This window comes from Apteryx rowi, unplaced genomic scaffold (assembly GCF_003343035.1).
Source record: "Apteryx rowi isolate R43461 unplaced genomic scaffold, aptRow1 scaffold_459, whole genome shotgun sequence".
Taxonomy (NCBI): domain Eukaryota; kingdom Metazoa; phylum Chordata; class Aves; order Apterygiformes; family Apterygidae; genus Apteryx; species Apteryx rowi.
The window spans coordinates 20,942-93,030 of record NW_020450715.1 but is presented as its reverse complement, the minus strand read 5'-3'; the positions used below and the strand labels follow the sequence as shown (position 1 = coordinate 93,030).

Here is a 72,089-nt window from a genome sequence, read left to right as displayed (position 1 = left end):
ATCATAGGATGTAGTCTAGCTGATGTGGACATGTTCTTGTGTAGGAACTTACAAAACTTTTGAAAGGCAGGGAAATGAATATTCCAGCTTTAAATTCTGGAAAGTTATTTAACTTCTGAAAAGCAAAACAAACTCCCAAAATACCTGTGAAAGTTAATGTTTCCCTTCTCAGCAAAATCAGGCTGTTTTCAGGGAAGTCATAAATAGTACTGGAAAGTTACCATCAATTTCATACTGAAAATGGAACTTTTCCAGTTTTAATGATAGTGTGTGAATACCTGTTCTGTAGAAATGTAATGAAAATTATAAATTACTTTCCAATAAAATGACCTGCCACAAAATGTAAAGTTTTTATTTGTTGTATAATTTAATACCTCTAAGGATAAGCATTATTATTTACATCTAAATGATCAAATCTATATAATCCTATATGTCTGGGCTTAAGAAATGGGAGTCTGGAATAGGTAACAAAGATGAGTTTTCTATCATTTCCTCCAGCACCTGGGAAAAACCAGCACAGAAAAACTGGAATTGTATAATGATGACCCAGAAGGGATCCCCAGAGTTGTATCTTCCACTCCTTAAAAAAAGCTTCAGATCCCAGCTGTCCTGCCAACTAATCTGAATCAGCTTCCAGGCAGATTTTATGTCTGCTTTATAACACCTGAAACATTTTTCCTATCAGTGTGGCATTTCAGCTGGAGTTTTCCAAACATTAACATTCCTTTCTCAAATTATCCTAGTGGTTACATTCCTTGTAATTTCCAATGTCTAGATTGGCAGGATCTTACCTGTAGCACAGCAAGGTTGACCTTACTGTCAAAACACCTTTAAAATGGCAGGGTTTCTAGACAGAATTTCTGAAATACATGTCACTTCTTGAAAAAACAAATAGCACCAGAGGTATATTTACTGTTTTCACCTCATAGACTTTAGGTGTTTTCAAAAAATTCTTGTGAGCCACTGGGAACTCCTTTTATATATCTCAGTTCTCTCTTCAAAGGCATTCAAGATCTAACAATAAAAATTTAATATTTATCAAACTTGCTTTGGGAATCTCAGCTTCTCTCTCCAACATTACAATTCAATTCAAGAAAATAAAAAAGATTTTGAGTATAAATGTTATCATATGTTCCACCAACTGACGATCCTCTGTCTCTCCAGTAAGAAGTACTATTTTTTCTACTTTTAGGAGCTTGAGAAATTAAAATCGTCTGTTATCCTTTAATTCCAGGGATCAACTTCATTATAGGCCCATACAATGAGACTTGTTAAGGGGTAAGACATTATCTGATATTTGCTTCATTATCACTATTAGAGATAATCCTAAATAGTGTGGTAACTGCAGAGAGAAACTGATATAATCATTATCAGAGTGCTTTAATCTTAGATTAACACACCAATTTTTTTATGGCCTTTTAACTTTGCTTCTTACAGAACATGTAATGATAAAAGGCATGAAGAAGAGGAAGACAACTGAAAACTTTGACAGAGTTTGCACAGGTCTCTCAGCCATACATTCATTAGAACCAATTTTTATCCAGGATTAGATGAACTAAGTATATGGCAAATTCTTTGGCAAATGGAAAGTGGGACAAAATGCAATGAGCTCTTTCTAAGGTTGATGACTTTCCTGGATTAGATTACTGATTTATTAGGTGAGGAAGATGTATTTGTTCTAGAGTACCTGGAATGCTGTAACGTTCTGTCTAATCATTTGCTATGATACTACATGGAAAAGTATTAGTCAAACTGGAGCAGATGCAGATTTGCACAAATGCTGTGAAGGAATAACTGAGCAAGCAAAGAGAAACAGCATCAGAATTACTGGAAGAAAAAAGTCAAATGCGAAGTGAAAAGATTCTCCAAGATCAGTTGATATGGATGCTCAGGGAGAGACCAGTCCAGGAGGAGAGGTGCACTAACCAGGTGATCGTGACAGCCTCCAGGCACCATAAGTCCTCTCCCCAGAGGGTACCAGGGTAGAGTAAGCTTTTGACAACTCTTAAAAACAGATGTTTCCTTTCTTTAGGCTCCAAAGCAAAATCTTTATGGAGGAGTGTGGTTTTAGCTACAACTTCCAACTGTACTTATTGGAGGCACTGTGACAGATCTAAACATAAATGTTATTTACAAATAACCAAACTTCTGTTGAACCAGCTTGATGGACTAATGGAGGTGGCCTTGATGTGTAAACCAAACAGGCTACTTAGTCAAGCTTGATGCTCATATCTGACTTTTCTCCCAGTTTTTGTAATTGTGTTTGTAAGCTGTTACCAGTAGTTGGCATTTGTGCATTTATCAGTTTCAGTGTATCAACCAAGAATAATAAAATATTCATTTACCCTTGGGAAAACAAAGCATAAGCAATCGTATAAAGCATTAAAACATGGTTTGCTCCATTTACTCTGTGCAGTTCCTGTCTCATGGAACATTTGTTTCTTTGCATTTCATGCCCCACTCAGCAGGTTAATCATGTGAGACCTCACTGGCACTGCAAAAATCATTGTTTTTTTAACTGCTTATATATTATGTGTTCAATACCTTAAAGAAAATGGAAAACAGACTCCACTGTACAAGTTATATCAAGGGGAGATGGTCAATTCAGCGAATTTAGAGTACTGGAAGAACTTGAAGGCAAACTGCAAGTTTATTAGTTTCAGGAAACCAATAAAAACTTATATAACCAAAGGAGGGGGGAAAAAAAAGCCCAAAACAATGGCCCAGAAATTCAAAAGCAGATAGATAGATAGCAGATAGTCCTGAAAGTTAATTATTTACTGCTATTTTTACTGAAATGTTATTTTTCTGTTTTTTTGGGTTTTTTTTGATATGCCACTCAAATTTCAGATAAGGAAATTGGCTGACACAAAAGAATGTATTTGAGTTTGTCCCAAGCTCAGTGTCCAGTACTTTTGAGGTTTGCTCAACTTGACTGTCTTAGAAAAGTTTATTTTTCATATCTACTTATCTTAAAATTGAAGGACCCAGCTGGGACTGCAAGTAGAAAGGCCAAACTGCTGTTGGAAAAATTATGCTCATAGTATTTCTAATTCAGGGAGCACAGTTAAATCTCTGAAGGAAGATCCTTTTGGAAAAGTAGAGCCTCTGTTTGTAACCCGAAGGTGTCCAGCTAAGAGTGTTTTCCAACTTGCACTGCAATTCATGGTATAATTCCATACCTATATTATTTAAGAAGGATTTTTCTTTATGCTAACACCAGTTGAGAGGAGCAGAAAAATATAAAACATTCTTAAAAAAAAGTCGTCTTTCATAATTTAAGTGATCCAGGCCATAATATTCACAGTTCTCTTTCTCTCTGTGTGTATCCAAGAGGAAGAGAAAACCAATCATGTAAAGGTCCCAAGGAAGCATCTCCCTAAAGGTGTCTGAGTAGGTCAATCTAGCAGTCCTGCCATTGAAGTTGCATCCGCAGAGACAATCAAATCCAAACAACCACCCAAACAATTTTTAAATTGCCTCATAGTAACAAATTCAACAGCATAGTACATTTCAACCAAACTCTGATGTCTCCTATGTTACCATAGGAAAAATTGTTAAACCTACTTAAGCCTGTATGGTGGTCTAGCTGACACAGATGGGATTGTTAAAGGATACTACGCACTATGTGATTAATGAAAGAGGATGAGGTTATTAATACTGAGGAAAATATTTTGGTAGGTAATGAGCATACATGAAAACTTTTTATGTACTTTGTCCTACCGGGACTGATGTTTCCGTAAATGGTTTTTGTTTCTTTATAAAGGGAAACTGCATAATCCACCAAGCACATAGGGAATTAAAGTCAGGAATGGCCAGGCATTACAGCTGAAGGGAAGAGGAGATGAGTGCTGCTGCTGGGCAGAGAGGAAAGCCACATAGTTTCATGGGTAGCAGCGGAGGGTCAATGTGGCGGGTGTGTTGGGGCTGCCTTTAGATATGAGCAGTCTTGTCAGCTTGTGCATTTAGCTTTGCAGTCGGGGAAGCTAGAGATGCGTTACTCTGCCTTGTGTAGCTTTAGCCATTTCAAAGATATATTTCATAAATTTTTCATTAAGTTTTTCAGAGCTCATTAAACTTCCCAGAAAATATTGAAAAATACTGTAATGTGATGGTTTTCATCCCTTAATCAGCTTGAGATAATATTTAGTGCATGTTATTTGATATGATGCAGCACTTCATGAAAAACCTTAAGCACAGGCTCATTTTAATTGGATATTAGTGTTATGGATAAATTTAAAGAGCTATCATTTGGTCAAATCAGTTTGCCTACTACCAACTTTTGAGGAATCTCCAGACATAAAGGTGGAAAAAGAAGGTTTTGCCATAAAAGAAGGCTTAACTCTCCATGTTGCAGAGGCTAAGAGCTGCAGATTAATCATTAGGAAAAAAAAAACAAAAACATAAAGCTAACTGTTTTTACATATTGACTGGATTTCAGCCTGTAAAAGCTGATCAAGTAATTCACCAAAAAAGCTTACTGTGTATATGCAGAAATAGCCAGGCTGTGTAATGTAGCATTTGTTAGATGAGTAAAATGGGAAAAAAGTGGAAGTTCTAAGAGGGGGAACGTGTCCAGCACACTCACTGGGGTAAGTTCAGAAAAGAAACTTACATTTTAAATCAGAATTTCCAATGCTGCATAAATAAACCCACTGCAATAAATCAAAATTGTGACCTGAAAAATATGAATGGGACTAAATTTGAACAGAAACAAAACAAAATCAAATTTAACTTTTTTTCACATTGTGGACCTTTGTACATTTCTATTGAAGGAGTATCCATGACACTTGAGGCCTGGAGTTTTCCCAAAGGATATTTGCCTTCTAACCACTCCAAACTATGAGGACTCTTTCTCAGATTAAGCAGCTGACCAGCAAGAGGACAAGACCAAATCTTGTGCTGTCTCTCTGAGGTTAGGACACTTGCTGGGTAGCACTAAAGTCCTGGAGTCCAGTAACTGCTTCAGACTGTTCCTGTGTTTCATCTATTGATTGAATTTAAAATACAAATGCAGAGCCAGAAACAGAGGCTAGCCCATAAGACTCTGCCTTCCTACACTAGCATCCTGAGGGTATAGCTGGAGATGTCTGTATTAGCAAGGAGTGGCAAGGTATAGTTCATACATTCCTCTTACTAGCGTGGTTGACTGGGGCAGATCCCACAGCTGAGAGCTAATCCAGATTAAAAACAACCACTCTGTGACAGGGTTTTTGTTAAACTGGGTCAGGTTCCTGATCTGATCTATTAGCCATACAGCAAACAGTTTTACCTGTACAATGTGGGGCAACAAATAAGAAAAGACCTGGAACTGGAACTTTTGGCCAAAAAAAGAAAAAAAAGAAAAAGGCTGGTTAAACTAGTATTTCAAAATTGAAATGATTTTCATTCTGAGTAACAATTTATTACCTTTTTTTCCTCTAACCCTTTAAGAAATATCTTTCTCCCTTCCTCAATATGACACTCTAACTGTCTGTTCTGAGGAAAAAAGGCAAACATTTCTTCTATCAAAAACATTTTTTCATCTTCTGTGCAGTTTTGATGAGAGACCAGCAATCTGTTTTGGGCCCCAAACTCAATTATTTCCTCAGATCAGTTACTGTAATAATCCAAATGGAGAGAAGGAGGAGAAAAATTTCGTCATTGGGGTTCTTTATAAAATCATTTTTCATTGAAGAGACCTTCACTAATTGTGAAGAATAAGGCTAGAAATCAATTCACTGTTTAATAAAGCACTCAGGGAGGAAGAGGAGCTCTGCCCCCACTGAGGCATCTTAATGAAAACAGATTTTTTTCAAGTGCTCGTTGACTAATAACTTCTGGGTGATGAGCATCTCAAAATCTGACCTTATACTTAAGAGCAGGCACATTTGTCAACATTATCATTGGTACCTGCAAGAGCCTTTTGTACAGGCATAGCATCCTGCACTACCTCATATGAATGGCTGTATTTTTTATTTAGACTCATAAGTTCAGTGTTGGCGGGGGAGGAGGGGACGGCTTCTTGCATGGCAGACCTTTCCACCCTACAAAACGAAGCACTCTCAACTCTGCAAATACCTGCTCTAAGATACAGCAATGGTGTGGACAGTGGGAACAGCACTGATGCATATAACCTACCCTGAGGCAGACAAGAGTGTGTATAGCCACTGCCAGCAAAGCCACATCCACACAACGAACCTTAGACGGAAGTTTGGTTTTGGGTATACCCAACCAGAACTTCATTGCTGCCTCTCCCTAATTTCCTTATTTACCCTCCCTAAAAGTAACGACTTCCTTTTCCTAGCCTTTGCTAACAAATGTATTTACGTCATACAGCTTCATGCATAGCATCCAACATAAAAAAGGCTTGATGTCACTTAGGGCCTCTTTGGGCCACTTTAACAGAAATAAAGATAATACAGTAACACAATTCCATTGTCTTCAACAGAAGACAATTGGATTTCTAAGCAGCAGTTTTCAATCTGGTACCGCCAGTTCACAGAGCCTGCCAGCAAACACTCAGCAAAAGCCTTTGTTCTAGTTTTTGGAAAGAAATTAAGGCAGCCTGTTAAAAAATAATTAAAAAAGTAAATGAATAACCAATTAAGTCATCATGAGTTTCTAAGTCTGAAAAAGCTGGCAATCATTCTGTGCCCACTTTATTTTATAAAAGGAAGCTGTATTTAAAAATTCATTCAGAATGTACACAATCGATTTTTACAGGGATCAAAGTTCAACTGAATTTTGCATAGCCTGTTTGTGCGCATGCGTTTTGTTCATGCTAGCAATTCCAGGTGATCACATGCAAACTGAACCAATAAAACTGCTTTGTCCTGAAGCTTCGGTTTCCCATCCCAATTGTGGCCTGATGGTCAGGCCTAGCAACTTAATAGTGATCAGTTTTAGTTTTTAGGATCAAGGTGAAACGTTTTTCTGGGCAGAAGGAGCTCCCAGTGCCTTGGAAGGGAATTGCAGAGAGATGTCTCTTTCTCTCTCAATACACAGTTCTTTTCAGCTTAATTCGCCTTTGATTCAAGGTAAAAAGGAATTCACCTAATTCACTTCAGAAAGGTGAGCTAAAATTTGGATTCACCTTGCTCCTTTGTGCCCAGCTTATCTTTTTGTTTTACTGATCTCATCTCAGAAAACCTTTGTTTTTTTTGCCCTTTTTGTTCCTCTTGTATTGTGCATGGCAATGAATTCTCAACACAGGATGATATTCTCAGCACTGGTACTCTCAGTGTTTTGGGCTATTTAATGAAATAATCAAAATTAGAGCATTTCTGTGACTGACAGCATACCTACAAAAAAAACCCCTGGTTTCCAAAGAGCTCTACTCCTTCCCTGACACAGATTTTTTTCACCCTTCAATGTTTCCACCTGCGCAGGGCCCGCGCTGCCTTGCTTCCCCACCGGCTGGCTGACTCACGCAGCTACCATCTGGGTCCTGAGCTCGGCAGTGCGCGCCAGCCGCACATCTGCTCTGCAGCTGTACGCTGGCCGCCGCAGCCGGCTCCCCTTGGGCTGCCTGCCACTCGCGGGCCTCTGCTGCCAGCCACACAGCACATGACTTGACTGCGGCTTTCCCAGGTCTCTGCCTCTTTGCTTGCTCCCTTTCTGAGGCCTTTCCTAAACTTTCTGAAACTGCTTTGCTGATCCTTCCCCCTCGCTCCCCCGCTCTTGATTTTATTTTCCAAAAACTCAGGGAAAGAGGTCTCACGAAAGGTACTCATTCGTATGTTCTCACATTTATTTTGTCAGGATACTGCACTAGAGGGTCCTCCAAGAATTCCCACCTTATAGGGAGAAACTGGCATGAACTTCTCTGTGTCATTGGACACCAATTAGGGGAAAATACCCCTTCCACACCCCAGTTTTGGACCCCCATTTTATCTTTCTGCTGACACTCTTTCTCCCTGGGTGCTCAATTTGATATACAAATGCTTCTGCTCCTAGACGACTGCAGACACTCTGGTTGCACTTTGCTCATGTGAGCAAGAGGGCCTTGTGGTGAATCATTCCCAAATGGGACAAAGATGTTTCCATAAAGCTCTCCAATAAGAGCCATAGGAAATTGTATCAAACTCCCTAAGAATAAAAGAAAAGTCAAACCAGTCAAATAAAAAATTATTAATCAAATCCATCAAAATCAGGCTAAAAGGAAGCCTGGGAGCTTTCAACATATGAATTTATTTTAGAAGCCATGAAAGCTACAGCAGTGCTGGAGCTACTCTGATCTGTGTTACACAATGTGTAGTTTTTAAAATTGACTCAGGATGATCTCTTTCAATTAGAATTTATACCTCTTGTAACCATTTATAATCAGTTACTTACCTTATTAGTAACTCCAGCTATAATCAGAAAATGTGCATTTATGAGTCATCTTGGTTAGATATACACAAAAAACAGACTTTGAGCCAACTCTTACACACCAGAGGTTGTCAGGAGCAGAGGAATAGTTCTGAGGAAACCATTTTAAAATCTTCTTCTCATGCCAATGCCATATGTAATGGAGAAAAGACCATCCCTTTTAACACTATAAATGTTTTAACAGAACACAGCTTTCTATTTAATCATTCAGCTTTCCCCACAAAGGTTAGTGATGCTGTAGACATGAAAGAAGACAAAGAACCTGTGAGTGTAAAGTTTTGGGTGTAGCTTCATGAAAGATTACAGTCAAATAATCTCTTAAAAATCAGGACTATCTTGCAGGTAGTCTGCTTCCCTTTGCAGTTATATTTCATGATAAATTAGCAGTGATGGGGACTGAAATACTACAGGAAAAACAGGAATAGAATATCAAAAAGAATTTGGAGAGCTGTTGCATTTGCAAGCCTCCTTGCCGATTCTGGAACTGGGAAGTAACTGCTGACTAGGTCCTAAGCTTTTGATGCAACAGCTTACTGAGGACTTTTGAAGTAAAACTGTAATTTCTCTAAAAATTGACACCAAGTCCTAAGACAAGGGAGTCTTAGATATGAACAATCCACTGGAAAACACAGTGGGAAAATGAAACATTGGACCACAGTACTACAAAGGAGGAAAAAGTCTGTTTCTTTTAACCTCAGATGGTGAGAAGACACAAGAGAATGCAGATAACCAAATAATTGTAGGTCTGGACGTGAACACGAAACAGTATGGCCAATGATAGTTTGCTTCTGACTGCTGGTAGTTTATTCCTGATGCTGCCACCACATCTGAAGTTTTAGAAATTAGAGTTGTTATTTGTACACATGCTCATTACTTGTGACTAATGAGACAGCACAAAAAGAGGCTTGGCAGCCTCCTCTTGGTGGTAACCACTAAGGCTGCTAGAGAAATTATTATCAAGAGCAATTTATTTCAGGGTAGCTTACAAATACTAATGCTGCAGCAGAATTCAAGGTCGGAAGATGACAGAGAATTGTCTCTGACAATTGCTTTTGACAAAGTTTTCCTCACAAACTTGGTATCATCCCAATCATTTTTTGTGATAAATGAAAAAGATCTTTCAGCACTTTGCTAATAAATGTGTCCTAAGAAGAGGTCAGGCTTGGCTGTTATCTTCCTCTGTAGATAAGCTGTAGGTGGGGCGAGTCCTAAAAAGCATGAATTTCTGACTCTTGCTTATGTTTTTGCTTTTACTGAACGAGACCATGGAACAAGACCAGGACATATCAAAACTGCCACAGATTAGCTTTAATTTCAACAGGAGTTCTTGTCTGCATAGCCAAGAGCTCCCTGAGGAGAAGGGACACAGACAGCCGGGCTTAGAAACACAAGAAAAGAACAGAAAAGGAATTAAGGGGCTTAATTAGGGAGCCTTGAAAACCCAGTACATGTGAATCCACACTGAAGCCATATGTACTGAAATGAGCTGAAAACTCAGCTCCAGTGACTGCTGTATTGTTTGTAAGACTGGTCTAGCATGACATTTGCACTGACAGGGTGGATTTGCCAGACAGGCTATTTTGCCACCTGAACCGACGGGCTTCATGAATGCAATCAGCCCAAACCTCTTGGCTCTGTAAACTCGCACTGTAGCACAGTAGGACATATCAGAGGCTTACAGTGAGAAGTGCTGTGTTTCTGGGGTGCAGACAGCTTGCCCCTGTGAAATGTAGCAGATGTGTCATCACAGCTGCTTTGAAGTCACTGGGACTTCATCAGTGTTAAGGAACTTGGATGAGTGAGCTGCTCTGGGATGGAGGATTAATATTTGAAAACCACCAGGTCCCACTGAGGGACCAGCCTTGGTTTCTTCTGGCTAGTAGATACCATGGGGAAGTTTCCAAATCTCCTCAAACCCTTATATGCCTTTGAGAAAAATCTCCCCCAACAACCTGATATTCAGGAATTCATGTGGATTGGAAAGCTACTGTAACAATTTCTGAGAGGGAGACCTGCTGTATCTAGTCAGACATCATGGCCTTATCTCCTTTCTGCTCAGATTTGTCTCAAAAAGCTGTGCTATCACTCCTAGCAATATGGTGAGGATTGAAAAATCTCCCTACCAACACTTTTCTTCCTTGGCTCACTATTAACTACATATCAGCATTTTTAAATATTGCACATTAAAATGACAATATTGCTCTCTTCTCTTAGCGCTACCTATGAGGACTGCAGTTTACAATAAACCCATAAAACATCCATTTAGGCTGTAAGAAACAGTTAAGTTTTCCCAGACCACATTAGGTCATCTATCCAGCAAAAATTCTTTCAGTAAAAATTCAATAATGTTTCTTCAGGAGGGCTCAAACTGAATATTTCTTTCCTTTGATCTGAGCCACAGTCTTCTCAGCAATGCTGATCTGAGCCACAAATCTGTATCCACACCTGGCCCTGACTTCAGCTGGATTCGATCAATGCAATCCATGCAGGAGAGGCAGCAGAGATCTGCCTGGCTGATACACACTCACTTGGAAAGAAACAGTAATGACTGTCAGCACTTTCCTTCCTCAAAAGGCCTCAGAACAGTGAATTCTTGACCTCAGAAGGCTGGGCCTTATTCTTAGGGAAGTGTTTTGTCACAGTCTTCAGAACTGCTATTTGGTCCTTTCAGGACCGAGTTTCACCACTGAGGAGGTAAGAGAAATCTGGCTTGAGAAGATCTTGTACCTCCATCCCTCCTGATCTCTTGATGCTAGGCTTTGTTATTTTTTATAATTTAGAAAAGAAGGAAATCATCTAACAGAAAATTTCTGCATTTAGCAAAGTTATTCATCTCTATTCTGAGACTAAATCTTGGAATTTTTTGAACTTATATATATGTACATGCACATATATATATATTTTTCTGGATAGCTGGAGATATCTAAATGAAAAACGATAGTATGAATGTTTTTTCCAGGTGTGGTCTGAACAAACACTATTTTGTATATGTGAGGTATGTACATCAGGAACAAAATATCTCAGATGATGTTTTAAAAATTGACCAGTGCTTTTGGTGCTTTGTTTTTAACAAGCCTTGAAAATACTGAATTTTTGCAAAGTAAAAAGTTAAGTCTCTTAGTCTGGTCTGTTAAGTCTCTCTTAGTCTGGTCTATTAGAACTCAAAACACTCTCTAAATCTCTTGTCACTTTCTAAACTTCAGGCCAAAATACAACTTTGTTTAGCTCAAAGAACTTCCTTACAGGAAAGCCTCACCTTGTCTCTATAGCAAAAGGATTATAAATGTGTTTAACAAGACTTTCATATCACAACATGATGGAATATATAGAGTAATGATGTACAGTGATACACATTGCTGAAAGGCAGTACAGAATTACACAGAGATTTCCCTGGAAGTCCTACTTGGCATAAGTGCAGTCACCGCTTGTTTTAAAGAAAACATGTTTTCAATTGCTTGGAAAATACTTAATTCACAAGGAAGCACACCATGACTTAGTAAGTCATAATCTACGTTAGACTATAGGGGAGGAGGTAAATGGGGAGGACGTGCCAAAGTGGGAACTGTACTGGCTGCTTTACGTGTAGCAGGGTACTCTGTGTGGGGGTCACTACTCCTGTATATGCCTCTCTGGACTGTGTGCAGAGACCTAGAAGCTGAAAAACTGTGTTTAAACCCACACAAAAACGAATAGACAGGCTATGTGTTAAGAGCGAGACAGGCTGTTGGGCATTGCCCACTCACTCCAGGACTAACAACAGGGCAGTGCTGTTCTACAAGAACCAGGCTGTAACTGTACGCTGAGGTTGGGAGATTTTTCTTAATCGCCCTGTAACCACAGCACTAGTCTCCCACTCTATTTTAATGATGCGCTATTTCTCCAGGCAACAGCCCTCTGGGATGTGTGACTTAATCTGCACCAGGTTATTATTTCAGGGCAATGGAACTTCTCTAAACAAAGAAGTAGGCAAAAGAGCCAGAATAGTCCATCAGAATTAGTTTCCGTTCTTCAAAATTGGATTTTAGAAACTGTATATCTGGGTGTTAGACTTTTGCATTACATTTTGCCTCCCCTGAGTACCTTCTGTTTGTTCTTTGTGTCCCAGTGTTGCCTCTATCCAAATTAGAGGCTTCATATGGATCCCACAAAACTGAGGGCCAGATATTTTACTCCTTGGTACAACACTAAATAGAGAAGCAAAACCTTTGTTTAAATGCTAAGTCAATTGTGCACAAATACGCTTTTCCAAAAAACAGGCTTATGATTCACTAATAAAATGTTGCAATCAGGAAGGTGCTCCTTCCTCAGAAGTGTCACAAGAGACCTTGGTTTGGAAATGAGGGCACCTTTTCATGTTGAGACCTGTGGCTACATTTCCCATTCTACTCAGTTCAGACTCAGGCATTAAAGACCAGTTCTCACCTTTGCTCCAAAGCATTACATCAGAATTATGGTGATAATATGACTGAGACTGATCATATACAAATGTAATCACACTGTATGTAAATCATATAGTCCTTCCCCTCTGACTCTTTTATTCAAATGGCCACAGAGATGTTTTGTGAACTAGCTTTTAAACTTAATTATAGTTATTATTACACAAAGTTATATTGGCGTCACTTCATCCAAGCCTCTACCATGGTCCATGGACATTGTATGCTAGCTAAGACTGAGAGCTGTTTTTCTTGGCCTGTTGCTGTCAATGGTCCCACGGAAACAGTAAACAGAAGTCAAATAAGTAGTAAAGATATGGCTGAAATCAGTCCAACATCTGTTGCAAAATAATTGCCTAGGATTTTTATTTCAAACGGATTGGACTACTCATTAATGACATGACATTTGATTATTGGATGTGTAGTAACCTGTAAGTTACCTCTAATTGATGTAGAAGGATATACAGAACATCTTTCTTCTCTTTTGGGTCCTTGTTTTGAGCAGCATATTAGAAGAAACTTGTGAATAGAATTATTTTTTTAATTACATGTATTAATGGGATATCGTAATGGAATTAACATTTTAAATTATGATAATTACATATTTTTATATAGGAAACAAGAAATACCCAAATAATCATATGGAAAGAGAACAGAGGAGTTAACTGAGCTAGCCACTGGATGGCACAGTTGCTCTATTTAACTATTGCAAAACTGTTTTTTTTTTTTTTTTCACTAGATGCAAGTGAATAACTAACTTAGTTGGGGTATGAAGTAGTTATCTTGCATAGTGTAATAAACACGAGTACAAAATCAAAGTCATGCAGCAAGTAGGAAGTACAATGTGTTATTGCACAGTTTATAACAGCCTGCAAACACCACTACTTTAATAGATCAAACAAAGCAATTATTTGAGTAATTGTCACAATGACAAACTTTTCTTTCATTTATGTTATGCATTTCCACTGTCTTCAAGTTAGTTAAAAAGAAATTAGACTTCTTGATCAAATAATTATTGTTTTAAAAACACATTAAAACTAATAGGTCTAAACAGTGGTCACATGGGAATTACTGAATTACTGTAATTTCTCAGTTGAGTTGTTGGGAACCTGACTGCCCAGTTTGTTTTAAGGCCTCTGTTTCATAATGTCAAGTATAACATTTTATTTACTTGATTTTTTTTTTCTTCATGACTTTATTTGGATCCACATTTTTTCTCCTCTTTTGAGGAAAAATAGGAAAGATATAACTTACGGCATGGAAAGCTATGACATATGATGTTAGCTTTCTGTGACATGCGTTGCTGGCTGAATTCTTGTATTTCAAGAAAAGAACGGTCATATAAGGCTGATATTCAACCATGGTAATACAACTACACTTCAACAGTGTCCTTCTAATAGGCTTTACTAGCAGCCGATTACTCATATTGGACCTCTTCTCAGGACTCATTTTAATTTTCAGCTGAGATTTTGATTATTATTTCATGGGCAGATGTAAGCCCAGTGAGTGCTGCAACGTGGGTGGGCACCATTGTTTGCCCAGACCAAACAAGGAATAAAGCTTAAGAACTGCTGATGTAACTTTTATTGTGGTTTCCTAAAAAATAAGAAAAGGAGAGAGAGAAAGAGAGATTTGCACGATCACATCATTTGTCACTTGGCTGCTTGCCTGCAATAATTTCTGGAAGATGTCAGCAGGATGAAATTCTTAAATTTATGAAGTTTCTCCCAGTGTTGGGAGGAATAAAATGGTGCGTGGGTACAGAAGAAGACAAGGAAACAACAGTGTCCGGTTAGCCTTTCCAAAAGCCAGCTGTTGCTGGCTTGTCAACACACTAGTCTGTGAGTGAGTACATGCATTGCTTCTACCTCTGACCTGCTCAACCAAACCAAAAGGGACATGAGAGAGCATGCTGGGATTATCAGGGAAATAAGGGGAGGGTTTAGGTGAATGGAGAATGCTAATCTGCAGGAAACCAGACTTCATCGATTCCACTGTTCATGCTGCTTCTTCTTCTTTTTTTTTTTTTGCTTTAAAATCTTTAAAGGCACAATCAGATGCCTAATTTCAGACAGACACTGAAAAAAAGGAGGAAATAAGTAAATAGTTATACCCATGAAAGCTGTAGAAGCAGAAAGCAGCTATGGAAAGAGTGAGAGTAGCTCAAAGAGTTTACATGTGGAAACCATGGCACGTGGCCAGCTCAGAATCCCAGAGACTCCACTCTTGCAGCAAAGCAAATTCTTTAATAGGCATAATTCAAAAACAGAAGAATAAACAATATTTGTATGAATAGCTAATAGCTGACCAGTTCATGTGTGGAGGAGGGATCCCCTTGATGAGGAAGAAGAGTGGTACCCTTGAGACCCAAAACCACTGGATAAAACTGAAAAAATGCATGTACTGAATACTACCAAAGACTCCTACACATATCCAAGGCATTACCATAAAGGAAGAGATTGTTTTTCTGTAAGAAAAAGAGAAATAGTGGCACACCACTAATAACTCATGTGCAATCTGGATCTCCTATAGAAGGCAAATTAGTTCAGGATCCTAATTGTCCCCCAAGACCTGTTCCTGCTGCCTACTGGCCAGCACTGGCCCTCAGGGAAGGCTGCTGCAAAGGAGGAGAACCCCTCAGGTATGGGGGTGGCAGCTGCTGCTTTCTGGAGGCACTACGACACTGATCTCATCCCCATCCTGACTTATCAAATGGCCCCTGTAAAAAGTGGGGAAGAAAGCAAGTTAAAAAGGCCACCCACAAAATGCCCCAGTCCGTAGTGCCCCAAACAGACCATTCTGACTTAGATGGACCCTCCTTGAGGGAGCTGTCTTTTTGTTTGTGGCTTGTATTGCTCACAGCAACATGAGTGAATAACCAGGATTTTGGGTGCTCCTGTGGTGTAAGTAACAAAGATATTTTGTATTGAATTAAAAATACATGTGGAACTATTTGGACCTACTGAATCCACAGCCAAAATCAGAAGTTTTTGGTGTCTCTGAAATTAAAGCTTTGAGGATAAAAGCCTTCCTTTCTGCACATTTAGTGCTTATTTCTCATAAAGAATTTTAAAACAATTGTCAAGAGAATAGAGCACATAGAATAAATATACTGTAGGTCTCTAATTTATTCTCAGAGCTTTGCTGATGCCACAAAACCACAAACAGCAACAGATCCCTTTATGTGAATTAAAATTTATAATGAGTTACAACCATCTGTTTACAATGCATAGTTTTGGGGCCTGATTCATTATGGCACAACTCCAATTTTATAAATGGCATTTACTTTAGAGTAACATTAGAATACTGCTTGGATGAATCTGGCTGTTTAATGTTTTAATAGTTTGTTTTTCTTTAACTATCAGAGTTATTACCTGTTGAAAAAGTAATGGTTGAATGTAACTTTCACTGCCATGAGTCTGCTAGAAGGTCTCCTGCAGTTACGTAAGAAATGGACTATGACTACAGACTAAGAATTGGAATATGTCATAAAACAGAAATACTGGGCAATATATTTGGCAGGGCGAGTCTTCCTTTTTCTTGGTATGCTAAACTCTTATCTGAAAACTCAAATGTGTGATTGTTGTGTGGGGAGGTAATACATCATCTATAGGGAGTTTGTACTGACATGCTGGTGTCTTTCATTTTTTGCTCTGATGTTGTATTCTCCTGGTCACCCAAACTGCACGTGTTATTGGTTTGCACCCACATTACAGTCTGAAAGAAGCCAAGTGTCTCCCTAGGCAGGGAAACAGTCTTGCTCATGGCACACTATTATTGGCTTTCCTACAGTGCCAAAATGACCTGTCTGTGTTATGTCTACATCTTAGCCTGGGGAGCAAGGGCTCTTCTGACACCAGTGACACAATAGTGCAGAAGAAACCAGTATGAGCTGTCCTTAATGGGGCAGTCTTATGGGGCTGCAACATTGACGGAGTTTATTGTAAACCTTGGGTGACAGCATGGTGCTGTTGACATAAGTGATATGCTATTGGCTTAAGACATGCCAGATTTCACCCATCTCTTTTATTATTTTGATGAAAAGTGAACAACTTAAACACCAGAACCTGCACCTTGCTAATACAAAGAATACCAGTTTCAGGATGGCATGAGTGGTTTGTATCCATCGTTCCCAGGCTAGTAACTAACCTACTGCAGAATTAAAGCATAAGGGAGAGTCCTACACAAGAGTTCAGATTATGAAAAAGAAGTGTTTTGCTTGTTTGTTTTTAAGAAATACCATCCCAGCTCCAGGTATCTCACCTGGGATTCTTGAAATTCCTTTTATGTTCACATTAATTAAAGAAAGCAAATATCATGGACTGCAGGCACGTGATTTGCCATCACCATTACCTGCTGATAAAGATGCAGGTTACTGGTCATCTGTCTAGGTCTCACATTTGCAGACCCTGCCCAAGGAAGTATACGTTGGCCCATTAGCCAGGAATACTTGCAAAGTAATAAACTTTTTTTTTCAAATGCGGCTGCTAAACCCATCCTTGAAAATGTGGGAAAATACAAGACAATAAGTTAATGAGTTGTGTTTCCATAATTATATAACCTATAAAGCAACTGAAAGTAGTTCTGTTTCATTTTAACTTTAACCATTGCAAAGTTAATTGTAGCTCACTTTTTTCTTAGAGCCAGTTCCTACACGCGTATACTATATTACATCTTGAATTTCAAGAAAGATTGAAGGAATATGTATGGTTTTAGACTTTCTTTTAAAGAACACTTTATTGGAGCCATAGAAATACATCTCTTACAAATCAAGCTAGTAATGCATATTTTTAGAATACACTGAGTTTGTATCTTAATCTTGGACTTCTACCTTTTTCCTTGTTAATTAAGTTAAAAAGCAACACCACAACATCAAAGAAGGCACAGATACATGAGTTAAGTAAAACTCAGTAAAACTTCACCACATTCTTGACATTTTTATTGCAAAATATGGGAAATTAACATTAAACATTAAATTGAGGTATCCAAACTTCACTCATTTCTTTTTTTCAAAACATCAACATTAGCCTAGTCTCACTTTAGATTGTCAGTCAGCCCATCTTTTTGCAGGAAAATAAAACCATTAATAATAATAAAAAATGCATTTAGTACTGTTGTCAATGAAATCAAAATACCTTCACTGTTGTAGTATTAGAATGTCTTTCTTGTCTAAAGTTATAGTGAGTGGTATTACATTTTACCTTGTTTATAGCATCTCTTTGTTATATTCTTCTGTTTAATATTTAAAATAGCTTGGAGCCTGCAATTTGAGTCTAAAATGCAATACAATATTCTACAGTGGATTAAGCTTTCTCATAATTACACTTTTTCCTGCCAAAGTCTACTTTTTTATAAACTATCAGTCAGCAGCTAAGGGCTCCCTTCAGTTACAGGCATCCATGAAGTTGTTTTCACCTCAGAAATTTGAGAGAAGAATTTTCCCCTTAGGATTCCAATTTAATAAGAAAAATGTAACTGCTACATCACAATAGTTTAGGCAATATTATAGAAGCCCAGAGGGGGGGAAAAAACAGCAAAAATGAAAAAAAAAGAAAAAAAATTTTCTCTATGACCTTGAGCAACACGCATACCCATTTTATGGTGTCTATTGTATCTGTTTCAAGGTCTTTACATGGAAAAACGAAACTGTTTTTTCCTAGTCTGTTCAGTGCATGTTAGTAATGGCTTATGACCATACAACCCCGGGTTATGATCTCATAACGTGTTATTAGGGTCATGCTTGCTCAGTGCCTCAGTGAGAAACCTCCAAAGAAATTGAGGCTTTGGTGGGAAGTGGCACTGGGGTAGCTGGCACCCTGGCCCCTATCAGAGTTGTGGGGGACATGCTGAGGGGACAGGAAAAATCCCAAATACTTACCCCCTGTGCCAAGACGCCTTGGTGCTCTCCTCAGCTGTAGGGCTGTTAAAACTGGTGTGTCAGCTGTAGTTCAGTGTGTGCCATTACATTCTGGCTAATTAAATTCTTTCTGCAATTCCAATCAGGTAGGACTTTCTTTATAGCACCTTCTCCTAAAGCTCAGTGGAGTGTTAACTGGCATTAAACAGCTATAGCGTTTCAACAAGAAGGTGGCTATGCTCAGCAATTGGATACAGTCATTTCTTGGGACAAGCCTGACGCAAGCTTTGCTATCATTATTCCACTGAAGACGGAGTAACTAGGGCTTAACAGCAAGTTACTAAGAGCAAATTTTAACACAAAGTTTGTAAATACACATTGGGTTCTTCTGGGCAGAAAATATTGTCGCTGTAAACACAATATCACTGTAATGTAAAAAAAACCCAAACAGTCCAAGATGGGATTCCTTCTGCATTGCAAAGCAGAGGCACTTATACATTGGGCATGAGGAAAGTTATAAGATGCCATGAAATAGGATGTAGCATCTCTCCCCACTCCCCAGTATTTTCTTGTGTACCTTGTGATGGGCTACTTGATTAAAGTAGGGTCATGTACACGTGTAGTCTCAGCCCCTCCTGTCCCTGAACTCCTTCCTTGCCTCCAAGGGCAAATCACATCTGTTTTCAGACCCACCGTAAACACCATGACAGACAGACAAGACCTGTACTAGTTCAGAAAGGCTGTAAGATTGATTTTCAAGTGTGTGAACAATTCTGCATAATCATTTATGCATATCTTAAAAAAGAGCATAGACTACAGCTGTGTTTATTTTGTTTTATCTTGTTAGTTCTGTTGGTGCAGCCTGTACCTGGCCTTGAACCACTGGTATCAGAACAGATCTCAGATACATGCGAGGCTTTCCTTGGGAAAGTCACAGGAGCTATCCTGTCTGTGGATCTGGTCCCAGACAGAGAAGACCTAAGAGCATTTTGTCCAGTGTTGTTACTTCCTTATGCCTTGTGGTAGTCTCCACTTCTGGCCAGTGTTGACCCTATATAGAAAATTTTCCACTCTGGTACTCTATGCTTTGATGACACACGGTGGACATCAGTCTGTTATGATGTTTCTCGTACATCTGCAATAAATCCCCTTTAAATTCCCTATAAATTAAAGTAGCCTTCCTAGTATTTATAAATTACAATGAACCAAGTTATGCTTTGCAACTTTGTTGACATCAGTGATATCACTCTTGTGTAACAGACAAACTTTAGCTTAATATGGGAAGGAAAGATCACAAAAAGGGACATTTTCCATATTCAATGTGAGTATGGACTATATGAAGAATATTTGGCACTTCTCTGATACGTCATATATATTCCACAAGCTTTTCAAACCCAGCTCATGGGTGGCAAGAGAACACGAGTTACGGAGCAGTTGCGTAATATTTGGTCTAATGGTGCTGTGTGACACTTTTGGCCTGAAGTGATCTTGTGGAGTTGTATTTCAGATTACCCAAGGTCTTTCTCAAGAAATCTAATTAGACTTCAAAGATATTCCCACTAAAGTAGATGAATTCTGTAATTGCAGCAACAGAAATGACATCAGAACCTTTGGAAAGAAAAAAGATGCATACTACAAGAAAAAAAAGGCAGGAAGAAGGCTGGCTAGCTTTTAGGAGAATATTGAACATGGGCCAAACCATGCCCTCAGCTATGTGTATGCAATTCCCATTGAAACTAAGGGGATTTGTATATGCCTCAGAGCAGAATATGGTCCCTTGTTTTAGATGGCAAAACTCTCCCATAGCCAGATGAGAAATACACATTAAAAAATCAACATATGCTATAAATTTCAGTGTATTGAATTTCCTTATATAGCTATTTCTTCAACTAAAGAAGAGCTGTCTGCTTTTTGCAGAAGTTTGAAAATTGCAGTTTTTTTCTTCCCAACAGATCCTTAGTAAACTATTGCTAGCAGTACTGTTGATCACTTGCATATAGCAGGCCTCTGGAAAGAAACATAGGTAATACAGAAGGGGATGGTCTCATGCTGGAACAACAATGTCCCCTTTGGGGTTAACCAGACTCCATATTTATCACAGACTCACTGATCTATTCAGGTTGGAAGGAACCTCACAGGGCCTGTAGTGCAACCACCCTGCTTAAAGCAGGGTCGACACTGCATTGGACCAGGTTGCTCAGGGATTTGGCCAGTTGGGCCCTGAGAGCATTGAAGAACAGAGATCCCACAGTCTCTCTGAGCAACCTTGATTACCCTCAAAATGATTCTTTTTTCCTTATATCCAGTCTGAATCTCCAGTTTCAATTAACGTGCATTATCTCACACTACCCCACCATGCACCATAGTGAAGAGCTTGGCTCTGTGTTCTTGATAACCTCCGTGTAGTCACTGCCAGACTGCTGGTAGGTTCCCCCAAAGCTGTCTCTTCTCCAGGCTGAACAAGCCCAGATCCCTCAGCCTCTCCTTACTGGGCAAGTGCTCCAGCATCTGTTCACCTTGAGGGCCCTCTGTTGAATTCACTCCAGTTTATCAATGTCTTTCTTGTCTTGCAAGTCCCCAAACCCAAATGCAGTATTCTAGATGTCATCTAAGGATTAGAGAGGGATAATCACTTTCATCGAGCTACTGGCTTTCCTCCTGTTAACACAGCCCCAGATGCTGTTGGCATTCTTTTGCTGCCAGGGGACCCTCCTGGGTCATGTTCAGCTCCCTGCCACCAACACCCTCAGGTCCTTTTCAGTGGAGCAGCTTCCCAGCCAGCCAGTCCCCAGCCTGGATCAGTACTATGCATTAGTCTGCCCCAGGTGCTGGACCTGGCACTTGTCCTTGTTGAATTTCATGAGGTTCCTGTTGGCTTGTTCCTCCAGCCTGTCAAGATGTCTACCTTAATTGAAATAAACACCTGCGTGTAGAAAAGCTCTTAGAGGTCAATGCTATGGAAAATCTCAAAATAGATTTCTGTGGTGCTGAGCCTTACTGTCAGAGCAATCCTAAGAGTCTTTTCTTTTTATAAAATTTTCCACTTCTTGGGATTCAAACACAGGAGTGGATTTGGGCCTGTGCCATGCCAAAAGTTGGAGAAATCTCTGCCAACATTTTTAAGTGGCAGAAGTTCAGAGCTTTAGGCTTTGAACAAAGCCTAGGAGTACAATCATGATTTCCCAGGTAGCCAATCAAGGCTATTAAGGGAGAGCAACCCTGTCAGGGAAGTGTCTGGGGGGTGGGGCTGGTCTGTGAGTGCAAGGAGGTCACCGAGCCACAGGTATAAAGCCAGAGACAAGGCAATGATGTGTTCCTCAGCTAAGGACAATTCTATCATGGAGTAAGGAGGATCTGAGAAGTGACTGGACTAGATTTTTAGCTCTAGCGGAGAGGTAGTAGCAGAAGAGGTTGGCTGGTCTTTGCTTTTTGTGCCTAGGGAGATTAATAGAAGAAGGACCAGCTGGCAAAAAAGACAGCTTTAGAAGTTTCTCTTGCATCTATTCTGAAAGGTAAAAGGAAGGGAAAGCTCTAGAAGAAGTACTTTTCTTGCAGGGAGAGAGGGAGACTTATGTGAGTACTTACCCTATGGAGAAACCAGCAAGTGTATGGATATTTCTGAATATTCAGGGTGGGACAACTGGCCCAGAGGAAATCAGGATTATGGAGATGTTCATCAAGGACACCTTACATTGCTGAGCAGTTTAGTTTTCAAAAAGAGCAGCCTACTTCTGCTGAGAACTAGGCTGACAGAGGAGATATCCAGGAATGTCATATTGCCTAGTGAAGGGAACCATGACTGCAGCAACAAGATTCTCTCAGCTGGGTTATGGCTATGTACCATCACTTATTGGAGGTATCCTTCTGGAGTTAGGATGTCCAGCAAAAAGGAAGTGGCTGGATATAGATGTGGAAGATGCTGTCATCCAGCAAACAGATGGCTGGGGCTTGTGCCTAGGGAGAATCATACTGTTTGTCTACTTGGTGCAAAGGCGGTAAACCTCAGAAACCATGGGTTGGAGCTTCTAGTTACTATTCAGGTGAACATAAACTACATACAGAGGAGGGAACATATGAAATTCTGGAGACAAAACCTTTTTTTGCTCTGAGGAAAAAGCTGGAGACCAAGACTTTGATAGTAACTTTCTCTAAAATATTTGCTGTATCTTGTGCAGGACTGGAGAGAAAGGATGGTATCTGGCAGAAGATTTCTGACTCAGTAGGAACTGCTTATTTGCAGACCAAAGAAAGCCTGTAAAGGAGAGAGGGTTTCTGCTTGAACCAAAGGTGAATCAAACTGCTAGAATGTAAAATCAAGAGGGTTGTGAGTGATCACCTTTCCTTCATTCTCTGGTTTTGGAGCTAAGAAAGGTGCATGATTCAGTGTGAGACATCTATTAACAAGAAAGACATGAAAACTCTATCAAATGAAGGCTTTCATTAGTAGCCTACTGTAATATCAGTATATTAAAATACAGGAAAGAAGGAGAAAATTCCATGGAATACTGCAATAAATTAAAAGGAGCTTACAATAAAATTACCAACCTAATCACCACTACAAGCAACACAGATTGAAATTTCAGGGCTAAATGAGGAAAATAAAGGATTGGGTCCTATTACTTCCTGTTCTTACTTTGGCCAGAGATCATGGTGTTATGATAGTTCCACAAAAATATCAGCTGAGTGCTAAGGCAGTTAATCAAACTAGAGTTAGGATCTATTATAAAAGGAATAGGAGGAAAAAAAATCTGTATATCCCTATGTAAATAGATCGTCCATCTACATTTTGAATCCTCTATATAGCTCTAGTTCCTCATCCTAAAGGAAGGAAAGGAGAATACCAAGGATAGGAAAGTGCTGGAAAAGGGGCAGTGAAGATGATCAAAGATAGGGAAAGGCTTTGCTATGAAGAATGACCGTGTAAACTTGGACTCTTCAATCTGGAAAAGATGACTTGGGTAGGTCTGACAAGCTCTACAGAACACAGTTGATAGGGCTCAATGTCCACTTTATTTGAACACAGGAACTAGGGGCCACCAAGCAAAGAGCCAGGTACAAAATCAGAGGAGGTAATTCTTTATGCAGCTGTTGTAACCTTGATGGAAAAAAAAAAAAAAAAAAAAAAAAAAGGAAAAAAAAGTGCGTTCAAGGGCAAGTACTTGGAAGAGAGAGTTACTGATTAAACAAACTAATCAGATTTAGGAAATTCCCTGAGCTGAAAATGATTGGAGGCTTGGGGAAACTTGAAAGTATTGTACAATTGTGCTGGTCTTATTTTTTCCATGGCATCCATTTGCTCCACTGTTGGAGATAGCTACACTGGACTAGATGGACCCTAGGTCTGAAACAAGCTGGCTGTTCTCACAAAGCAGTGGTTTAAAAAGTTAAGTACTCTTGTAAGGACATGGTTCAGCTCATGTCACTTATGTATCTCTAATGTATGGCACAGTGCCTCTGACCTTCCTTGTGAATACTGTAAATGAAATCTTATTTTAGGGACTTATAGGAGGGCATCATGGGAAAGTGAAATATATTGTTATAAACAAACTAATGTTAATACTTGAAAAATACTGCTCCAAGGGACATCTCAAAAGCCTTTAATTAAAAAAAAAAAAAAGACTCTTCCAGTAAATTACCCATGGAACAATAATCCTTAGAATTAGCAAGATTTCGGATATATACTGGTGATACTGGTGACTTTAGGAGTAGCTGGATTATAAATTCAACTATGAATTTTATAATAAATAAAATTGCATATTTTATGCAATTTTAATTGCGTAAAACTGCAATAATCCAGGTGTTGTAATCATAACGAAATTATAATAGTTGTCTTTGCCAAAGCTTGCTCAAGATTAGTTCCCTTATCTCACTAGTTCAAAGAACATTGCAGACTTCACTTTGTTGGCAAGCACCTGCATTGCCTTATACAAGGAGTAGTAACTGGGCACTGAACAAGTAGGGAGTAAAATTTGGCAAGGTAAAAGCATTTAAATTCAGTATAAATTAAGTCACTGAACGTATCAAATTGCTTAGATGATAGTAATTAAGTTCAGTAACACACTTGCCTTCAAGATATTTCAAGTGATGTTGGGAGCCGTTTGTTAAATATTCATTTTTTCACAAAAAATCAAGTACATTTTTCATTAACACACTTAGCAGAAAACAGCTAACTAGGTAAGGAAAACTCTTTCAGGAAAAGCTAGCCCAGTGAATTCCACATTGCATTATGTTCAGGTCGTTCAAATCCAAACTCTGTTCCTGGTGAGTGAAAAGGGGATAAATACAAAATATAAGAATACTCTACAATGGTTGCTTGAATAAATTCTTTTTGAGCCAAGAGGGAACATCAGCTAAAATAATAAATAAAGCTTCTTATTTTTTGGCTTGCCAAATATGTCCTGTAAGATAAATATCAGTTTTTCAGTGGAGGGATACAAAATGTGTTACAAACACCAGCTTTCTGAACCTGTTATGCCTGTTCTCAAAGGGGAGTTTAAGAACTTGATACTCAAAGGTGCTCATTGTGTTTGCCTATAATGGTCTTCAGCTGAACTGCAAGGGCCCAGCAACTCTAAAGACTCAAACCTCAGACAAAAGTGTTGAAACTACAGGTTTCTATTTCTTGCCTGGAAATTGTTCTAACTGACTTTCATTCTAGGTAGCAAAAAACTCTGTCATACGACAATGAATCTCCCTTCTGAGAATGTCACTTTTTGTTGATTTGCAAAATGACCTGACACATGAGCCATTATCTTTTCTTTCTTTTGATTGGTTCCTTTTTAAAAAAAGGCACGAGCAATAAATTGGCTAAAGACATATTCGTTTATTCTCTGTAACATCATGATTAGAACCTGGTCATGAACCAAGAATACACTGCGAAGATGCTGCGTCTGTCTTCTGTGATTTAGGTTTAATATGCAGGACAGCAGACAAAAACGATAAACAGGAAAGTGCAACTCATCTCTCAAGGAGATGGATTTTGGACAACACTTCAAGTAGTGGTTTTGCTGTGATAGCAGCCTACACAGCAAGAGAAACTTGAAAATGTATAGGAATTTTTAAAGGAAGATCCAGCTATGCATGAGAAAGTAGGAGAGCAATTATTTTAAATGTAAAAAAAGTAAGTGATATAGCTTGGCCTCTGTCAGGCTACTTAGCAATATGTAATAGACTCTTTGATACTGAAGAAAAGGTAATTTGGATGAAATATTCCCACTCACTGACTCACTCACACACATAAAAATATACATAGAGAAGTATTTACAAATAATAAAAGTTGTCATCAAAATGATGGTACTTGAAGGGAAATGTGCCTTTGTTGTATGTTGCATACACATTGCAGAAGCTGTGAGAGGTCCAGATTTAGAGCTGGAGAATCCCTGTGGGTGTTTAAGGATTGGCTAGTTCACCAAGAAATAACTCTGACTTCTTAATATTGGAAAGGGCCAGAGGAATGTGACTGCTGGCTGCATCTGACAAGGCTGGGAGATTCACTGCTTAGCTTTGCTCTACCAGCTTTTCTTGAACTTGTTCCTGTGCACCGAAAAATAAAAAAAGTTCTTTTCAGAATAAATCAGCTGTTTGCTGAGGTAGTCCTCTGATTCAGTGTCTGCAATTTTCCAAGAAGGCACAGGGGGAGAAATCTCCAATAGCCCAATTTAGATATGGAGAAATGCACAAGGAGCTGAGACAGATGGGAAATGTTTATTTTTAGCTAGCTTTTTTTGCACAGGAGCCTGGGGGCAGCTGCAGAATGATTCAAGGTCAGAAGACAAACCACAAGCTGTTCACCTTCTTAAACACTTCTGAAGACACCAATGATCTAGGTTAAGAGCCCTGTGTTTAAGTTTTAGAAGTCTTTAAAACCCCTGCTTTGTCCGTTAAGTAAAGCAAAGGAATGTCTGAAAATTCTGTGCAAAACCTGTCAACTGACATGTCCCCTGTCTCCTTAACAGTCAAACCACATATTTTGTACCTTCAGTAATGCTTTCAGAAGGAATGAGTTATGGCTATGTTCACAGGCTAAGGAGTGAGAAATTGATCTGTGGGAAGGGCTGCTCCTGCAAGCAGTTCTGAGAGCACTGGAACCCCAATGAGGGACAGGTCCTGGGCTGTCTAGATTTCAGAAGCATAAAACAGAGGCTTAGGATGTAATTTTGGTTAGGAGTCAAAAAGGAGGACTTGTCAAGCTGCAAAGCTGGATGAAACACACCACATACACTGTTTTCAGTAAGCATAATGTGACATAATTTGGCAGCATTATGTTTTTGTGGTTAATCATTTAGTTTTATCAACTTGCATTCACATTGTCTTTATTAAACAGTAACTGTTCTTCATGAATCATGCAGTACAAGGCCAAAAAAACAATTAGAGGCCACATTATGCTCTGGGCTAAGTAGATGACAGAATGGTTTGCAAAAAAGGAAGAAATTTCTGCCACCCGCCATGGTTTCCTTAGGGTGAAAGGCCAGGAGTTGATAGTGTTGACTGCTCTCTAGCCCTAATAAATATGACTTGCAGCCTATGTCTAGATAATGTGAATACTGAACAATCAGAATTTGGATCAACATCAAAACTAGTGAGCAAAACACTGAGCAGTCAGAAGCCCCAGCGCCACACTAATGATACCATTGCTCCAAACACAGCTTCAGATCGTTTAGGTTTCTGTAAAACTGGATTTTTTATTTAATTCATACAGTACACTTAAACAGTTTTGTTTTAAATCCAGGGTAGCAGGAGTGTATTTCCAAGATTCTTGTCATTATTGTAGACCTGGAAGGAAAGGAAACCACCCACTTTTCAGATTAACACTTTACTAGTTAAGATCAGCCTGTTAACAAAGTCTTTATTCCTAATTCTAATAATCACTTTTTGGTTGTCATCATGCATATTCAGATCTTCACACAAACCACTGTGCTGAGCAGATAGTTCATGCACAATGGTTCCCAATGCCAAACCTTTCTCCTCCCATCCTCTCTGTATATCAGATCAAATTCTGCACCCAACACAAGGGGAATCATGCAGGGAGAAAAATTCTATAATAGCGTTCACCTACATGACTGCTGTCAAAAAAGTGGCTGAAATCTGGATTTTTCCTCTTCTGGCTTTAAAGGTTGTAACTTAGGTTTCTTTCCTCTTCTGAGAGCTTGAGCAGCAAGACTTTTTCTTGTTAATGGTATCTGCAATAAAATATTGCCTGCATTACATCAGAGACAAATTAGGGCATTGTTGTGCCCTCACTTGACAACTTCGTGGAAGTGAATGAAAATTGGTTCAATACAAGACATCACTGGATAGTGCCAAAATACCTCATTGCCTAGACATATTAAAGTATATAGGCATGTTTTAATAACCAGATTTTAGGCCATAGGAATCACAGAATCACAGAATCACAGAATCGCTGAGGTTGGAAGGGACCTCTGGAGATCGTCTAGTCCAACCCCCCTGCTCAAGCAGGGACACCTAGAGCACGTTGCACAGGATTGCATCCAGGTGCGTTTTGAATATCTCCAGAGAAGGAGACTCCACAACCTCTCGGGGCAACCTGTTCCAGTGCTCTGTCACCCTCACAGTGAAAAAGTTTTTCCTCATGTTCAGATGGAAGTGTCTGTGTTTCAGTTTGTGCCCATTGCCTCGCGTCCTGTCGCTCGGCACCACTGAAAAGAGTCTGGTCCCATCCTCTCGACTCCCTCCCTTCAGATACTTGTACACGTTGATAAGATCTCCTCTCAGCCTTCTCTTCTCCAAGCTAAACAGGCCCAGCTCCCTCAGCCTTTCCTCATAAGAGAGATGTTCCAGTCCCCTAATCATCTTTGTAGCCCTTCGCTGGACTTGCTCCAGTAGTGCCACATCCCTCTTGTACTGGGGAGCCCAGAACTGGACGCAGTACTCCAGATGTGGCCTCACCAGGGCTGAGGGGGAGAATCACCTCCCTTGACCTGCTGGCAACACTCTTCCTGATGCACCCCAGGATACCATTGGCCTTCTTGGCCACAAGGGCACATTGCTGACACATGCTTAACTCGGTGTCCACTAGCACTCCCAGGTCCTTCTCGGCAGAGCTGCTTTCCAGCAGGTCAACCCCCAACCTGTACTGGTGCATGGGGTTATTCCTCCCTAGGTGCAGGACCCTGCACTTGCCTTTGTGAATAAAGGAAGACTTCATACAGCTCACTTACCATCATTCCACAACATATAGGGTATGCAACATAGCTTGGTGCCAGGATCACTGTTTATAGGGACTTACGGTTAATGTTAACACTGACTTCTTCAAGATTACATATCAACTGGCCGAAAAGAAGCTCTATGTCTGTAGCTCAAGTTACATGCTTAAACTATATGTCTGAAATTCAAATCTGGGTTTATGTTTACCTTGAGGTGGTGAAAACATTAACGTTCCCTCTACAAAGAGCTTTCATGAAAAAATGTGCATTTCTTAGTTAGTGGCACTGGATGTATGTGCTTGTTCTGTGTGACGGTGAGTATTTATGGATCTCTTGTCTCTGTGAAAGGACATTTCTCAGCTGTAATCTCTTCAGCCATATACTGAGATTATGTTCCTTGTTTTGACAGAAAAAGCAATAAAGATGCATAGGCTGTTGCCATAGTATGTGTTTATTTTTCCTTTCTAGTTTTGATGTACCTCTTTTCCTAGGTTTTTCTATTTTACTGGCAAGTCCTGGAGACTAAGTGACCTAATGACTGCACACACGTCAGTTGTCACTTGCTTCTAACTCTCATCCCCAGAGCAAAAACTAGATCATGTTAAAAACATGAACTTTCCTCTGCACCACAGAGTTCAATAGCTAGCATTACCAGTGATGTCATTTGGGAGTTCAGAAGTGGGGCATGTTCCTAGTGCCACAGCCGTCTCTTAGTGATGCATCGTGTTCTTAAAGCACAAACTGTGAATGTCCTGACACTTAGCACTTGTGAAGTCCTCTTCATGAGAAATTTCATGGCATTTTTTTGTAAAGCAACTGCTATGACTGATTCTACACAAGAAGAGAATGCAAGCACCTTCCCAATTTACCGATGCATTTCCACCAGTACTCATAAAGCAACATAGGGTTGCAGTAGGTGGCACAGATAAGGTATCTGCTCAGAAATTCACCCATTCCCAGAGCACTAGCTCCTCTACCGCACAGTCAGAGCAAAGCAGAAGAAAGGATACTGTAACTACATATTAATTCACAGAATATTTCTATAAAAAGGATCTTCTTGTCCCCTACAAGGTGCATTAATGTGTCAATTGGGTAGCACAAAGCAAAGCAGCTGTGCTTCCAAAGTGCTCACTGCTAGCCTATTTCTTCCCACATTTTCAAAGTTTGTCCTGAACATGCATTCATCTGCTTACCTACATCTGATAAACATGGTACTTTTTCATGTTTTGATTCATCTCTCCTGATAGTCTTACTTCACTTTAAAACCACTGTAATCATATACTTTCTCTTGTGGACATATTTACACACTTTAATGAAACAGCTTGATATTATTAAAAAGAGGCCAACATCTCTTTCTTAAGTTATCACAGATATACTAAGCATTAAAAATATGAAAACTCCACATGGATTAAATATTGATTTTATTTTTTAGAGAGCAAGTACAATGATGTTGCATTAAAATAATGCCATGTCATAGTTGTTACAGCTCTGATAGAAAAATAAACATCTCAATATGCTACAGTGTCAAGTCATTAATAAATATCAAAATAGAAGTTAGTAGTCAACCAAAATTAATAAACAGCTATAAACGTATACTATTTTAAATAATAAAATATTCAGTATATTTCCAGACAAACAAAAGTAGTGATTTAAAAGTATCATTTAAAAAGGGAAGAGAATAGTAAGAAGTTATACATTTATTTAAAACCTCTTCCCTTACTAACATTCTCTATGCATAAAATCTAGAGAAACATTATTTATCTGCATATATTTTTTTACAAAAGGTACTATATGTTAAATAGAAAGTTAAAAACAATATATGTAGTATTATTAATAGTTGTCACACCGTTGCTAAATAAGACACGTTAAAGTAGCTTTGTTTTTTGAAGCAGTATTAGGTAAAAATGAAAAAGATGTTAGCACAGTGGATTCATCCAACACTAATGCCTTCCCAAATGAATCTTCTTTTATCCTCTCCCTTCAAAATATAACTGAAACAGCCCCAAAACAAGACAGATATCAGGATGAAACTTTAAGATCCGTGTTGAATACATTTTTTTAACAAGTGCCAGACATTTTAGTTTTTTTTTTAATAAGTAGGTACCTTTTTCAAGAGTGTGTACAGAAAAGAAAACAAAAAGAACATGCAATCCACCACAGCATTTCTAAAGCTTAAGAATGTCTTAATTTATTTTTTTTTCCAGAAAGACCAATCATTCAAAGCGGGCTTGCACTCATTGAAACCCCACTGATTTGGCTCACTATGGAAATTTATTTATGTTAACTAATTTTAACCTTTTTTCCTCTTCATGAATTTCAGTTCTCTATAATATCCATAAGAGGTCTGTCTATTGAGCAGTGTCAAGATCATGATTAAAAAGTAGTGTTCTTCTTACCTAACTGCTCTGTTCCTGCTTACCACATAAATCTCCATTTCCAATGCACTGCAAGAACACTGTAACTACATTTCATTTATAATTAGACCAGAGTAAGTTTCATTCAGCATTGATTTACCATATTCTAAGTAATTAGGAAACAGTTCCCTAAGCTTCCATCCCTTGGTATGTTCCAGTAAAATTCCAAGCAGGTTCATCTATGAGAAGTGCCTTTTCTCAGCTACAGCTCACATTGCTTATGGCCGGTGCAGAGCCTGGGGAAGGGGGGGGAGTCAATGAGCAGAAAAGATGCAAAAAGCCTGCGTATCTGAGAAATACGGACTGCACAAAATGCATTTCCAATGGTTGGCTAAGCACCTGGGATAGACAAGGCATCACCTCTGCCAAACCAGCCTGCTTTCAACAGGCCTCCTGCCCTGACAAATAGAGAATAAGGCCTCGGAGCGTAAGCTCTTTAAGGATGCTACCTAGGATACACTCTAGGATGTATTATGCCTGCTTAAGATGCCATCGCTCTCCAGGTTCCTGCAAAGGCAGCAGTAGGTCCTTGTACCTCTCTCAGTCTTGGGCATCACCAGTCCTGGTGGCTGCTTCCAGGACTAAGGGTTGCCTGAAGCTGCTTCACTCCCACAGTTTGCAACACGTGCACTTATGTATGTACACGAAGCAAAAAGCAAATATTATATTTGATCAGACTGGGAAAACTATTTCTTCCAATGCAGTCTGAAGAATACTTCACATAGCAGATTTTCATGACACCATAGAGAGGAAAAAATGAATCTATTTGAAAATAATGGGTAAAATGTAAACTATGCCTATACAAATGTCCTTCCTTTTTAAGGTCCACTTTCAACATTGCTTGTGAATGTAAGGGAATTTCAGCTGGGCACAATGAAAATTCCTTGCATACCATGTGCACGTTTTCTAGATGAACCAGCTATTTTCCCACACCCATCAGTAGTGGTTTTTCATGTGTCCATGGTGCTTAGATATAATCAGTTCATAGTATTTCTTCAGTTCTGTGTCTTTTTAAAAATCTGAACCACAAAGCACATTTTTTTAATTGTATGAACATGTGCCATTTCTGAAATGTTATACAAACAGACAGTTAAATGTAAAAAAAATTGGAATTAGAATTAGAAAATTATACCTGCAATTTTTACCATTAACAAATCTGCTATGAAGAGTCATGTAAATGTTCTGCTTATGGGATGAAAAATCTAACCCCCCCCCCCCAAAAAAAAAAAAACCCCCACCAAACCAATGATGAAGTATCACACTGTATGGTGGTATATTTTTGGGTATAGGCATGCGGTCAAATTATTCTTTTATTTTTTTTCATTTTTTGTAGGAGCCTAGTATAAAAAGTTTTATTTAAGAAATTTAGAGCATTCTGTTCTGAGGCTAGATTCCCCCACCCTCTGTTTTTATGAGCATCTTTGACGCACAATACATTGAAAACTAATATGAACTAATTTGTCTGTAATATCTCCCATATTAAGCACTATAGGAAGCACAGTCATTCTGCAATTGCTGAGCAAATTCCTTGTGAATTACAGGCTGCTTTCTCATTTAAGGTCATGTGCTGAGGGAACACAGCTCCCTAAATAGTGAGGTTTTTGTTGGGCTATTCATCTCCTGCAGCAGCTCTTCTGAAAAACATGGTCAAAGGCAGAGAGAAACAAGTACCAAGCAAAGCCACAGTTTCTCATGGAGAGATTCCATCCATAGAAACAAAGCTTCTCCCAAGGATTCTGCTCTGTATAAGCTCCCCATGGGCCTTCTAAAAGCCTTGACCTGTCACATTAGCAGCAGCTTATTCTTTCTCACTAGCCCACTCATCACCCCCTCCACAATACAGCAGAGCAATGAGGGAGATGCAAGAATCTCCCCCACCCCCTGCCTTTTTCTTTTCTTTCCTTTCCTTTTCCTTTTTTTTGAAAAAAAAAAAGAAAAAAAGCCCCAACAACTCAGGACAGCAAGCAGCTTACAGCGCAGTTTGTCCTGTAAGCCTGCTCCATTTACCAGCACGTATTAAATGTACAGGCAGGTGTTCTGATAACAAACTACTGGCCGTGCCGCTTCGCAGGCAGCACTGGAACACCAACACAGTGCTACAGAAGAAAAGTAGTAGCAACGTGATGTGTCTGAAAGATAAAGTGTTACGACTCAAATCTTCCTCCCACAACAAACACAGCTCCATCCCCCCCCCACCCCCACAATTTAACTCTAACAGTGAAAAATAATTTTAAAGAAAAACAATAGCTATCACTTCACTAAATGGTCTAAGGGCTATGAGATACATGATTCTGAGGAATCCTTTTTGTTAAAAAATGGTATCCCATTGTTTTAAGAACATAACTACATCTTTTGTTAAACATTCACATATTTTCAGTTGAGCTTTTAATATTTTTGTTGTTGTTGTTATGCTAAACAGATAACCAGGCACCCTGTTTTCTGCTCACTTAAAAATACTAATTGTGACAAGGACAATATTAAGTAATCTCTTACAGATAGTTTATCTTAATCCCACTGGAACCAATGGTCTGGAGTCTGTTAATTTCCATAGGAAGAAAATTGTTCTATGCTGTTCCGTTTTAAAAATAAAATAAAGTTTAAAATAGAGCTGATACATTAAAGAATAATTCTTCATATAGAATTAATCTATAAATAACATGATAGCGAGGCTATCACTGAAATCAGAGTTTGTGTAAGGAATTCCCCTTTTCCTTAAATGAGACACCTTTAACCATGTGGTAAGAAGCTCAGGTTTTACTGTGAAGACTACTTCAGAAACATTTAATGGTGCAGTTTATAAAATTTTTAAAAACAAACTCTAAAATCTAAAGCTTTTAGGACAATTCAGTGGAAAGCCCACTGTCTCTGTATTATTTTTCTTAATCCCTCATTTGATCCTTGGCCCAAGTAATTCACTGTGAACCCTTGTATAACACTCATCATCTGTTCTACATCCTGTCACCTTTTTGCATGTATACTCCTCAGATTTCAGTGGAAATTTACAGTACGGAAAAAGTACAGAATAGGAAATAGTAATATTCTTATACATTTGTAGAAACTGCATATAAAGATGTTTCTGTGACTCTTACCTGTAACAAGTACAGATCAATATTTAGCATCAGTAATTAGTACTGCTAAAATAATATACTGCATACTGTCTTCTGAGATGATTTTTTTGCCAGCTAGATGTTAGTGCATATTTCAGAAAGGTTGATAATAATTCCTATGGTTTTGGCAGCATAAAATAAGTAAATCACACTGTTAGTTGACCCTTCCAAACAGCATATGGCAATAACATGTCTTGCAGCACTACAGCCTGCTTCAGGGTAAGAAAAGGTTTCTGGCTGACCTTGTAGCTTAAATTCTGCTCTCAGATAAGCTTATATTGGTCCCACCGTGTTTAGAAGAGTTTTTGCTCATTTCTGAAGGCAGAATTTGATCCTACATTTATGAAGTCAACTAACATGTTCTCTTGAGAAAAGAGACTCCTATGTTCTGCACCTTCTTTTGAATTGCAGATACTTTTTCATACCACACTGGACACATTTCTCAATGCACAGTCACAAAAATTGAAGTGGTTAAGTAAGTATTCAAGAAAACTAATCCTGTCAACTAATTTTACATAGAAAAAAGAGCACATGTGGAAAATCAGACTTATGTCTGACATTCAAAAAGAACAAAGCCCTTATTTCGTAAAACACTGACATGTAGCTAGCAAGCCAAACACAGCTCTGGTGTAATTTATTTGATTGTAATAGAATTGATGCTGCTAACTCTAGAGGTGAAGTTAGCCAGCAGTGATTACTCTGTAGATTATGCTGCCGGTAAGAGGAACTCTCTCATCTTCTGTATGCACTCAGTTTTCACATATCTTAAAATTTCTATAGAAGTTTTTATTTTGAAACAAGTAAAAAGCTAAAAATTATTCTATCAGATAGAAACTATAAGTGACACTATCATGTATAGATTAAAAATTGTATTATATACATATTTATCTGTATGTGTGCATGCGTATGTAGGTATATGTATGTATCTACACATACACACAACTATACACACATCAGTGTAACTAAGCACTCATTTAATCCAGTCATTTTTATTTAGTAATGAGGAAAAGCTAAGAGGCTAAAACAAACAAATCAATGGAATTTAGTCAACTGAGAGAACTATAAAAGTACCATTTACTCTATTTAAGAGTATTTGAAGTTTCATCTACTGTCACAATATACAGCAATATTAATAGTTCAGTCACAGTTTTTGTCCATTCCCACAGAGCATATCAGTACTAGCTACATGTAGAGTGAGATCAGTGCTTTGTCAGACCTGTTCATATCTACATTCTATGCCATAACTAAATAAATTAGAATACATTAAAGTGCTACATCAACACTAATGTTCCGGAACAGTAGTAATGCACATTTCTCTTTCAAAAAAAATACAGCAGCTATAGTTTCAAACATAGTCACATTATGTGACTATGCTTACATGTCACTTTGTTACGGTATTCAACAAAATGCATGACACAAAACGAAACAGCAACAGTCAAGACTCTTACAGAGTACAAAAGGTAACTTTTAAAAGTAGAAAATGATGGAAATAGACATTTGCAGAAAACACACTGTCTTCAGAATTCACACTTGAAAGTTTCGTTTAATCGTAACTTGCTGATGTCGATATTTATTTCTTCTGGTTTGTCACGTCTGTATGTTACTGTTCTTGTACAAACAGTAGGCAAAAACATCTTATCCTTGAAGGAGAAGATACAATTTTTATCAACAATTAGCTAACTTTTATGTGCAAGAAAAAATTACTGAATATGATGGCTCTGAAATCAATTACCTTCTTTGTTGTAGATACTCTGTAATCAGCTGAAGACTTAATTTTATTGCTATTCCACTGCAGAATTATCTGCCTGATAATAAGTACAGTAAGCAACCCAATCAGAAATGTAACTATAAAGATTATGGAAAAGATTCTAAAGTAGCTTCGTCCAGAGAAACATTCTGCAACAAAAGGAAAACACAAGTGTAAAGCCTAAAATATGGAATAGGCACAGCCCTAAAACACTTTTGTATTTCTCACTGCACATTAATTTAGCAAATTAACTAAAATTTAAACTGCATTTAATTTAAATTAACTAAAATCTAAATTATGTTTCATGTCAACTTAAATGTAACAAGGTCCTGATAAAAGTTAAGGGAATATAACTCATGTTGCCATACACAGGCTTTCAAGGTAGTACATTTCAAGAAATGCAATTCCAATTAAGATGAGCTGTAGAAAGAATATCAAACACTATTAATCCTTTAATCTATAGAACTAAGATTAAGGCTTCATTATGGCAGCCACCATAAATTATCTCTAAAACTATGAGTTTACAGCTGAAAAAGGGAAAACAAATTGTTATAGAAGTAAGGGGCCAAGATAGTTCAATTTTCACAAAGTTATAGAGCAAATCACAAGCATAGTATGGAAGAGAACATGTTTTCTTGATTCCTTGTCTAGTGCTCTCTTCACTGACCACCTCTCTCACACAATAGGCTTTACTCTAATTAATACTAAGGTCATGAGATTTGTATTCTCAATAAGTATTATCATTTATGAGCTTCTGTAAAAAAAAAAACATCATACAAAAACGTTAACTGACAAAAAGTAACCATATACCTACATTTTTGTTGCGGTCTGGACCTGATTAAGATTTACAAATGATTTTATTCTTTCACAGCTCTCATAAATGCACAGTTGTGTGTACTTGAAAAGCATATTTAAACATTACTGAAAGTGAGGTAAGCATTCTACTTTATTATTCTTTGTTTCTGGTAATGTCAAATAATGTAAACATATCCAAAGTAATAAAACATACAGATGCCTTAATAGATTTTTATAAATATTTCTTTAAGCATTACTCCGGCAGGATTCATTATTATTAGATGTGACTTCTCAAGGAGCTGGGAAATCTGATGAAGCAATGCTTGCCAATCATATTTCCTGTTTTTATTTACTCTTCACTTTCCCTGAAGCTAAGAATGGTTTTATTCTTTTTCCTGCTTTCTTTGTTATTGTAATAATACTGACATACTTTTGAAAAACAGTGGTGAATTCTAATATTAATCCTGACAGATTTTCCTCTCTTACTAAAATTAGCTTGAAAATATCACATACCTGAAGTTTGGTCAATATAATGCAACATGTAAGTGCACGAGGTTTTACACTGGTCAAGTAGAACTTGAGATGCATTGTTAGGACGATGGCACTGAACACAATTCCTGTAAAAGAAAAATATATTTAAAAACCCTTGTCTTTATCTGCACTTCCCTTGAAAAGATTATATCAATAGGCTGAAGTATCATTTGCACATAGTGTTTTCCTTTTGTTAGTAAAACATTGCGACATTTACTTTTTTTTTCTGAAATGTGATGTCTCTCTCAGCATTTCTCCCTGTGATGCTTCTCAAAACCAATTGGTGAAAAGTAGTAAAATAACACAGATATCTTTGGCTTCAAGCCACCTTCATCTAGCCCCTGCTCTGCATTTTATGATGTGTGTTTTTCAGCGGGTGTAGCTAAGAACGCACCCTTTCTTTAACTGTCAGCCTCCAGTTCAGTCCTAGGGCTCTCTCTCATCTATAAGGCTCAGTCTTACCAGTTTCACCTTATAGCTCTGCAGAAGATGGACATTACAAATGATATTGAGAAAGCCTTGACTGAATTTTTAATGAAACTATGCCATCTTCTGAATTTACTTAGGGCACATATTTCACAGTGACTTTGAACAAGTCTGAGCCAGCAAGCCTAATTGCATTTTATCTAGTGAAGTCTTAGCAGTCACCTTTTTAGACCTGGTCGAGCTTTTCTTCCCAAGTATATTTACCAGATGAACTTTAATTCAACTGAGTATTAACAAATAATTCAATTTTGATCATGCTTCCCTTTCCAACTAAAAGATGATCTGTCACCTTCTTGATCACAGTGGGGTTCAGAAGATTATGTGCTGTCACAGGAGGGCCTAGAAGAAATGTGCCCAGGAAGAGTGTTTCATGTGCTCTTTAAATCAGCACCCATCAGTGGGCCACCGACAGAGCAGCCTGAACTTCTCTGGCTGCTGACTTCTGTCTCCACATTGCCCCTTCCTGGGCAGGGATAAAGAAAAATTATGTATTTTAAAACTAGCACAGCAAAGACCAAATGGTTTGAAACTGAGTAACAGACAATGTTGTTCTCTGAGTGAGACCAGGTCTGCTCTGCTGACCCATGAGAGTGGCAATGAGCAGGCACCACTCTTGTTCCAAAGCTCCTTGCTTTATTTAGGGAGCACAAGGAGTGGAATCATGGATGACCTGTATGCAAAAACAAACACGGAAAATACTTTTGGACTTTGTAGCATACAAGAGTAGGATCTAGTGTCCACCTTTAAAACTCCAAAGTTATGAGCTTTATTTCTGACCCAGAGGATTTTGCATAAAGAACCATCTTTTAATACATATGATAAGACTATAATATTAAAAAGCCATCTTCCTAAGACACACCTCCTTTTAACTGTAGAAAGCTTAAAGTTGAACACAGATTGGTGAATACATGTGGACATGCAACTCTCTTAATTGCTAGTGCAAACCCCTCAAATATAAAGAAAAAACTCTCAAGTAGGAATTCTGTTTCAATTTCACACAGGCTAAACATCTAAGAAATACAGCATGCATTTAGCCCAGCAGGAATATTTCTTCTCTTTGAACAGTATATAGTCAAAAAGTCAAGTCTAGTGCAAGAAACATACCAGTTTTCTTCACAGGCACTGTTACAAGTAGAGCAATATTCACACAAACGGCCAAAGCTTCTTGGATCAGTGCATTCACACCTTCCACATACACAAATTCCTCTTCCACTGCAAACCTGGCCCTTTGAATTCAGGCAGTGTTTTGCTGATTGTGATGAACACTGACAACGGTCACCTTCCCAGCCAGCAAAGCATTTACATTTACCAGCTTCGCATTCACCATTACCTGCAACATGAGATAATCTTAAATCATATGCTTTTATGGAAATACAGAAAGTCAATTTTTAAATGCATACATTTGTATCATTATTGCTAGAGTCTTAAGGTAACTTAGCTAACAGAGCTAACTTAGACTTTGGCTTGCTAATAAGTTTTTAAGTGTTACCATTTGAAATTTCCAGAATGACACATATTTATGCTTGCTGTTTGTTGCTAATTTGAGCAAAAGCTGTTATCTTATCTCATCATAAAATGTTTTACTAGAATTTTCCCAGTTGCCCTTGCCTTAAAGCAGCAGGGATTAAAAATTACACAACTATCAGGAAAACAGTCTTCAAGCAAACTAAACAAAGTTCTCCTCTTCAGCAAGAAAGCATTCAATTCAAATAAACTACAGGATTTGAGGAGGAAGGAGTTTCAGGTTCATGTGTGCATGCCGGTTTGGATTTTTTTTTTTCTTCTCAGGAACATGCATTATAACAATACCTTTCTACCATTCTAAAGGAAAAAAGACTGAACTGCTTAAGTGGATGTGTTGTATTTATGAAATGTAGCTTGTTTAATATGAATTTAAAGTGCACAGCCTCAAGGGTTCAAAGGCTATGAAAAATCCCTGGAGGCCTCTATATTTTTCCAGGCAAAGCAGTGGGAGCTTTAGGGCAAAGTCCGTATGTTTTCCATGTTGTACTACATTTAAGCAGGTGTACAAGTGACAAACTGATAATGTTTATACACATTTTTCACAGGGTGGGAAAGCACCTTCAGGAAATACAGAAACAGCACATAAAGCACATGTGGATCTAGCAAACCTCATGAGACCTCCACTATGCCTTGGCAGTATCCAAATTTCACACACAGTGTGATGGTCTTTTTTGTGCTCCAGGGATTCACAGGCCAGCTGCAGATAGACAGTTGCATCTAACACATAGGATCCCCTAAACAGGAGTGAAGCCAAAGTGTAGGCCACCTCCTTTTTTGGCTGGAGAGGAAGAGGAAGAGGCTCATAGGACATCGCACAGATAGTCTCTGCGCTGACAACCATCCCACTGAGAGGCACATTGCTTAGCTGTGACGCTGTGGCGCACGTTCCCCTTGTGTTTCCACTAGGCAGGACTACATCATGCATGAGAATTTCCAGTACATCTTATGCACAGACTCCCCCTTCCTCTTCTTCTGACCCAAGCACCACATATCAGGCTTTGGCAGTTTATAAATTTGAAAGGTCTGCTTATGTTAAGAAATATTAAATTTGCAAACCTAGTTGGGGGCGGGGGAGAAGAGTGAGAACACAAACTCTTTGTGCTGTAATGAAGTATTTAAAGGATTATGTAACATTATTTCTCTTCCTTCTAGGCAAAGTTTGTAGTCACAAGCAGAGCAAAACCAAAACAACTCTACTAAGGTCAATAGCATTACTCTAAATTTATCCTACTGTAGCTAAAAAATCTGTTCCCCAATTTACTCCCTGGTAAATACAGTGATGCAGGATAGCAGTACAGATTTTAAAATACTTTAAAAAATTACTTCCAAAAGAAAAAAAAAATATATATTATGGTAGAAATATAGTAATGATGCTGATTCAGTCCCAATTTTCCTTAGTAATATTAACTGAAAAGTACATGTTTTGTGCTTGTTTCACACACAGTTTTCATTTGCATGCTTTTGTTTATGAATAGGAAGTGGGCCACAAAAGGAATATGGATTTCTAATAACTCTCCTTGTTTATGTGCCACTTATACTGTCTATTACTTGGAGCAGGTATTCTGGACAGTGTTAACATATATTTTAGTATTTGAAATCAAGTGTTAATCTATCTCTGATAAGGCTGATTTAGGATGTTAAAAAATCAGAACCTCATTTGGAAGTTAGGGTTCCTCATAATCTCCTAGTATCTTATGTTCCCAATTAGACTGAAATGCATCAACTTATTTTCTGGAATAATATAACTGTCTTACCCAAGATATCAGTATTGTTACCTTTGAAGAAGTTTGAGACTTAAGTGTTGAAATGGCTAAAGTTAGAAACAATCTCAGTAAAACTCCTAAAATGTAGTGCCAAAGTTTAGAAGAAAGCCCAGAAGCGTGATTTTGTAAAAGAAATCTTGCGCTTGGCAGCCTTATATCGCTGTTTTCAGCTGTATAATGTATATAATACAAGTTTGAGAAACAAAACAAAACAAAACAAAAACAAAACACAGACTTAAATTCTGCAGCTTACCAGAACACAGGTTTCCATGGTGATATGGGCAGGAAAAATCATCCATTTCACAGTACTTGCCATACACCTTGCCCAGCTTGTTTTTGTAACAGAAACATTTTCCATCTATGCAGTCTCCTCGACCACTGCAGATGGGCTGTTCCTGCTGTCGTCTGCACCTCTCAGAAGAAAATGTATCTCTGCTGGAATTACAGTTAGTGTCACTGCAATGGGATTGTTCACCATCAGGAGAAGTTTCATCAGCACAAACCCTTTCGTGCCTTGCACTGTCTCCACACTGACAGGCACAGTTTTTATGTACATTAATGATGGTGGTTTCATTGAAACCAATAGGCTTAAGTATCACATATTTTCTTCCTCCAGTTGTATGACATCCTGTCATTGTAACTGAGACATTGAAAAGCACCTAAGAAGAAATACAGATTTTACATCATTATTATCTCCTATAAATTGCTTAACATTTTTAACACATAAGTAAATCAGAATTTTACATTATGTATGTATGTGTACTAGGTAGTAAGGACAAAATACACGGCGGCATATTAGTAATTGCAAGCATCACAAATACAGTTAAAACCCTAAGAGTAAAAGAATGATAGCAGTCCACATTTCATGTTAAGGAGGCATGGCTGCAGAAGACAAGTTAAGCACAACTTAAATACTCACAGAATTATCATTATCATTATCCTGGTTTTATTTAACATGTCTATTATGTCTATAGTATAGAAACACTCTGATCAGAATTGGGACTAGATCGTACAAGACAATACACACACTGAAGCAGAGATACCCTTAATAAAGGGAATCTGTAATGAATGTTCCTGTTGCAGAAACAAACTGTGCCAATGCAAAAGACACCAGATTTTTAGGACAGTTCTTTGGACTTCTACTAAAACAGAGAAATGGCTCGGGCCTTAGCAGCAGCTTATTTTTGCCACTGAGCTTTTGTCACTTAGAGAGTAAGAAGAAGAGGTCATGGGGTGAAAGGTCCAAATGGGAATCAAGAGTACTGGAATTAGCTGTCCTTGCTGCTCTCGCTGCAGCTTGGGCATAGCAAGTGCTGCTCTGGGTGAATCCAGTGCCTATTCCCTAGTCACATCCCCCTTCCACAGCTACTGCCACCAACCCCCTTAGCTTTCTGCTGTTCTGGCATGGGATGCCAGATGATTTTGGTGCTCTAGGCAACTCCCATCAAGCTAGCATCGATCACTACCAAAACTCTTTGACATCTTTGACGTCTGTAATACATTCACTGCAGAGCAGTCTTTGTATTTGGCACTTYGGGTTTTTTTGTTTGTTTTGAGGGATTTTTTTGGACTGGTAGGCTTTTGAAAGGATCTTCTCACTACAGCTTTTTAGCCTGTTGACTGAAAACTAATTTTCTTAGACTCCTCACAGAGCAAACATAACCAAGGAAAAAAAAAGAAAAAAAAGAAAAAAAAGGTGATAAGGGAGCCAAAGGGAAGTGAGTATTTTCACTCTACTCTTTATCAACTAAGAACAAAGATTTCCAAATCAAACAGCAGATATGGAAATGTAGGAACTGATTACAGAAGAGGTTGAAACTATCCGCAAAGACTAAGACCATTCATTTCTCACAGTCTTCTCCCCCTCCCGCTGCACCCCCACACTAGATTAGCCAACCTCTTGTTTGACAGTGGCATCTTTGTGATGAGCCGGGCTGTGGCAGCATACATGAACAACACTAGAAGACTGTTGCGCAGAAAGGCGTGCACTTCGTTAACTGTAGTATCAAGTGTACATAAAGGTTTTGTCACTTCCTTTTCTTCTTTTTGCAAAGACACGTCCCTGTACACACACCTCTCAGCTGCCCTAGAATCTCTGTGCATCAGACTTCCTCCATTAGGTTACAGGGCAAAAGTGTGGCTATGCACTAATTCATATGGCAGGTGCACATCATGTGGGGAGGAAAGCCTGCAGCTAGAGAATGTCCTTTTTATTCAACACAGAACCCTGCTAGAAAACACAATCTTCATGTGCAACACAGTACTGGAGGAATGGCCAGAAAATGGGAGGGAAGGGCAAATAATATCTTGCACACAAACCATGAAATTTTGCTGGTCTGAACACAGTAGCAGAAAGATTAAACATATTACAACTATACAGTTATGACAATGTGAATACTGACACTCACTAATAGCCAAACTTAGTTTTGCAACCCCTAAAGAGGCCGTAGGACTCTTTCAGAATATAATATACTTTTGTGTTTTGGTAAGAGAAGGAAGGAAGAAGGATTAGACAAAGAAAAGAATGAGAGAATTAAGGAAAAGCATTTTGCCTGTAAACAAATACTGAAAGGAGGATTTACGGTTAAAAATAAATTTCTCTCTTGAGAATGGCTCATTTTCAACTGCTGTTAGCTTTAGGACCACATGTAATCTTTTACAGTCAACTGGCTTGGCTTTTTATTAAAAAGAAACAGATATAAATATTTTTCTTTTCATTAAACAGAACAAATTCCAGTCCTATTTCTTATGACTTGCACAGGACACAACACTGTAGAAAAGATGAATTAAGAAAAAAAACCATAGCAAATCTCCTTAAACTATATGAGCCAAACAGCAGCAAATCATGCAGACAAATTTAGAAAAGTATAAAATACATTTAAATTAACATATTCAAAATTCACACATTTAATCTACTGATTTGTGAGGTTGTTTCTACAGATAGGCACAAATAACATCACATCAGCTGAGCCACGTGTACACAGAAAGAAGGAAAAAGCTCCTTGACCCTGCACTCCAGAAACATAGACCTCTTCCTGGCAGGCAAAACCAGTTACTCTGCTAGTCCAAGCAATCAAATAAATATATCGAGGCACAGAGAAGTTGTTCTGGGAAGAAAACCACGTTCTTTATATTAACCAGACATTATCTTCCCCTGCATTTTCTTGGTGTGATGCTCCAGTTTTAAAACCAGCTTCACTCAGTAGGTGGCATTGGCCCAGATAGGGATAAAGCATTTTATGAATTTTATTTAGAAAATACACTAATTGTCTACATAGAAGACTACTTCATAAGACAGTCAAAGATGGAGTCTCATACAATGCAAGGAGCAAGAGTTTCAAAGATTCTTTTCCACTGGGTGATTATCTTTCAACCTCTTAAAATACAAATCTCATCACAATGAACATGACCATTGTGTCTGGTGATGGACTACGGAGGATAGTTTTAATGGACATTAGCTTTTGGGCAAAGCTTTGAGTCTTAGTTCTGTGAGATTAGTGAGAATTAAAATAAGATTCATGAAAAATAGAACCAGAGAATAATAGTCTGTGACCATAAATCACAAAAATCCATTTTCAGATGAAATAAATCCTTATAAGATTTCACACCACTGAAAACCAACCAAAGAGAAAAAAAAAAGTATTTGAGTTCCTTAAAGAATGAGAAATCTCAACATACTTCTTCATTATATCCCACATTTTTACATCCTTCCATGCCTGTTTTTTTACTTCCATCAGGACAGATTGCAGTGATATTGAAATTAAGATCTTGGATCTGGTTATCCACTTGAATTTTCACTTCAGAGATTAGTTTCTGCAACAGAAAAACAACTTTTAGTCGCATTGCTTCTCAACATATAATGTGCATTAGCGACTAACACCAAGTACTGCTACTATGCCTGATTAAAAATGAAGAAAGCTTGTCTGTCTGAATAAAGGAATGAATTCAGCTATTGTTTCCCATATAAAGACCCAGTAATATTCCAAATATACACAAGTGAACTGGTAATTCTGAAATTATGTTTTCCACATATAAACATTTTCAGCTGTTTTAAGTGATTTGGGGACCGTATTTTTGTTAATTTGAAAACCTATTCTAAAAACCATGTGTAACAAAAACTGGTTATTGTTTGGGAGGCAATACTGTCCTTTAGCCATACATTTAAAATGAAACAGTAAATACTGTAGTATTACAACAATATAATGTACAATTCTATGTACAATGTACAATTATATGTATAATAGTACAGCTATTCTTAACCAGCAGAAAAGATTCCTGATTGACTTGATACTTTAAACTTCTGATATTTTGCATCTACCTTGCAAAAGTTTCCTCTGAACAAACCTCAAGGAGATCTAAAGGCTACAGGGATTATTCTTAGTGATTTATTCAGGTAAAAACTAAGACTGTATAAATCAACAAGTGGTTGATTCCCACTAGGGCTTTTTACAACATAAAATAATGAAAACTCTGTGAATAATATTTGCTGTGTCCTCTAAAATCCAGCTTACTAATTATGAGCGAAATGTTATTCCTTGACCTCTTACAAATTTATTCAAGCTGGTTGTACAAGCTGATGAGCTGAAAATCATGCAAAGAGATTACTAAAATTCCTTACATTTTAGAATAAAAAAAAAAATCAGTTTAGTGGGATATTTTTACTTTTACAAATGGAAATTTAATTACATGAGTCTGAACACATGTTTATCTTAATGACTTTTTGAAAAGTAGTGACTCATCTTTGGCTTTTTAGCCAGGGATTTTCAGCCAGGGTTTTCCGCAACTAAGCCAATAGGTTTCCCTGCTTAGAACAAAAGTGCAAGAGGCCCACTATCTTCTAACATCAACATTAAATTTATTTTCTTATATAAGTACTTTTGCTTTCAAAAGAGCAAAACATTCAAGCCCAGTTAATCTTGTATTTGCAAATTACAGGGCACTAAAACCATGAAAAAAAAAATCAAAGTATCAAATTCAACAAAATTTGGGATGAGAAGGAAGATGATGTCTAAAAAATGAAAATAAGGCAAGAGCAAAGAGTGGGTGGCCAAAGCAGGAAAGTCCCAAAGAATCTTCTATATAATTAAGTAATTATTTTGTAAATTTTCATTTCCTTTCCTTGAATGTTTGCCCTGAATTGTCCTCTAGAAACTGGGATACAATTTAGGATGGACAGTGTAAAAGTGGTGGTTTAACAAGAAATAATGCATTTATCCTATAACATGCAAAAGGACCATGATCTTCAAAAAACTGAGCCAGTAGCATTTCATAATTTCCTGAAAACTTCTATACTCAGAATGAGATTTTTTGATTTTATAAGAGAAAATACAACACCAGAGAACTTCACTGCAATTTCATTCTACCTAACCTTCCTGTGCTTTTGACTGTCTTTGGCAACTGCACAATGTTTCCAACATGACAGTGAGAAAAATCTGCACGAACACACACTACTGAGTACTAAGAGACATGGGGCTGGGCTCTTCATTATATCAGATGTGCTGAAAGCAATCAACAGCCTAATTTAGATGGATAGCCTAGTACAACGGATATCAGCTAATATCATTCTCCCAAGTCCTAGTAATTAAAAATGATGTGATACACATTGATATCTTGCATATAACTTTGTAATGAATTTCTCAACTTTTATGTAACTTGCATACCTTGACAGCATTCAACCTCCTAATCAAAGGAATAGATGACTTTATATTCTCTTCCATCCTATTACTTTCACTTGTGAAGAATTCCATGTAAAAATTCACAAAGCTATTTCCATTGCTCTCTCTCAGATCCCAATCAAAACTCTCATTCACTGCAGTGCCTCAGAAACTTGAGTCATAAATGCTGCTTTTCACGGTATTCACTGTTGTCTAACTACCTCCTTGCAAATTCCCACCTGCTGTCTGTTTTCTAAGAATTGCACTGTAAAACTCTCTAGGCACTGGAGCGCCTTTTTTTCTCCAAATTTATTTGGTGTCTAGACAGTGGTGTATGGTCCTTAACTACAGATCTGAGATGCCAAAATACAAATAAGTAAGTCAGACATTTCTGTGAAGTAACATGACAAAAGTGCAGAGAATCAAACAGCATATTTTGGAGCATCCTTACTAAAGAAAGGAGTGCTAACTCTTGGCTTTGAGAACCCAACAGTCTGGAAATTTGACAGCCATCATGAGATAGTGTCACCTATCAACCTGGACATTCAGAAAAGTCCATGAGGATAGGCTCCTTACTTTTCTGAATAGGAGTCAAGACCCTTCCAGGTATCCATGAAAATTCCAGTTTCAGGCTCTACATTACTAAAGGTGAAAAATCCTTATACAAATACATTATATAACATTGTCATTCTGACCATACCTGATAGGCTTCTACCACCAAATCATTGAGATTTGCTGCTTGTGATTCTATCTGTCTTGCAACAGTACCAGGCAACAGTGGTAATAGATCCTATGAAAAATACAATCATTTATGCAAAGTTTTTATTTTTAATATAAATATTCTTTTAAAATCAGGGGAAAAAAAATCAGGTTTCTAACCTACTTTATACCAATGAAACTGGCTTCCTTGAACTGCGAAAATAACATTGATGTTATTGTCAATCAGCTTTTCAGAAAGCTGCCCAAGTGATGGATGCTCCTGCAAAATACAACAGACCAGAGAAGACAGCAGTTTAGTAGGAAAAAAACCTTACATTTGATATATTATGCTATACAGGATTACAAAACCACCCCAATCCTTTCTTTTTAAATTTACAGAGGAATGCTAGGCCTACATCCAAGAGAAGGTGGGTCCAACCCAACAGACAGATCACGACAAAAAATCATCAGGCCATCAGCTAGACTGTGACTGGCGTATCTGTTGACAGCTACGTAGTGGTGCTGCACACTTGGAGGACTCACTGAACTCTCTTAATGTGGTACCATTTTGTTGGTGTTGAGTCTGGTGCTTATGAAACATCAATTGGATATGACATTGCCTGTGATCTGTCTAGAATTATGACAGGACTCCTGAGAAAAGTAGGAGGGCTCTTGTGCTAACATCAGAGAGAAAGAATGACATAGGGGCACTGAGGTGAGGTATATTTTGGGGAATGGCAAGGCTACTGAATGGCAGAGTAATTAGAGTTTGTTTCCCAGATATATGTTTTGGCCCCAGGGATGAGACACATCAATTCAGTGTAAGCAGTGGCCCAGGTTCTAGCAATCTCAGTATTCTAATCTTATTTGTGACTGACACTTTTCTCCTATCCTTTTATGTCTAAGACCTGCCTTAGCAGTGATGCCTCCAAGTCCTCACAGCACAGGTCTGCTACATTTTTTGAACAACACTTGTGCTTGGTGCTTGAAAAAGGTAGCATGAGTTTCATGTCTCTCCCCAGTATTTTCTCTTATTTGGTGAAGTGTCTGTGATGGTATGTCCTATGCCAGTAACAGTGGTGTGACCTGCTGGTCATTTGTTGCTGGAATGAGAGATCTGACACTTGGATTCGGAACAAGAGGTATGTTACTATCGCCTCATCCAAGAGTATGGGGAAGCACAAAGGTGTCTGTGTGGTCCCAGTGGGCTTTGTACATGTGGGCCATGTGAGATATTCCCAATTCCAGTATTCTAAAATAAACTGTACCTGCAAGTTATCATTGCTTTACTACATATCTGTGAATGCTTCTCAAGAAAGAAATTCAACACTCAATCGTGACTGAATGCAGAGAAGGGGTTGGGACTTTGGCCAATATTTCCCCTTATAGAGATGTCATCTGGACACCTATCCACTTGTGTCAGGTCCTTCAACTCTTTCCACCCCATATACTTCTGCTGTCCTTCTGTCTTTGATTTTTTTCATCACCCATCCCCTATTCTCTCTCTCTTTCTCTCTTTTACACGCACACAAACGCACACACACACTCGCCCCATTTTCCTGAACAATTCATTAGTCCTCAGAGAGCCACTTGTTATTCAAGGCACTCTGCAAGTCAACTGCTATCCCAACAGTGATTCAAGTGCCAGGGCAGCAGAGACAAAGTTATACAAGGAGGTAAAATCCATTTTCCATCATATTCCACCATTAAAAATAGCCTAGTATAGAAAGAATGAAAGAATCTGTTACTGCAGTCTGATCTTAGCCAGGGTCCACACATGTTTTTACCCATTGGTAGGAGACTGTATTGCTTAATATAAGTGATTAAAGTTAGGTAACACAGCAATAAATGGGCCTTCTTAAGGTTGCAATTGGGAATGTGCTGTCCACCAAGGTCAATTGAGAATACAGTCCTATTACACAGCACAATTATGGGTGAAGTGTATGGTCCTGTTGCCATTCTCAGTAGCCTACAACACAGTACTGAGGTTTCCTTCTCCATGACCGCAGACCATAGAGCTGGGGCCTCATTGTGCACTATAACCCTCCATACAACATGCATCTGTTTTGCACTTCACAGATGAAGCAAGTGCCTCCCAGGGCATGGACTAGTGAAGCCAGATGTTCTGCAACTACCTCCAGCGTTGTAAATGTGTGAAAGACAGGGACAGCACTGAGGAATCATTAGATGGTAGTCAAATAAATAAGTCTCCTGCTTAACGTATGACAGTAGACATGTCTGAATTCCAGAAAAGTGACTCTTCAACATCTCTTCAATTAATGGCAAAAGTCTTGAGATGAGTGTATCAGAACTGGGTTTCCAAACCCTGATAAAAAAAAAAAACGTATTCTGATGGAGCTTACTGAAGTCAAGAGATGATATGCAAAGAACAGCAAGGGTCATAGGGACTGGATCTGCAAACTACCTAGTTTTTTTTACAAGTACAGCTGAAGAAACTTTCATCTACTTGTCGAATTGAACTCACTGCAGTATCCAGTTTGGCTAACAGTACATTACAACCTCATTTCAGATGAGAAAGAAAATTTAACTGTTTATTAGAAAGGAGTTGAAAAATATCATCAACAGAACCGTCCACACTTTCATTTTAAGCATGTACAGAGATGCCCTAAGGGATTGCTGGTCACTGAAGGGCCTCATTTTGCTTGTTGTAAAAATCTTGCTGTGCTTTATGTATTCTTATCTTTTCCCACTACTAGTCAGAAGAATGTATTCTCATTATTGATCTTCTTTCTTGTTCCAGATACTATTTTAACCAACTTGTTCTTAAGCTGAGAAGATAATTAATACAGATGTTAAGTATTTCAGAAAGGTAAGTGAACCAAGCACATATATAACTAAAACGGACTAGATTTCTTTCCTGTCTTATGCTTTTTTGCTGACCTTTGGATGACCACTTAACAAAAGTTAGAAAGAAGATAGCCAGAAAAGTGACTAACTAGAAACTTTTCTGTTTTAAAGGTTAAGTTTATGCAAAGATAAAGCAAAGTCCTCTTAACTGGCAGAACAAAGAGGATGAAAAAAATATGCCAAAATGCCATCTGATCTATAGTAGCAGAAACTAAGAATGAAAGTAGGAATATAATGTGATTACAGACAGCTCTTTAATTCAGTATATCACATCAAAATTACACTGATAAAGAAAAAAAAGCAAAAATGTATTTTTCTTCTTTATGTCTCGCCTGTATTTTTAAAAAGGATGACAGCCTTTCATAACATTTCATTTAAATAGATTTTGTTTGCTTGTTTTCCTGTTTTTTCTTGTTCATTTGAAACTCAAGCTTCTTTCTGTTTCCTTATGGATCTCTGGCTAATGAGAAAATGACTAAAATAATTGCAGGATATATGACACTGAGGAGAAAAAAAAAGTCATTAGGAAACCAGTACACCTACCCTTGTAGACTCTGTTGTATTATCATGTCAAATCTACTCTAGAAGATATCTGATAGTGAGAAAGAGTGCCATTCTGCTCCTTCTCTATTACCAAACTTTACATGTGGGCACACAAGAATTACCCTGTGGCAGAAGAGAAATAGGGGCTAGCAGCCAACAAGGATGCTGGCCAAAATGTGCCACCATAGATCTTTGCATCTTTCAAGGTCATTTCATTCCGATAGCTAAAAAGACTACCTAATTTCACAGAAAGCATCATAGCAATAATCATGGAGGTTCCTTATTCTATATGGGACAGTAAAATCATGATCCCTCAGCCCTGAATCCAGAAAATCATTTAAAACCTTCTTCAGTCAACCATCAATCTGTCATAGTTGCTTAGATAGAGATTAATTAATTTTGTTTTTTCCAGTTGAGATAGAAGTTTATTTCTCAAGCTGAACAGAAAATAAAAATAATTTGTTTTGAAACAGTCAGTATCTTTATTATCAAAGGAATCCTGAACACCAGAGAAAGATTTGTATCTACAGCAAGTGTTTAATAAACAAGCCAAGTTCCTCTCAGTTATAGTATTGCAACTCCTCTGAAGTGGGGGGGGGGGGGAAGAAAAAGATTGCATCGGTAGCTCTTTAAAAGAAGGAAGAAAAAAGATAGGGAGATGTATAAGTATGCTCCACTTTGGGAAAGGAAAGTTTCTGGATTACTTGCTTTAAGTAGAATAAAGGAAGGGGTGTTTTCATCACAGGAACACTGTAACACTACTGAAACTGAACAGACTAGCTAGAGGGAAATAAATAATCCTGACATCTAAGACAGAATATCCAAAAGGTGTCAGAGGGAGTATATTAATGTAGAACATCAGATAATCGGAAATCCAAACAACCTTCCTGTCAGCTTATGCTGAACTCCCTCCTCCTTTCCGAAAGGTTCTTAACACCCACCTATTCCAGGAAACCTTCCATATTTCATGATCACACACTGTACAGCAGCTGCTTACTGCTGCCTCACCATCCTTGTAAATACCAGTTGTTTGGACTAAATTCAGGCCTAACCTAACCTGCACATAACCCTCACTGACTGCACTAGCACATTCCTGGCTTGTATCAGAACTGAACACAGGCTGTGGCCTTTAACAAAGTGAAGTTAGCACTGGTAAGAAAACTGTAACGTCCTCTCATTGATATCATAATTTATATATCCGTTTTCTGATTATTTGGTGATTGCATAGCAATTAAGTAATGATTCACATTTCTTGAGACTTAAAAAAAATAGTCAATGCAATTAAATATTACAAATCTTAGAAAAAATTCCTTTCTTAAATCACTCACATCTATTTTACCCTTCTTGAAGAAATCCTTCTGAAAGCTAAAAATATCTGCTATATCATTTTGCAAGAACAGATTTGATGAAATTTTTTGTACAGATATATATTATCAGTCATTGGTTTTACATTACCATATATTGGTTTTATACTGTGAGATTCAAATGAGTTTGATATTACATTAACACAGCAAAGCTCTGTGGCACAAGAATATTTTCTAGTCCATCAAGGTTGAATTAGCTCATTGCTATTCTACATCTTTTTACTCCTGCCAAGTCTTTTCCATTAATGAAACTATGCATCTTCTGACCATAAAGCATAACCACTACTTTTGTCTTACTTGCAGAACCATGCAATTCTTACATATTACTAGCTTTATATCATGGAAAATATCACAACAGAGAGTTCCTACTCATATTTTATAAGAAACGTATGTGATTTTTATGATATGGTAATATTGAAAAACACCCAAAACCAATAATATATTCTTCTCTGCTGCATACTGCTGACTCGGACTTCAAAATACTTTATCGCAGATAAAAAGAATGTCAGTATTTCCAGGCAATTGATTCTTCATTTCACATCTTGCCTACCAGGGCTAATATTATTCTAATAACTGAAGTAGAAGTAATGCATTAACACCAATCTACATTTTTTCTACATTCTAACACTGCTTCCCTGAAGGCAGGACATGACGTATACCTTACCATACTCGTAGCTTTGACGTACACATTATCTTTCAGATGGCAGTTTCCATCATGGGGAATTACTATCCCTGCTAATTTACTATCAAGGGCCAGATGGGAAGTTTGATCTGTCATCACAAGAAGTAGTCGCTTTGCTTCTTTGCGCCATCCAATATGACTCTAAAAACAAAACAAAAATAAGCATAAGAAAGCAGTAACTACCTATTTTCTAAAATAAAAAAAAATATGAAAGATTAATGTAAAAGTCTTCTTTGAGATATTGTACTACTGAGTTTAAACAGAGATATTTAAAGCATTCTCTTTTTTTTTTTTTTTTTGCTAGATATGTATATCATGCCCTAAGTCTGCAAACTACTTCTGCGAGTCAGAGGTCCATTTACTACTTTCTTTCCTTTTTGAAGAAAGATCCCTTAAAATATATACAAGTTATGCGTTATACAGTGGGCTTGGGCAACAGCTGCCACTTTGTGAGTGTCTCTATTATATACAAATGCAACTGCATAGTACTTGTATAATTCTCTAGGATCTATAAAGCACTGCAATCTTTACTGAGATCACTCCTTGGTGTCCTCTTTTATTTTTCCTTGCTATTTGTTTTCTTGATATTCTTGTCATCCTATGATTTCCTTTTTCTACATGGGTTCCCAGAAAGGACACTCACATATGAACAACCAATGAATAAACTATAGCCCAAGTGTCTTCATCCACCTACAAATTCAGAAATCTCTTATTATGCACCAAAAGACTATGCATATCCACCATCTAAGAGATTAATGACACAGCGTCAAAAAGTAAGGGCGAATTTAATGTGCTTTAGGAATTTAGTAACGTGGAGGAACTAGCAGGGCAAACTTATATCTAAATTGAGTTGGGTGCCAACTTGTATTTCCACAACATTTATTTCCCTGCAAGGAATAAATGGCTGTTTTAAAATCAAACTTTAGGGAGGCTCACATGAACCCTTTCATATGCTTTTTCATTCTTCTTCTCAGTTACTCCATTTTCTTCTTCAGTGATTCTATTCCCTCCTCCTTTTTCCTTCTTCCTTGCTTCTTCCTACGACTCTGTTGCATCTCTGCCACTTCCCTTAACATTGTCAGGTATCATTCATCTCATGTGAAATGTGTCTGCAATCCAGCCCATGTATTCAGCCAGGCTGAATAAATTATTTTGCTACCCTTCCTTTCTTTGCTTTGCAGAAAGGATTTTATCTCCTTTTTAGACTCATTACTTGCTAGCTCTGAATGGGGAATAACAGCAGGGATACTTAGTGCAGAGGGGTGTGGTGTCTTCCAGCTTACATATTAGTCACCAGCCCGATTCAGCCAATCCTAGACAGTATTACCCTAAAGAGGGAGTATTTTAAGTTTTATTTATAAATAGATTATCTTAAATATTACCAAATAAAGGATATAAATATTCCCAATAAAGATTATCTTAAATAATCCCAAATTCTGCACCAAATTCTCCTCTAGAAATGTAGAACTTGCTTGCGCCTAAGCCTCCACCATTTCACTTTGTCAGCTCAACACTCCTACCTACATACACCATAGCAACCAAAATTTTAAGCAGCTTCATGTCCTAACCTGCTATTGCTTGCAACAGGGATGTATTGGTTACAGCAAGTTGGAGCAAGTTATAAAGTTCTATTGTAGGTAAAATGAGTGCACATTAATATAAATTATCATTCATGATGGTAGTTATGAATTGCACATTGTTCTTATCCATTTTGGTTCACAATTCAATTAGCAGGAAAGCCTCCCCACTCATCAATGTTTCCATTTTATTGTTTTTGGAAGCATATGTTATTCTCTAACTTGAATGTCATAAGTGTGGAATGTGTCCAATGAGAAACACTAAATTTTAAGGAATATTTCCAGTGCTTCAGAGTAATTTTTATAACAGCTGTGATCAGTGTCTGTGAAGAATGGCTTTTATTCACCTGTTTTACAGCTCATCAAATTTTGAAAATAAAATTGGGGCCAAACCATTCATTTTTAGCAGAGTTTGGATTCCTTTTTGGTCTTGACTCATTCTACCACTCCAAAAGAGAATGTGAAGATGGACAAGATAAAAGAATTATCCTGACATCATCCCAAGAGGCTAGAACCACACCAAAATCCTGTAATTCAGACAGTAGTTGAATCACTTAATGCAAGAGGGTCAAAAAGAGTATTTTATAAAGCACTATTTAACCCACAAATCAGTCAATGTACAAAATTTCTATTGTACTACTAGGCATACAAGGAAAAGGACATTCAAAAGAGCCCTTCTGAGCAGACAAATTCTTACTATTTAATATGCTTACAGCTTGGGAACTACTGATGCAGACATTTTTCATCCCTTTCTGCATGGGAGGGATGGTGATGCAACTTTATCAATATATGAAAGTTAAATTTTAGTTGATTTTTTGTAGGTATGAACTCTTTAAAAGCAGAGATAACACTGAAGTGCATTCATTTTCAGCATCTATACAAGAAGATAAATAACTGACCCTTAAGTTTTCAAATACATTGTTAAGTAGAAGATATCAGAAACATCAAATGATATGTCTTTACTTAGGAATACAAGGAGGGCTTTAATGATTTTTTGAATTTTGTAATTGATGGAAAGTAATATATGTGTCTGTTTAAGCATGAAACAGTTACTTTCATGATCCTAGTGCTCTGCTCATCAGGTTGAACCAAAAAGGATAAAAATAAACTTTGACTCTGGGAATAAAAGCATCATTTTTAGACAAACATGCTTCAGAAAAGCCACACTATAAAGGACATCATTAACTAGTATTGAAAAAGACTTCCTGGTGCTATCCTTTTTGAGTTTCTACTGGAAACAGAAATATGGAGCTAAAGGGGGAAATAATGGAAAAGGAAAAAGAAATCTTACTAGTATCAGACACTGAACTGACATTCTGAATTCAAGAACATCGAACACAGATGTACTGACATATATATCCATGCCTGAGTTACCATTTGGTCTTTTGTTCATAAACTCCTTACCTGGCACACAGCTGCTTGGAGCATTGCATCAAAACCCCCTTCGGGTGTATCAATATTCCCAGAAATTTTTTGTTTATTCACTGCATTTCTGAATTCTGCTATGTTGTCAGTCAGGGATAGTACATGAATATAACCGTGAGGAGGCATACAATCTAAATTATAATCACTGTATGAAACAAAAAACAAAACAAAACAAAATAAAAACATATCCATTAAATTCCATATTTTCCATTTGAAAGAGATGTGAATATTTCCTATCAACCCATTAAACCAAGTTACTAATGAAGATGTATATACACACAGTAAGATAAATATTTAAAGAAAAAAAAATAACTCCACATGAGATTAATTTCAGTGGGAACCAGTTCTATTTTTTTTTTTTCTTTTTGAACAACAGATTTTTCTGGTATTTTGTATAAATTTATACAATATAAATGTCATAGTATTTCTATGCAGAACAAGAAGGAATACAACATGAGAGACAGTATGATCTCATAGAATATATTATGCCTTTTGGATTGTCTATAGAATGATGCAGATTCACTTTTTGTTATATTGAGAAAGGGCTACTACACAATAACATTAAGATCCTGTAATAGCTTGATGCATAGGCTACAGAATTCAAAACTAAAACAATCAAATTCAAGTTCCTACATCCACTATTAGGATGTAAAAAGTATATAAAACTCATGCTGAGATTAATGACAGTTACCTCATTACATGGACGGGCAACTAGATTTTCAGTATCTGGAGTTGTTAATACTTTTTGAAATGATGTGAATGGGAAGAAAGCATTAAGTTTGACATAAGCAAGCTAGTTCAGTAGCACTTATATAGGTTGTTGCTTTATGACCCATTTACAGCAGTGGATTTTACGGCACAAGCTGAAGTGCTCAGCTGATTTAGAGATGCTAAAAAGGCTTCATCTCACTTAACTTCTGTTGCACAGAGTGTAGTACTCCAGAGTATTCTATTCTCCATAGTAACTCTCTCTGGAGTAATCTATTCTCCTCTGACTCAATTTACAAGCATTGAAGGGAAATTGGCAGTATAAGAAGTAATACACCTGTAGACATCAACTTTAGGGCAAAATGAATCATGCCCAGAAGTGCAAATTTACCTCTACTGACTATATAGATAGTCTAGATGATTGCTTTGGAAATAGACATTTGTATTTATCTGATGAATTCCACTAATGCCCAATTCAAAACTCATTGAAATTAAAAAAGATGCTTATGGACTTGACAGAATTTTGGATCAAGTCTTTTCTGGAAAGGTAATAACTAGCAAGAAGATGTGAACAGTTCAATATCCATTTTTTAAAAATATTACAGCTTACATATATTTGAATTTTTTGTGAATAATCTTGTCCTCTAACAGGTTTGGAAAGTGACCCCTCACTTCCCAAAACATTGAATGCAATGTATAAAAGACATAACATGAAAAAAAAGAAATGCAATCCAGAACACCTTACTCATTTAAAATGGGAGTTTGTTCATGTAACAACTGCAGAATTAGATCAAAGGATTGCTTTTGTTCATTAAATAAGCTAAAAGAAAGAAAATGCATCACATTTACAAAAGTAGAAATTCTAACAAAAGTCTTAATGAATACAAGACCATACATCAGAAGAGAAGTCCTAGGTCATAAAGTACAAAAATTTGTAACAAATTTACACAATGTATATCCAAAATAACTTAGATATATTATAGAAAATAACAGTTGACTATACAACTAATTTCAAAACATACTCAAATATACCAAAGATGCATTTACATCTAGAGTTTGGAAGGTTATGTCCATATTGTTTGGTTTGCTTATATAAATCAATATTGCACATTTTTTCTGATACAGCAACAAACTTTGATCTTCTAAAATCACTCTTTAGATATTTCAAAAGTAATCACTGTATAATAATTTTTAGCATTTTCTTAAGGACCTTGCCGGAGAACCAAAGTCTAATCAAACAGACACAGATTTTGAAGAGCTTTGAAAATAAAAATGCATGATAATTTCTCAGTACTAAAGTAAACAGAAACACTACATACCTGCATTGGTTATGGATTCTACCTGGGTGAATGCTAATATAGGGCGACACAGTTTTATCCACATATGATCCAAATCCAAGTCGAAAATCAAGAGAAATATTCTCCATCTTTTTAGATAAAGCAAATCCAACTGAATTTAATTTTTCTATATTGTTGTGCATAGAGGCTGAGACATCAACTAGATAATAGAGGTCCACAGGGTATTTCTCTAGAGGACGGACTTTTAATATAAAGTTTGCTTCGCTTCCTGATGCAAAGGAAACAAATAAGCTTATTTACAATTTTTGAATGTACACTTAAAAATACCTTACATTTATTTTTGCAGGAACCTGAGCATATAGCTGTTTGTGCCAGCAAACAGAAAGCAAACAAACAATCAAGAAAACCTCCCAAGAGTAAATGCAACCTTGAAGCATAGTTCAAAAACAAGCTGTAAAGGGGCTCTCTGTAAAACATACTCCTTTTTTTCTCCTGAAGGAGCATTGTGTGATTTATTGTAAAAATTTTGTCTTTTCCCCATTTTCTTTTAAATTCCTGGTTATGCAGTCCCTTTGGCATTATACCCAACAGCACCAATGACTCAAAAAGTACATAGATTCACATACAATTTGTGGTCAGTCACTTCAAGACCGACAATTGTAAGTATATTAGTTTACCCTGCAAACAAAGTATTTGTCACATGTGTCTAAAACTACACATGTGTACCACAAACAGACTGGAACCTGAAAAACTCAGTTCAATTATGCTTCAAGTTTGTATCAGTCTGCTTCTAAAGATTCAATTAGAATATTCAGTAGGATGAAAGAAAAAAAAAGTAGGTTCTAATATTAAAAAAATCCATCTTTTGGCCCAGACAAAACAGAACTATCCTTTTATCTCAGGATGACAAATATCTGTCTGTCCTGCAGAACCACATCACATTCTTTTACGTAATAAAAAAGTGAATGCTTTGGAAATTTCTAAAAAATAGTCACTATGTTTTTGCTTGCCTAATATTCTGCAATGCCACTAAAAAAGAGTGATGTGACTGGACTATGGGCTCTGTAGCTTCGGTAATGCATGCCTTCAAAATATTCATTATTTCATGACACCCAAAGTGCTAACTATCTTACAGCAGAACCAGATCTTTGCATGAATATCGAATCTAATTTGGTATTACACAAGGAAGACATAGCAAAGGACAGTTGGAAGGGAAACATTATAGAAGGATCATGCAACTTTTCAATAAAAGCTATCTAATCACTTTCTGAAATAGATTCACTAAAAAAATTACTACAATGTGACTTTTCTGTTCATGGCATTTACTAGTGTATATGACATTGTTAGTTAAGACCATTGGATAGCAAAATTCAAGTGAATTTAACAGAACTGTGTCTTTTTTTATCAAAGATCTGACACAGTAAAGTTAAACATGCAATGTACTTTTAAAATAGGTTCACTACACAGTTTTTATTCTAATGTTCTTTGAACATTATCCACCTGAAAATTTCAGGATTTGTCTATATCAGGTCTTCCATGAACGAAACAGAAATTCAGTGTGTGGTAGCCTATGTGCTTCCTCTTTGGCTGTGTGAACTGAATTACTGAACCAGATCTCGAGTTTCCATACAGCCAGATACTAATGCAGCTTTTATTTTCTCCTGTGTAAATCTTGACAGTTAGTTAGGATTTATGTAAACAGTGACAAAAAATCCAAATCAAAACAAAAATATCTTCATTCTGCATGAGTATCTGTATCAAATTTATGTTTTGAGGCACAGCTATAGCTGTATATCTGTATATTTCCCCGCGAATAAAATATGGCCAGAATGTAGTCTATATATCAAATACTATTCTTCTGTAGCCCTAGAAATTTCAGTCTTATGCATCCCTGAAGCAAGAGCTTCAGCAAAGCATATGGAAACCTAAACTCATTTTCACTACCAGTTAAAAGGTTAATGAAACCAAATTTTAGAGGGCTAAGTGTTTTATACAAGTCCAACACATCTCAAAGCCTTTGGAAATAAATGTGATCACAGACATTTCTAGAGCTAGCTCAGCTCCTGAGATCTCCTGAGACAAACTAGAGTATCAGACATTTTGAAAGGAAAGTGGGGAAAGGAGAGGAAGTAGTTTTACTTATTTCAGTTGTATTATTATAAAGAAGATGGAAAACTAGAGTTCCTTTGTGCTTTACACTCCTTCAGTTCTTTTCTTTTCAGGAAATGATCTTTTATACAGGAAGTGATCTTTTATACAGTGAAGATCAGCAAGTCATTAAGGTAACTCAGACCCTTCTTATTCACTTAATGTTTTTCTACCAAAGATTGATGCCTCTTAAATGACATACTTCTTTCTCTGACTATAGTTTGCAAAAGAAAGAAAGAAATCAAATTTTACAATATGACACATACCCTGTATTTCCTTCTGTTACCTTCCCCTTCTTGTGTTGGCTACATCCATTTGAAAGACACAGGACATACACTGATTTGACTTTTGTGTTAAGTAGAGGGGACACAGAGGTACACTAGAAAATTCAGATCCATAAAGGGACTTGTAGATTCCTTTAGAGTGAGGCAGGTAATTACTTTTTGGGCTTCTAAAATCAAAATTCAGATCCTCAGAACAGCTGCCTGCAACCAGAAGTGACCACTTCTGTAGCAGACTGGGATCAGGAGCACTTCAGTTTGATAAACTGGGCCAGCTCAGCTCAGTTGATTTTCATAAATGAAGTGCTCTGCTGCCTGTCTAGACTCTCAGGTCTGACCAAGATGGGCCTGATGGGACAGCCCTTGCCCCATGCAGGAGTGGGAGTGTGCAGCCAACTCCATTTAAACAACACTTCAAAGCATTTACCAAGATCCTGGCAGAACTAAGACTGATTCTCTTCTCTGCATCAATGTTTACCCACTTTTCAAGGAAGTGCCCTCCTACAAAGGTACTTCAGTGTATTTTATCCTTCCTGTCAAATTAGCTCCATGTAGCATGGAACAATTAAATATTCATTGGTAAAGAGAGTGCAAAAAAAGTCAAGAATGACTTTATAGATTATTCTCATAGCATTTCATTGGGAGAAGGGACATATGTCCCCAAAGTCACTCCACTGGATGTATTATCATTTCTTTCACTCTTCCTTTTGAAAGAACAGTGGTTTTAATATCAGGCCTTTTTAAAGAAGGAGGATAGACATTTATATATAGGAGACGATTCAAGAACATTAAGTCTTAGGAACTGCACAGCCCCAAAGCACAGGATCAGGCACTTGAGATTTCTTAATGGCTATGAGACAGCTCCCCAGTTTGAGGATACCACTTGTAGGTGCATACCTATCTCTACTGCATTCCTCCTAGAGGAACCAGGTTTTCACTTAGCCTTTGTAAATGAAATTTTAGGCATTGAATACCTAAGTCTCCTTTATGAATCCAGCCCTTTCTTTCATATTGGCTTTGGTACCATCACAGTTGTCTAGTCAATGCACTTAAAAGCAACCAAAGAATCAAGAAGCTTATCAAATGATGACTTCAAGAATTCTAGCCCAATTTACTTACAGTAAAGATTTGTAAGGAAAGCAATCTATATGTACTTAAGGGAAAATGATTTTTATGAGCGGCTAAGTAAAAAGAATCAAGAAACCACAATAAAAAGGAAAACAGAAGACTATCTAAAATCCTTTTTCCACTTATTGCTTGCATTATTCTGACCTTCAGCTGTGTTTGGCAGAAACACTTCTTGCTGAAAGCTGTACTTGAGTATGGGAGCAACACCATCATAGTCCTACAATATAATGTTATAGCATCATTCTTCAAAATAATTATTCCAGCCATTTGTCACAAACTGTACTTAAATGTTACTCTATTTAGTTTACATTGAATATAATATCAATGTGTTAGAGACAACCCAACCTGGACGCAGTTGGACTGAAACTTTTCCCGGTGTCACTTGTGTGTTTGTTTCATGGTCACTTGGTACTGTTACATGAACTGTGGGATTTTCTACAAAATCTGATTGGCAGCCTCTTTTCATTAAGTTAGAAACAGTGTCACAGCGTCCCATCTGTGTTGCGTCAGCCATAAAATCCTGTTTTATAAGAGACAAAAAGTACAAAACAATCTGAGCTGAAAAAAAAACAACTGTAGTATCTTCAAAGGAATGCGAGAAACAAAATAATAGTCTTTCAAACAATAAAATATGCTACCATAATTGCATAAATTGTAGGACTAGTTCATGGAAGCCATATGTTTTTAATAAGGACAATGACAAAATATTTAAATTAGAAGTTAAACCTAATTGCTACAATGATTTTTTTCTACAAAGGACAAAACTTTTGTGTGAGAAGGAGGATCTTCCACAGCCAGAATAAACTGACTTTGGAGAAAAGGAAACCATGTACTGTAGTTATGTCACTACAAAAAGTTTTATGCTATGTTCACTGAATTAGTTCCACCAAGAAAATGTCGTTCACACTACTTCAAAACATGTTGGTTTTCAGAGGAATCAACCAGTAATTTTACTTAAGCAAGTATTTAAAAGTAGAAGCAGAAGTGAGCTTTAGATTTATCTAACCTGAATTTGTCTACCACAGATATTTAGGTTTTACCCCATACCCTAAATCCAATCCAAAGACTAGCTGGAATATATCATTTCAGTCCCTAGAAAGAGGAAGCTATATACTACAGGACTGGAGAGTTTAAGATGCCACCAACGTAAGAAGCCCCTGTAACAAAAGAAAATTGATTAGCTGAAGGATGATCTCAGAATAAGCAGCATGTCCTTTGTTGCAGTGAAAGGGCAAAGTTGCCAAGATTGTGCCAACATGATCCAATGCGAAATTCCTTCCTGACCACAAATCTGGTGATTAGCATGATCCTGATCGTGCAGCAAAAAAAAAAAAAAAAAAAAAAAAAAAGACTTGACAAGATCCTTTGTACTCTTTTAAAGCCTTGGTCCATCCCAGCCACAGCTGGAGATCAAACAATGGACAATCTCTGATACTTCAGAGGCAGATGGGGAAAATAAACAAACAAAAAGTGCATGGAGCCAAACGTGCATTAGGGAATAAATAATCATCCAGACCCTAAAAGGACCAGAGAAAGCCCCTGAAAAATGAGATTGGATAGTCATGTATGCCTTAAAAGCACAGCTGAAAGTGCTGCAAGCACGCTGAATATGATTCTGGCACTCCTGTAGTCCCCAGCACCTACGGAGGTATGGGATAAACACAGGATTCCATTGCACAGATGCCGACAGCTACCACCATCACCCCCCTTGCTCATTCAGACTGCAGATACCTTTCAGAAGAAATGCTTTTGCTTAGCCAGCCTTTGGGCTTTTGAAAGCTATCTAATCTCACATATAAAATTCCAGAAAATGATAAGGATCTGGTAAATTCAAATCCCTAATAAAATATTCCAATAGTTACTCCTTCTAACAGGCAGGAAACTGTGTCCTGTTTAAAGGCTGAATTTGTTTCATCATTTGGTTTTATTTTTCTTTTGCCAGGAAGGCTGACAGATATTCTTATTCTCTCTGCTCTCCTTGCCAACATTTCCTCTATCTTTTCTTCATACAAAAGATTTAAACCATATAAGTGGTAAGCTGAATAACTCTACTTAAGTTCTGGGCATTGAGTCTTATTTTCCATTTTCCAATTCACTTTTCTGGTCTACCTCTGACATAGTATTTCCACAACCTTCTTCAATGTAGACAACAGAGAGTTCTTTTTGAGTTGACTGCTATTTATATACCCTTTTTGATATACAGATTTCAAAAATACAGATTTTTTTAAATGTGCAAAGAAGTTAGCTACCCTTACTGGCATCACTGGCAACTAATACATATGTAGCATTTTATAGTTTATTGTGTGGTGGCATAAAGTCAACACATATCAGGTGTTCCTCAGGGCTGCTTTTCTTATTAAAAACATTGATTAGATGAACCAGCCACACTATGCTGAAAACCTACTTCTTTAACTTTTACTTTGGAAAAGTTCTATCTGAATTAATATGGGTTTTGCCATTCCACAAACATTGATGCTGAGTATGTGAACTGACTTTTAAAGGACAGTTTGACAAATCATTGACTTCCATGAACAACTCGCAGGATTGACATGACAAGTGAGACAAGAGAGACAGAGGAGAAGTCAAAACAGGTCAGCACAGTAATCTCAGTCCCCGGTTAGAAGGAAACCTATTATATCTCTAGCGCTGGAAAGCTAAGAAGTGCTGTTCCATGACAAATACAGATGTAGCTGGATAAAACTGTGTCCTTTGTCACGGGGGCATCAGATCACAGTGGACCACTCTACATTGTAATCCATTGTGCCATATACACATTTCCTAAGATTTCTCTTGTAAAACAGGCTCTCCATGCCTCCAATCATCTCTGAATTACCTGTCCTTAAACTTGTTTCAGACTAAGTTAATCATTCCAAGACTCAGCATCTCAGATAAAATTGCACTAGTGCCTTATAACTCCTTATCTCTTCTGGGCACACCCTAGGAATTTATCTGCCTTCTTTGCTAACCTGAAAGCTACTAGAGATAATTTGCAGGTGACCTTCAAAAGCATATGAGCTCTTAATTGCCAAGAAAAAATCTTAAAAACCTCGCTCCTCTAAAGTGCTTAAAATGGTCCAGCTTTACTCGAAACCATGTAATCAACTGGTTTTCTCCCCAAACAAAATCAGAAACCCCCATATTCTTACAGTTCCCAAAGCATTAACAATTTCAGAATAAATCATCCTGCGATGATAAATCTTTTGTGACAAGTCTCAGAACTGAGAGTTTCAAGTGTCAAAATAGAAGAGTATCATTTTTTTTTTCCATTTGTGACAGAGGTCTTAATATACAGTGAAGTCAAAGTTAAATCCACTGTTAGTAAAGCCTTTTGCTGAAATGCAATAGGCATATATGTATAGTCTAACTGATATAAAATGAGGGCTTAATGTAAATTATTGATAAGTAATTTCACTTTGAAGTCAAAAACTGTTGAACTCTCAAAGTTACTATAAGTCTGCCAAACCTGTCTACAAAGCAGATGGAACACATTAAAAAGTTCTCACTTTATTTAAAATTACTGCAATTTTCCAAATAAAATATTGTATTTTCTCTTTTGGAAACTAAATATATTTCACATGATTTCTCAGGTGCTGTCTCCAAAGGTTGTCTAAAAAGATTTTCTTGATATTTCTCATTATAGTTTTCATAATTTAAAATCCTTTTATCTTTATAAAGATCAGAGGCATCTAAAATATAAAGTCAAAAATAAATAAGCAATATGTCATACCTCTTGAGCACACCATCCACACTCTGGACCCAAAGCAAGGCACTTTGTGCATGTTACTGCATTTGAAGTGGCACATCTGTTTTCCGCTGCAACGAAATATAAAATCAAACATTCATGATTCATGATGGTATGTGGGAATTGTAAATACCTAATTTTAAACTAAGATTTCAGAAATGACTTCACCAGATTAACAGTGATGACAACATAGAAAAACAGAAGCAAAACAGAACAAAGGCAGGCTGCTGGCAGAATATTTACAGAAGTTTTTGTAACTACAGCCTAGAACTATATGTACAGATAGAATAAAATCCATTCTCAAGTCCAAATTTCTAAAATCCTGATTCAGCATAATTTTGAAGTAAAAATTTATCTTTTGGCAAGGATTTTGCTGATTAACTGCCTAACAGAAAACATTTACCAGGTAGTTTATCTCTTTGTAGATTCTTTCTTTTAAGTAAATCATTTGTCCCTAACAAGTTATTTATTATTCACTCTGTATGGAACTCAAAATATCTTCTCACTTTCTATAAATATTCCCTCTCTGCATTTTCTGGACAGAATTGTACGCCAGAAGCAGCAGATTTTTTTTTTCAGAAGCAAATACAAATTTATCCAGGATTAAGTGTGTCATAGATTGAAGACACTTATAATTCTGTACTAAACAGCTGCAGAAATTGCCCCACTAACCAGCCTATGAGCAAACTACTTTACACCCTTTTCACTTCTTTGTTTTATAGGTCACTGCTTAAGTTACCACTATTTTTAAATCTTTGCTATAAAACTTTGGCAGTCAGAGCTGAGAAGAGCTATCCTTTTCAAGGGTTTCAGTCAGCTTGATTTGAATTTAGTGTATTAGCATTAGTGCAGTCTTTCAGCACATTCAGTGCAAGTAACTTTTACATCAGTGTGTTTCTCTACAAGGCAGAATCTGCCTCCAAGAGTTATGAGGAAGGTACATAATTTGACTCTTCAGCACACAGCACAGTAGTAGTAGTGTTTAACAACACTGCTTAGTGGCATATTCAGTATGGCATATTCAAGTCTTATGATTATAAAATATGCTGGAAAAAAAATAAAATGAATTACTGTATGCTGGAAAGTCTACATCTCTTAATTGATCTACCATTATAACGTGCATATCCTCATATCACAACAGTTTGAAGAGAGGTTTGCTTTTCATCCAAAGTTCTGACTAGAGATACTGTGTCAGATTATTTCTTTCCAGTCAAACCATTTCTCTTTTTAAACTAACGATAGCAGTTTCTCATACTGAAAAGCAGTATTAGGAAAACATTTACTAAAATATCTTTTTATCTCTGTTTTACTGATTTCAGTTATGGATTCAAAGAGGAAATCCAGCATCACATGAACAGCTAGCCCTCAATAAATCACTCTGAATAACAGGTGATCCACAGAACTAATCACAGCTTGCAAGTTATTAGCATCAACAACATATATATCATTATTGGTATAAATGAGACAGCAAAGTTTAATACAGCACAATTTCAGTGTTATACTAATAACATTTTAGGTTGGTGGAAATTTCCTTAATTTCAAAGGTCAAACCTGTATTTCTATTTTACAGAAATGATGTTTACAATTTTTGCCACACAGTCAATGTGAAAAGAGAAAAGTATATGAAAGGGAGAAAAACTGTTACAGATGTGAAAGAAACAATAAGCTGAAAAGCAGCCCAGAAAGGTGCTGGAAGAGAGGAAAGACTGATTAAAGGGTGGGAGACATGGACAGGGATAAATAAAGGAGGAGTTGCTAAGGAGAGTAAAAGGAACAGGACAAAATCCAAAAGGTTTTTGTTTGTTTATTATAAAAACAAACACAGCAAGTTTGACTTGGATGTGAAATAAGAGCAAGCTCATTCACCACTATTCTTTGACACAATAAAACTTCTTTGCATTTATAAGAAGATGGTAGCAGCATTTTATGTACTGGAGTCTGAAGGACCAGACTTGGAACCCATAGAAAAACTCCATGCAAACCCCAAGAGATGAGAATGAGAATAAGGATGCCAGGTTGGTAAAGTCACGCACAGGGTTGTAGAGTTTGCTGTAGACCTATTTCTAGACATTATTTGTAAAGCACAAAGACAGAGGATGAAAGCAAGTTGTTGAAGGAAGGAAAAATAAAAGGAATGTAAGTGTTCTAGGCTCAGAAACATCACTTCATATCTTCAGCTGGATACCAAAGACAGCAGACATTGAAAGACATTATGAGAAAAAAAAAAAGAGAGAGAGTAAAGCAGTGGATTCAGTGAAGGCGTCAAAGGACACGGAACGATATGAATTGCTGATTTCCAGCACAGTGGATGAAGACCACCACAGGGCAAAACAGGGAGGAGAGAAGGCATGAACTTTGAAGTTACCCATCAAGTAACATCCACCTTCAAGGGACAGAGCGATTCCGAGAATAAAGAGTTGACAGGAAGAAATGAGAGACCTCTGTCTCTAGCTAAACAAATAAGGAATGAGTCAAATTAATTCCTGGTCATTACTTCAATCAATAAACCAAAGTAAACCAACAATGGAGTTTGGCCTAATTAATTTCTCATAGTAATTTCTGAGATTCCTTGCTTAAAATGCAGAATCCCAGCTACTTAACACAGGCAACGTACTATCCCAAATTGTCCCTTTTCCTAAATTAAATGCCTTTAAATATGTAACAAAACTGTATTATCTGTTATACTGTACTATCTATTACAAAACTGTATTATGAATATGTAACAAAACTGTATTAGTGTGTTGCACTACACACATGCTAAAAGGAATAACAAATGTCTATGATAGGGATAATTGCATATTTCCAGATGCGTCAGAAAACTGAATTTGCAAAACAACTGTCCTGGATATTTTTCTGTATTGTTAGTTTAGGTACTGAATCTATTTGAAGTCTATTTGAATTTCTTAATACAGTCAGTATTGGAAAATGTAGGTTCTTTCTGTGTCTTTCTAAACCGCTCAGGCAGAAGAAAAGAAGATCTTAAAATCCGGTTTGGATTTTCAATGTGATCATGGCAGATGAAATGCTTTAACAAATAAGATATATTGTATTGCTGGATGCAAATCTCTGCTGATAACTCTCCAGTCTCAAGAGCTCCGTTTTCATAACATGAAGTCACTGATTGGCAGTTGACAAACTTGGTACCACTGGCTCAAAAAATTGATTTTTTTGGAATAAAGAGAAACTTCAGAAAGGTTTATTAATATACTAGACACATTCTGGCTACATTACTACCATAGTTCCCAAGTACATAGTCCCTTAGAGCAATAACACTTCTGGACGTGCTTTCATTCACCAAATATTTATTATTTAGTTATAAGCCTACTCTAAAACCTGTACTGATTTAGCATAAACTTCTCAGTTTCTTTTAAAAATCATATGCTAAAGCAAGAAACATTTTTTTATGAGTTGGCTCAAGAAAGAACCGAGATTTTTCCTGCCACTTCACCAAAACCAGAGTCCAGACAAGACTAAGTTACTATTCAGACAAAGTTAAGGGCAAGTTTCTACTGGCTTAATTATAACTGATGTATGCCAAAAAGTATTTTCAAAAAGAAGGGCCAAATTTTGTGCTGGGAACTGCACAGGCATATACATATAATAAAAAGTAAGTCCAGTAGGTTACACTACACTTTTCTAGCTTTCCCCACAAAAAGAGAGCTGTGCTCCAACTACTCCAGCTATTTACAATGAACACAGGTGTTGCAAGCCTAAATTCTCAGCAACAAGAAGGATCAAGGCTGGACAAAAATCATATATGTTATAATCATATCCTGCCTCCCTGCTATGAAAACAGCTTTATCATGATCAGAGTATTTACCTCAGAGGTGGAATAATAATAATGCACATTGCGAACTGAGAGTGGATGTTAAACAGGTTTTCAAACAGACAGCACTTTGCTAAAGCACGGCCAAGAATTTGGATTTACATTAATTTCACTGTTGGTACATGTTTGTGCTGTTTTTGGAGGGTACACTCTTTGCTTTTTTAAACAGAAAGTCAAAATATAACCAGCAGCTCATACTGCCTGATGATGGTCCTCACATTGTTGAATAGAATTTAAAGCAAGAAGGTATAAAATTATCTAGCCCCTACAAAACATTTTTGCCTTAAATTCTACATCTAATTGTCTTCTATGGAAACAGTCTGTCTCGTAGATAATGTGGCTTTCAAGAACTCCAGTGTAGCATCACTTCTGAGGAAAGTTGCAGCTTGTATGCAGTATACTGCAGTTACCTTCATCTTCCTCTCTTTCTTGCGAAGCTAAACTATGTGATTCCTGCAGAGGGGACAGCCAGGAACTGTCCCAGGTAACACACAGCTTCTCAATTCTTTTTGGCTGAGAGTGCAGATACAATGAAAAGCATTGTAAAAATATTACAGAGGGGGAATTTTTTCCATGATTATTGTGTCTAACACTACTTGCTCAGATTACAGGGAAAAAACGAGAGCCTGCACTTTAACTGCCAATTCTAAAACCTAATCCTGGAATTAGGGTTTCCCCCCCACCTTTTCCAAACAAGCAATAAGCATATTCTCTCTACTCTTTGTGCACCTTGCCATGCTCTAAAAACATGCTTTGTCATAACCAGTTTTTCCAAGACATAGGTACACCTCCAACTGAATTTTAGAGGCCATTCTCCTTATCCAGAAAATGAAATTTCAACTCAAAAATTGTACATCTGTTACGCTTGATAAATTCCTAAATTGCTTGAACAGAAATACCAAACAACTGTCTTCCTTCCCCCCTTTCCCATTATATACTTGATTTGTTAATCCATTTCACTGTTGTATTTATGGTTGTCCACTTCAGTTTCACTATTCAGGCAAGAGTTAAGCTATATACTGACTTGAAAATACTGTTTTCAGCAACAGAAGCAGCAGCAAACCCAAACTGAGTACGTAAGAGACACATATATTTGCTAAAAAGAAGATGAACAAAAGGAAGTGCAAAACATGACTGGCACTGTTAAATTCTCAGTCCATGAAAAATATATCTGTAAACATGGCAAGTGAATAAAAACACCTTCCCATTTAAAAAAAAAGACTTTTTTTTCCTATTAATCATTGAAAAAAAAGTTAGTGTTCCTTAAAAGAAAGGTGGGGCTTACTGAAAGGGATAAAACCATAATGTGGTTATAAACAAAATAAAACATATAAATAAAGCATAAATAAGAAGTAAACATGCACATCTAGATAAATACCGTGAAAAGCATCACTAGTGAACAAGTCCTGACGACCAATATGGGTTTCCATTCCTAACTCTGCCACTGTCTCCCTGATAGTCTGGGGGCATCTCAGTTAAGCTGCATTTGAAGAGGAAATGAAAATGGACACAAAACTTAAAATTCATTTTGAGACCTAAAGAGTAAAAAAAACAATTATCATATGAACAAATTGCCCTATGAACATGAGGGGTATTACTGATAGTGACAGAAATGATTTTAGAAAGCCATCAAAATGTCCACTGCCTCAGTGTACCAGAGTTCAGGACTTTGCAAACTGTGCAGTGAAATAATTAAGACCTTCCTTTTTTCACACTTCACAAGGTACAAGCAACAACACTCAAGAGAACTGATCCTGGATATCAGCTAACCAAGACAGAGAGTTTTATGGTATCATTTTCATTATCAAATATTGGTGGGTGGAAGAGGAAAGGGAGAGACCTTTGTCAACACAGCATTAGGAAAACTGTGACAGAAAAGGATAGCTCATGGCTGATGGTGCAGGAGAGCAAATATATCAGAAGCCTGTTATTTAGTGGCATACAGAGGTGGAGTTCCCGAGAAGTATACAGAGTGCGCACACTCTCGTGATTAAGAAATGATATGGACACTAGGGTTCACAAAGTTACTCCTGAAGCCTCTGTGGGGCTACATGTGTCTTTCTTTGCTTCCTTTCTCTGAAAAGTTTGGTCAATTATATATTGGACATTATTCAAGAGAAAAACTTGCAGAACAGAAGCCTCACCATTTTTTCCATGGGAAAGTATGGTTTCACATAAACTCAAGTTTTTCTTGGAAATATATCCATTTTGATGATTTTTTTTCTGTCAAAAAGGTGCATATAGTAGCTTTTTGGGAAAAGATACTACCCCAAAATAGCTACTAGTATAGCAGTTAGGACACACAAATACAGTGTTCAAATCACAGCTTCAGATATGACCTTGAATGTGGGTAGCAACTACATCAGACTGACTTTGTTCCCAAGCCACAATACAGAATGAAAACAAGCAAAGTAACCTTGAAAATGTTCATAACATACAGTTTTTGTTTCTTGGCCAACTCTACTTGCAGCCTCTCCTTTCCATGAAACCTCCTGCTTTTACAGGGGATGGTTCAATTTTATTGATGCAATCCGTGCCTGCAACGAGTCAAAGACTATTCAGTTTCTGAAACCAACCTATTCTGTTCCTTGTGAATAAAAACACACATGATAATTTACTATGATTATATCATTAGAAGGGTCTCATTTCCCACAGCCATCCGCTGTTATGTCACAGGTTTGATGACACTGTTTGCACAGCTTTGCACCCGTAGAAATGCAGAGCATACGAAACCACAAACTTTACATCTCTTTTCATAAATCCCTTGATTTAAAAGGAACTCCAGGATGTGTGGAGATGTGTTAATTCTCCTGTTTCCTAAGAGGGAATATGAACATGAGAATTACTATATCCTAGTCATTTCCAGCTGCTAGAATCTCCCTGGGAGTTGGCCAGCTTGAATGCAGTCTGCTATACTGAATACTGCTATAGCAAAGCCTAGAATGGCTGCTGCCATATTTCACTGCTAATTTAA

At 37.4% G+C, this 72,089-nt stretch overlaps 1 protein-coding gene across 1 annotated transcript; it reads right to left on the bottom strand.

The window, feature by feature from the left end:
* Nucleotides 1-35,843: 35,843 nt before the first annotated feature.
* On the bottom strand, nt 35,844-65,352 carry ITGB8 (integrin subunit beta 8). Its single transcript, XM_026077575.1, has 13 exons — nt 65,275-65,352; nt 61,893-62,067; nt 58,012-58,258; nt 55,964-56,129; nt 52,965-53,123; nt 47,710-47,805; nt 47,527-47,616; nt 44,851-44,985; nt 41,426-41,831; nt 38,990-39,215; nt 37,382-37,485; nt 36,059-36,222; nt 35,844-35,966 (listed from the first exon to the last, which is right to left on the bottom strand). The coding sequence occupies exons 2-13, from the start codon at nt 62,059-62,061 to the stop codon at nt 35,844-35,846; spliced, it is 2,085 nt and encodes a 694-aa protein (XP_025933360.1). The 5' UTR covers nt 62,062-62,067; nt 65,275-65,352.
* Nucleotides 65,353-72,089: the final 6,737 nt, after the last annotated feature.

Excerpts from the sequence above, each read along its gene's own strand:
- ITGB8 (XM_026077575.1), bottom strand. The coding sequence starts at position 62,061 with ATGGCTGACGCAACACAGATGGGACGCTGTGACACTGTTTCTAACTTA. Across the intron at positions 56,130-58,011 it reads AGAATCCATAACCAATGCAG|TGATTATAATTTAGATTGTA; the intron begins GTATGTAGTGTT and ends TGTTTCATACAG. Across the intron at positions 47,806-52,964 it reads ACGTCAAAGCTACGAGTATG|GAGCATCCATCACTTGGGCA; the intron begins GTAAGGTATACG and ends TGTATTTTGCAG.